Source organism: Simochromis diagramma, unplaced genomic scaffold (genome assembly GCF_900408965.1).
Source record: "Simochromis diagramma unplaced genomic scaffold, fSimDia1.1 OVJJ01000107.1, whole genome shotgun sequence".
NCBI lineage: Eukaryota > Metazoa > Chordata > Actinopteri > Cichliformes > Cichlidae > Simochromis > Simochromis diagramma.
In genome coordinates this window covers 9,773,753-9,845,046 of record NW_024387209.1, presented here as the reverse complement: position 1 = coordinate 9,845,046, position 71,294 = coordinate 9,773,753, and the positions used below count along the sequence as shown (strand labels likewise).

At 39.6% G+C, this 71,294-nt stretch overlaps 4 protein-coding genes across 5 annotated transcripts; 1 reads left to right on the top strand and 3 right to left on the bottom strand.

Moving 5' to 3' along the window:
• Positions 1–17,933: 17,933 nt before the first annotated feature.
• cfap221 (cilia and flagella associated protein 221) lies at positions 17,934–43,893 on the bottom strand. Its single transcript, XM_040051555.1, has 25 exons — positions 43,693–43,893; positions 43,204–43,404; positions 42,963–43,063; positions 41,208–41,294; positions 40,990–41,085; positions 40,514–40,614; positions 40,215–40,318; positions 35,381–35,540; positions 33,513–33,642; positions 32,960–33,080; positions 32,706–32,817; positions 32,534–32,621; positions 29,750–29,839; positions 28,716–28,811; positions 26,475–26,562; positions 26,145–26,236; positions 25,657–25,737; positions 24,360–24,467; positions 24,105–24,275; positions 23,943–24,028; positions 23,796–23,874; positions 22,905–23,005; positions 20,332–20,427; positions 20,112–20,219; positions 17,934–18,943 (listed from the first exon to the last, which is right to left on the bottom strand). Exons 2-25 carry the CDS (start codon positions 43,331–43,333, stop codon positions 18,766–18,768), a joined length of 2,604 nt encoding a protein of 867 aa, XP_039907489.1. The 5' UTR covers positions 43,334–43,404; positions 43,693–43,893; the 3' UTR covers positions 17,934–18,765.
• A 192-nt stretch (positions 43,894–44,085) lies between these two features.
• Positions 44,086–52,209, top strand: LOC120746213 (secretin receptor-like). The gene is made up of 13 exons (XM_040051558.1): positions 44,086–44,364; positions 44,456–44,555; positions 44,857–44,967; positions 45,871–45,977; positions 47,364–47,473; positions 47,569–47,701; positions 48,075–48,228; positions 48,316–48,376; positions 48,466–48,535; positions 49,109–49,200; positions 50,981–51,119; positions 51,203–51,244; positions 51,327–52,209. Exons 1-13 carry the CDS (start codon positions 44,296–44,298, stop codon positions 51,510–51,512), a joined length of 1,374 nt encoding a protein of 457 aa, XP_039907492.1. The 5' UTR covers positions 44,086–44,295; the 3' UTR covers positions 51,513–52,209.
• A 777-nt stretch (positions 52,210–52,986) lies between these two features.
• LOC120746214 (acyl-CoA-binding protein-like) lies at positions 52,987–56,426 on the bottom strand. The gene is made up of 4 exons (XM_040051559.1): positions 56,299–56,426; positions 55,887–56,004; positions 53,503–53,565; positions 52,987–53,402 (listed from the first exon to the last, which is right to left on the bottom strand). Exons 1-4 carry the CDS (start codon positions 56,302–56,304, stop codon positions 53,329–53,331), a joined length of 261 nt encoding a protein of 86 aa, XP_039907493.1. The 5' UTR covers positions 56,305–56,426; the 3' UTR covers positions 52,987–53,328.
• A 1,265-nt stretch (positions 56,427–57,691) lies between these two features.
• On the bottom strand, positions 57,692–67,848 carry LOC120746212 (metalloreductase STEAP3-like). 2 transcript variants are annotated; one of them, XM_040051556.1, is made up of 6 exons: positions 67,681–67,848; positions 66,689–66,916; positions 64,231–64,497; positions 63,581–64,108; positions 62,568–62,732; positions 57,692–59,577 (listed from the first exon to the last, which is right to left on the bottom strand). In XM_040051556.1, exons 1-6 carry the CDS (start codon positions 67,831–67,833, stop codon positions 59,290–59,292), a joined length of 1,629 nt encoding a protein of 542 aa, XP_039907490.1. In that variant the 5' UTR covers positions 67,834–67,848; the 3' UTR covers positions 57,692–59,289. The 2 variants fall into 2 exon arrangements, with proteins under 2 accessions (XP_039907490.1, XP_039907491.1); XM_040051557.1 differs by having other exon boundaries at positions 66,689–66,950; positions 67,681–67,784.
• Between the last annotated feature and the right edge of the window lie 3,446 nt (positions 67,849–71,294).

Sequence of the window (71,294 nt, the reverse complement as noted above, 5' to 3'; positions counted from 1 at the left end):
GCTCATTATCGTTCTCAATTATTAAATATTTTTAAAATTGTTTTATGAAGATTTCTTGATTATTACTGATCATGGAAGCAGATATTTCTGCAAAGATGTAATGGATACTGAGCCAGAAAGGCTGTGATGTGACAGCATACTGTAAGTTAAATCCTGCAGCCCAGGAGAGGGAGGCTGCTAGCTAGACCTGATGGCCTGATGGTATCTTAACATGACAACTCACAGGCATAATTGGCCTTGGTGATGAAATCAGTCGTGAGACTATTACTTGTCTTTCACAGAGGATACCTCAGAGGCACAGTTTTTCCCCCACACATTAATGTCAAATTTGAGATATAATCAAAATGTTGCCTTGCTTATTCTAAGAAAGGGTCTAATACAGAGTGTTTTATGGCACTTTTTAGAAACCCAATCCCCAATAGCTGGATTTTTAGTAAATCTCATAAATCCACATTTTCACAATAGACCATAAAAGTCTTACAATTTTACACTGAGGAACATTAGTCTCATTTTTTTCCCAATATTTGTTGGGTTTTTTTTGACAGTGCATGAACCTCTGCATAGCTTTACTTCTCTCAGGTGGCCTCTCAAAGATATTTTTATTTTATTAATTTTTTTATTTTATTTTATTCATATTACTGACCTGCTGCCAATTAACTTCATTAGTTCCAAACTGTTCCTCCATATGTTTCTTTTAGTATCACTTACTTTTCTAGCCTTTTGTTGCCCCTGTCCTAACTTTTCTGAAACATGTCGCTGCCATGAAATGAGCTAATATTTTTCTCACAGTGATACATTTTCTTGTGTCAAACATTTGATACCTTTTGTGAATACCGTGGGTTTACTGTACTCACTGTATTCACTGTAGTTTGTTTTTATATTTATATAAAGTCTCCCAACTTTACTGGAGTTAGGGTTGTAGGCAAACGATTACTTTAAAAAATGAAATTCTGTTGAATAATTCAGTACGTGACATATGGCAGCACAGTTATGTGCCAGAGTCTCATTTGCTGCTTTCAGTTTTAGATTTCCAAGTAAGTACATTTTTAGTGATGTTGTGTGGGAGCACAGCCATACGAGACTAACACTTCTGTACAAATAAAACATTAAACCTCAAATTCTGACTATGCGCCCTCCTCTGGACCCACACAGCGCGCACACCTTCCATTTTGTGAAAGCAGACAGCCAAACAATTACACAGAAGGACATTACCAACAATTTGTGTTCTCATTAACTCTGATTTGTGGCAGTTTTAATGTTTTTTCATTACTGAGGTACATTAATTAAATTGGTTTGCGTACGAAAAAATAGATTTAGGAAATGTGAGTTTAGGATAATTATTTAAAAAAAGTATTCTGGAGGTCACGCTGATTATTTGACACCAGAGAGCATGAGTCTCTAATGACTTCCCAACCAGTTTCTGCCTGATTAAAATCAAAACCCTGAAGCTGTTCTCTCGCAGGTAGAATGTAGTTACAAAAAAGCCCCGAGGTTCTCTGAATGCACTGTGATCTCTGATTACGGCAGGATGCCTGGTGCATAGCAGGATCCAGATATTTGGCAGTGGTTAAACGAAATACTCGAAAAATGGAAAAGAGAGGAATGGAGCCAAACAGAAAAAAAAATCCCTGAAATAATCATTTTAACAGCAGGCACGCAACCAAGATGCCTGAGCTGACAAAGGTTTATCTTTCACGTGATTTTAAGGTTCACTGGTCGCAGTGACAATACTCACCGCAGGAGACTGACCTCGTGTATTCACGATGATCATCAGCGAATGGTACATGACATTAATAGCTGCCTGTTTTCAACAGGTTGGTGGAACATACTGCCATTACAATATCTTAATGAATGTATGCTACGCTGTGTAATCTTCATTGACATTCTGTGCATTTCTCACATTGTACATGTGTGCTTTAGTGGACCACATAAGTCATATTAGCAGTGGGAGATTAATTTAACCACAACACAGAGAAAACAGAGAAAATGAAATGCTAATTTTGTCGGGGTCTCTGGGTCGTGGACTCGGGGCTTTGTGTTCTTCTAGAGTTTTTTGTGATTCATGTTAGTTTAAAGGATCTCTTGTGTTTTTCTGGCTCCTTATATTAATGCGATGAGTGGATTTCCTAGAGCATTTATTATTTCCTTTTGTAGTTTGTTTTTTGGTCTTTTGGGTTTTGCATAATTTAATTATCATCATTTGTGGTCCATGTCTGTTTCCTAGTCGTTTAGGGCTCTGTCTCTGTGGTTTTCTGTCTCTCTGTTAATTGTGTCAAGTCAGTCTTGTCTCCTCTGTCAGTCAAGTCTTTGTGTTTGTTTACATGCGTCAAGTGTGTATGTCTTGAGTCTTTCTATCTTTGTGATTATGTTTCCTGTCTTACTTTCATAGTCTCTCGCCCCATTTTTTTTCCACCAGTTTTGCTTCCCTTGGTTCATTAGTTGGATTCTGTTCAGCTGTGTTCTCCAGCTGTCTCCACTTTGCTCACTTTGTGCAGCCCAAAAGAATCTGTCTACGTCAGATGAACAACATCAGATCTGTTATGACTTTAAGAATTAGGAAAAAAAATAGCAAAGACCTGGCACAGGATCTGCAAGATGGATCTGGACCTGAAGTTTAACTTCTATTGAGTCTGGACCCAGAAGAAGGATGGTGGTCAAGAAGCCATTATCGACTATGTAAAATGAAAATGAGTGGCAGCAGGTCTTATGGAATGATGAATCCAAAATTGAAATTTTTTGTTTAAAGTCAGGTCAGTGCAACAGTGTCCACAGCTGTCTGTAAAACACACTGAAGGCTCTGTCATGGTTTAAGACTGTATTTCAGGCGGTTGTGTTGAGGAGCTTGAAAAGATTAATGAAATTCTGAACACAGAATAGTACCATCAGATTTTGATCCAACAGGGAATGCCATCTGGAAAGTGTCTGGAAATAACATGATTTACAGCATGACAATCATCACAAACACACAGCTGAACACTATCAGTCATGGCCCCCCTAAAGCCCAGACCTACACATTATTGTTTGTGTGACTTCCAAGAAGCCTGGAAATCTATTTCTACTTAAAGGAATTACAAGAGATCTCATTTTGTGTTGAAGAATAAAATATTGACTTTCAAGCTCACTAGAATTGTGCAAAAAATACTGTGTTTCCCTGTATGTTTGCACATTTCAAATAAATGGCACCACCTATTTTGCATTCCCTTAGCAAAATACAATGAAAGGGAAGGCTTGATACTTTTGCACAGCACTTTATTTTCCTGTGCTTGTTTGCCAAAGCTCTGTAAACTTGGTCTTTTTAACAGTGTCATAACTACATTGCTGTTATCATGATTTCTTTTTCTCTTGTGAATTAGTCCACCAGAGCACAAGTCCATTAGTCCATTGGTTTAGCAATAACAGCTTTTGTTTTTTTTTTTTACAGGTTAGCACTTGGGAATAAATCAGTAGCCTTACAAAGATTCCCAAACATCACTGTGTGTATGTACAGCACTCGTGCTTCATTACACACAGAGTGGAGCAGGCAGCAGTCACTGCAATGGAAACCTGAGGTGCATTTTGTTGTTTTGATTTTTTTTGTTGTATAATTAATGATTCTAGAAAGTAAAAATCACAATGATTTACTGGTCATTAAAATGTGTTCAGAATTTACAAACTGATGATGATTTAGCTCATAAATCATGACACACTGCTCTCCCCTGCATAAGCTGCCTTTATAGGTTAAAATGTTGGCTTTGGTATCGGTATCGGCACTTTGGTATTTACTTCGATACCAAAATATGCAGTATCGCGACGCACTTTTAGAAACAGAGAACAACTTTTAGGCAAAAAAAGGGAAAAAAATGACAACAGCTCAGTCAAATGGCCTCAAACAACAGATGGGCTGACACGCAGATTTCATGACTTATTAGTGGGATGAAATGTCTCTCTTTATTTTACTTTGGTTGAAAATTTGATGAGAGTCATCTGCTTATGTCGAGAAACGTAATCAATCTTGTCAACATGGACTCTCTCAGCAGCTGCTAGGAGCAGCAACATCTGGCAGCAACAGCATACATTTGCACTGTTATACCACCGCTACATGCAGCGCTTCTACATATGTAAGTACTTGGAAGCAGCATTGTTCTCTGCCCAGTAGTGCAACAAGAGAACAGGACAAAATAGCAAACAACAGGACGACACAGATGATTAACTGAGTCCTGAAAGGAGAGACTAAAATGCGGGTGGTCTCATGCAAATGCTGTTCATATGTCTGAAACACAAACAGAGGTGAAATACGGAGGTGAGTGAATGTTATACTTAGTTAATTATAAGGATTCTATGTGGTATCCCCCAGGCAGTGCTATTTAAGTACAAAGTAGTTATGAGTTGTGACCTACCAGGACAAACAGACCGAGACAGATGCTTCATGTTCTCTAATTGGAGGGCTATCACAAAGTAAGTACAATTACTATTTTTCTCTCAAAGCTCAGAATCAGCTTGAAAAGAGCCGAGCTTAAACGACCGACTCCTCTGTTTTCTCTCATCTTCTTGTTTTGACCAGGTCTCCCTGAAAGCAAGCCTAGACTCAACAGAATGACCTCACCAAAGAGAAGAAAAAGGTTTCTCAAAAAAAAAAGAAAAGTGAAGTTCTCCCAGCAAGTGTTGTACTGCTGCAAACAAACACTCGCTGGGGACTGCACTGGCTGCAATGGGCTTTTCTAGCTCAGTAATTGGATAGATAGCTCGGAGCCCGTAAAGCTTACTTCACTGTGTTTGTGCTGTGGTTACTAAGCTAATTAGCGGTAAACAAGCAGCTGGTAACCACCTTTCTGATTCTCTCATGTTGGTCTGTGTCTTACATAAACAACAGCTTCCATTACAGCGCTCATGCATTGGTAACTGCTGTTGAAAGCGGCGCTCCTCCCGAGGCTCTTCAGCGGGGCAATCTGAGTACTTAAGTGACGTGATTCTCTTGTGCATCATTCTGAGCATGTCTGAGTATACGAGTTATATGGTGGAACATAGTACACAGACAACTTCTTTTACTGTTGTTGGCTTTTAATTCTATCAGCTTCAGCGATGTTAGGACCACTTAGGGTTTCTAATTATCTTACACCACAATGGCACTGAAAGCAGAGCTTTCACACCAGTGTGATGAGAGAGTGGTGTTCCCTTTTTTTCCAGCCTCCTGGTCTATTGAAAGGATTAAACCATCCAGTGGTGCAGGGTTTGTCCCGAGAATGGCAGGTTCGTGTCTCCAATTAAGCCGATTAAAAATAGTTATCAAGGATGTTACAGAAACATGACAGTGAAATTGTTCCATTGAGGAATGTCCTGGAACTAATTAGTCCTCATGCCTTCAGAAAAGCTGTCTTAAACTGTGATTATTTCTGTTATTATTAATACTGTTTTTGTTTAACTTCTGGTAACATTTAATGATAACTGTCACTAATAAACTTTAATGTTACTGTTAAATGAATTGATATTCTTTACATTCTATTAACCATTAATTGTGTGATATCTGGCACTTGAATGATATGGTATTGTCTCACAGCTGATATGAGACTAAAACAGTTACATCAGTTCAATTCAGTTTTAGTTATATAGCGCCAAATCCCACCAACAGTCATCTCAAGGCACTTTATATTGTAAGGTAAAGAGATCCCACAATAATACAGAGAAAGTTCCAACACTCATATAACCGCCTATGAGCAAGAACTTGGTGACAGTGGGAAGGAAAACCTCCCTTTTAACAGGAACCCTGGTTCTCTGTGAGAACCAGGGTTCTTTACTGCGATGGGGGTAATGGAGACAAGACAAAACCACATGCTGTAGTCATTATTAATAACTAATACAGAGTAAAAAGAGGTGAGTGAAGAAGAAATGCTGCATCATGGGAAACCCCCAGCAGCCTAGGTCTATTGCACCGTACCTAAGGGAGGGTTCAGGGTCACCTTATCGGCTCTAATTATATGCTTTATCAAAAAGGAAGTGGGTAACATTTTATATACTAAATAATATGTCTTTGTAAGAACTACCAAATGTTGGCTTTTTGTAATAAAGACTTTACAGCAGATCAGCGAGGCCATTCTTATTCCCAGAAATCAGCTACTGCTGTTTAGTCAAAGCCAGCAGTATGCTCCCACAGTGATCCGTCATTAAAATGCCTGTGGAGAAGACACACTCCCACAGCCGTGCCTCCAGTCCAGCCTGTGTTGCAGAGCCAGGTTACAAAAATCAGGAGCTGAAGTGAAGAGCACTACTCCACGGCGGCAGTGATGTCATTGTTGGCACACATCAACACTTGCAAGGACTCTGATGATGATGAGCTTAAGCTGTCTGTCAGAGCTGGTCCTGTGATGCACATCTTATAGCAGTAACATCTCACTCTGAATTTGTTGTATTTTAACCCAATCTGTCCTCTTTTCCTAAAGCTAAAACTAAACAGTAAGTGATACAGGGCACCATCCATCGTTAACCATGTGTGTGATTCAGGGTTGCTGGGAGGGGCTGGAGCCTGTCCCAGCTATCACAAGGTGAAGATGCCAACATATGTTTTAATACAGAAATATGAGGCTGAGAGCCATTGATCCAAAACCTCAGTAAAATAGAATTTAAACTGGTTTCCATTGATATACTGCAAAAGAACTCAAATATTAGTTGTTTTGGGTTTTGTTTTTATTTTTCCCATTAGGGTAGTGGTTTATATGTTTGACTAATAAGTAAAAGATTCCAGGTTTGAGCTTGGAAGGAGACATAGCCCAAGAGGGTTGTACCGGAAGACCATCTGGTGTAAACACCAGCGAAATCAACTATGTGGTGACCCCACTGTGAATGAAAGCCTTTCAACACTGGACGCATAAAACTGGTGCAAATACCTATCATGGAATCAGTGGCACTTCTTTTTTCATACCAAGCTCAGGTTTTGCTATTTTTCAGACCCCAAGGAGCTAAGTTTGCTGTGCCAGAGACGTAAGAAGCGAAAAACAGCTTCTTCTTGACTCATATCTGACCTGGATGAGATGCACTCATGAATTTGACCAGCCTTGTCAAATTGTGGACTTTGACAAGGCCAGTCATGAGGCTCTGCTCATCCAAGGGGAAATCCTCAGACTCTAACACCTAGGCATGTCCTGCCACATCCATTACTGTGGTGCCATCTACACTGACCCTGGAAACGTTCAATGTTGCACAAATCTGTGGAAACAGGGACTGAACCTGTGACAGAGCGACCTGGACCCCATTAGCCCCATTGATGAGTTAAACTGATAACCAACTGCTTTAATCCCCGATTCCTCCATTAAGGTTTACAAGCATTTCCACCTTGTGCTCTCAAATGATTCAAAGTCAACACACATTTCAGTTCATTTCATTTCATTCTTGTGTAATCTTTTCTATTGTTTCTGCTTTATTGACTTTGTCTGATTCTTTGCACACTTCATTTTTTCCCATGTGAATTTACATGTTTGTTTTATTTCTTTTGATAGATTGTATCAGAATAGCTCCAAGTTTTCAGGATCAACACATTATAATACATGGGGATAATGAATCCCGATCCTCATACTGGTCAGCTAGATTTTTTTAAAGAAAAGAAAATACCCTGCAGGCTTTCATACTGACATCTTAGACAAGCTGCACAGCAGATCCCGTTTTCCTTTGACTGGCTGTGTACTGAAGTCTGAACAGAGAAGTTTCTGCTGACACCACGGTGCTTTGAAAGCTCTGCAAAGTGTCCACTTGCAAACTGGAGATAACCAAGACATTTTAAGTCAACTTTAACCATCTGGTAAAAAGCACTTTGTAAACTTTGCTTTCAAAAGTACTGCATAAACACAGTTTCTTACTGAAGTAGTTTATGCTAGAACTGTGGTATTCTCAGTTTTGAATGGCTGTATTTGCCAAGTGAAAGCAGTTAACGGTCTCAGGGGCATAACAGCCAGCTATATTTACAAAAACCGGCAATTTTGCAGGAGTGCAGATACATACTGTATGATGCACAGAGAACAAACAAGGCGCCGCTCCACAGCCCACAAGCAACGGGGATTTGGGTCTTGACCTCGACATGTTGTACAGCTCCAGCTTGAAGAGTACATTCAGCTAAAAATTTCTCGAAATTATATCTTCGTTAAATGATTTTTGATAAATATTCACAACGGGGATCAAGGATGAGAGGCAGACTCTTAAATGTTCAGAAATATTAAATGAACTGAATAAAATGAACCACAAATTCTACTTCCTTGAACACTGTTGGACTTGCAGTGACCTCTGTTCGTTCTTGACATTTTTTCTTTTCCAGCGCGAGGTGAGGCCTGCACGTTCCTCCTCAAAAATTGGTTGTTTTCCAGCTTGTTTTTTCCCAAACATCAAAAAGAAACATTTATGTTTCCCTTCGCCGAAATGTCAGGGGGATTTATGAGGTCCCCGTTTTGTGTTGGTGGCCTATTTAATGCTACAGTGCACACCCCTCAGTATGTGAAATGAAAGCGTGTCTCTTTATGTAGCCGGTCATATTAAGTGCCTATCAAACTGACAAATATACCAAGTTTAAATTCTTGGATTGACCAACTTTTTAAATGCACTCCCAGATATGGGTAAGATGTTAATTTCACACACTGAATTAGACCCACTAAAGAAGAAGAATAGATAAAGTGATATAAATGTTTCAAGAAGTGGGGATGCAGACCTCACCTGTGTGACAGAAGTAGTTCTGGGGACTGCAGCGCCACACAGTGGACATGACTGTCTGCAAGTACACCTTCATCATGTTAGTATTTTCAAGCACAACTGTAAAGTTCTACAGTAAAAGGTCAGATTGTGCCCTAAATCTAGTAACTGGTTGTGCCACCCTTGGCAGCAACAACTTAAATCAAGCAACTGCGATGAGTCTTTCACATCATGAAAGAATTGTTTTAATCCAGCAACACTGGAAGGTTTTCAAGCATGAACAGTCCGTTTAAGGTCATGGCAAAGCATCTCCATCTGATTTAATTCTGGACTTTGACAAGGCCAGTCATGACCCTTCTTTTTGTTTCATTTTTCCATCATTCAGGGGTGGAATTACTTTTCTCAAAATTTCAAGTTAATAACTTGAAATTTTGAGAAAAGTAATTTGAAATTTGAGTTAGCTCTGCCAATCAGTAATCTACGTGAAGGATGTCATTTTCTTGTTACCTGGAAAGCTATAGTGCAGAGGAAAGCACACTCAAAACTGGATCGCAACAAATTGGCACTTTCGAGAGTGCGTTTACTGATAGTAATGCCATGTGATTCAGCTAATAACAGAAGGATTTCATCATTTGTGAAGCCACGCTGAAAATACTCAGCAATTTGTGTATTCATGACTGGCTGTAATAGTGGTAGCTTAGCTGTAGCATTTGTAGCTGAGGGCTTCAGCTTCCAGGTAACAAGGAAATGATGTAATTCACGCAGATTGGCAGTGCTAACTCGAAATTTTGAGAAAAGTAACATGAAATTTTGAGTTGATAAGTCAAAATTTCGAGTCATGGATATTTTTTTTTTTTTTTTTTTTTTAGTGGTGGAAACGGGCTTCCATACTCTATAGACAGTTATTTTCCGTAAAGTCTTCTTGATCAGCAAGAAGTTGGCAAACATGAGGTGAGACTTTGTTTCTTTTTGGCTAGCAATGGTTTTAATATTGGAACTCTCCCATGGATTACATTTTTACCCAGAGTGTTTTTTATTGTTGAATAATGAACTGACTGTAGCTCAGGTGGTTGGAGATTTGATCCCTGGTTGCTCCAGCCTGCATGCCAAATATCCTTGGGCAACATACTAATACCAAAATGCTTTCTGATGCACCCATAGGTGTGTCTATGTATGTGAATGTTGGATTGAAAGCATCTAGTTGTATAAAATGCTTTGAGTGTATATGTAGATATGTATAAAAGAACCAGGCTTATGCAAGTGAGGTCTGCAGTTCTTTAGATGTTATTCTGGGTTCTCATGTGACCTCCTGGATGAGTCGTTGATGCACTCTTGGAGTAATTTCGGTAGGCCTGCCACAAACTGTTTTCTCCATTTGTGAATAATGGCTCTCACTGCAGTTCACTGGAGTCCTTAGAAATGGCTTTGTTGATCTTTCGAGGCTGATAAATGTCAGTGACTTTGTTTCTCAGCTCTTTCTTTAGATCTTGGGATGATGTGTTGAGACGAGTGTATTTAAGTGACTTCTTGATTCAGCAGGCCTGGAAGTAATCAAGCCTCGGTGTGAAACTTAACTCAGCTTTCCAAAAATTGTGATTAATCACAGCAACTTCATAATTTCACAAGGAGAGGCTTTTTCACACAAAACCAGGTAACCTTGGACAGCTCTTTTCCCTTAAATTATTAAATGATTATTTCATTAATGAAATAATCATTTAAAGCATTTTGTATTTACTCAGGCTCTTTGTCCAGTATTAAACATTGTTTGACTATCTGATACATGTAAGCATGACAAATATGCTCTGAATGCTTACAGAGCCCTGGACCAAGACTGAGAGGAGACACTGAATCAGAAGCTGCTGTACCCTGATTACACCAAAGCTACTTTCAGCTGCTTCCCTATTCACACGATTTTGCTGGATGCCCTTCGTGACACACGGTGAGCCCATGGGAAATAAGGGAACAGTTGAAAGTACCCCCTGTAAAACTACAGCAGCGTCATTTTTCCTATATGTGGACGAGGCACAAGTAGTTCATGCACAAGTACACTGACCAAAAAACAAAACTGACACGAGCTTGTTAAAAATCATATACCCAGATTACGTTTAGTCTTTTTTTCTGAGAATCCGGAGAGATAATCCCTGTGTGATATCTGCTTTTTGCTCTTCCTATTTGGACACCTACCATTTGATCATATCTTCCTTCAAATGCCTTCTTCTTGCAAAGCCTAAAGAACTCCCCTCAAAATCGGAATTTCAGGTTCTCAGAATGAACTCCATCCATCAGCCTTCTAAATAATGCTTTTATTAAAGCTGCACTGGTCGACCCACCCAAGCTTGCTTGATTTGATTGAGTCCATTTTTTCAGGGACCTGAATTAAACATTGGATGGACATCTAGAAGTATAACCAGAAGATCTATTCCATCTCTCTCTCTGGGATACGAGCAGCATTTTAATGTGCAAGCAGAAGAAAATATTCCCCTATCAGAGGTGAATATTTGCTAATGTGACAAATCCATTGTGGATATGGAACTTACCGGCACTGACCTGTTTCAGCTCAAATTCAGCCAGCTAAAGCTCTGGGCCCATATTCATAAAGCTTCACAATACTAAGTCCTGATCCTAGTGACGAAACTCTAAAAAATTCCTTAGAATTTTCTAAGAATCTCCCATTAGAGATACGAATGATAAAGCATCTTAGAGTTTCTAAGGTAAAGAAATGTTAGGAGTGGGGAAGAGGTATTTTAAGAGGCTTAAGATTTTCTTTAGCAGAGGAGAAAATGGCCGTGTACTGCTGTATTGATATAATGATATTAAAGGAGAGGCACAGTGTCTACTCATGTAAAAAAAACATTCCACCTTAAAAGTATAGTATTGTGTAAAAGTCTTGAGCCTCCCTTAAATCTTTATATTTTAAAGGAAACTGGATAAATGTTTGTAGCGATGTATTGAAATGTGTAAACATACATGGAAATACAGTATCAGCATCTTCTTTTTTCGTCCTCTCCCTTCAGGGGTCGCCACAGAGGATCAGAGGTCACGGATATTTGCTCTTCCTCTTCTGCACATGTCCAAATCATCTCAACCTGAGCTGTCCTCCGATATACTCATTTTCAATCCTCTTCATTCTGGTCACTCCCACTGAAAATGTTTGCATCCTCATCTCTCTTGGTGCTATGTTTCTATCACATATCACCCCGATACTCGTCTCCACCCTGTCTGTAGTCTCTTTTTCACCTCTCTTGTGCGCTTTCTGTTGCTTTGGACAGTTGACCCAAGGCATTTAAGCTCATCTATCTTCACCACCTCTACTCTTTGCATCTTCATCTTTCCACCTGTTGTACTTGGTCTTGTATCTACTAACTTTCATTCTGCTTCTCTCTAGAGCATACCTCCGTCTCTCTAGGCTCTGATTCGTACTCTCTCCACAGATCACAATGTCATCTCCAAACATCATAACAGGAAAGAACTCTGATATCTCCACAGCACGTCTTTTATCCTGTCTTCCTTCTCTCACCTCAACCGGTCGCAGCAGATGGCCCCGCCCCTCCCTCAGCCTGGTTCTGCTGGAGGTTTCTTCCTGTTAAAAGGGAGTTTTTCCTTTCCACTGTCGCCAAAGTGCTTGCTCATAAGGGGTCATATGATTGTTGGGTTTTTCTCTGTAAGTATTATTCTGGGGTCTACCTTACAATATAAAGCGGCTTGAGGTGACTGCTGTTGTGATTTGGCGCTGTTTGAATAAAATTGAATTGAATATCACCACGGGTTAGGGTGATATAGGGTGTTTCTAATTTTAGAGATATTGTGCAAATACAAGAAAGCAGTCCTACATGTTTGTTTAATATGCACATAAAAGCACATTTCCTGGTCATAAATGACTCCAAGAGTCCTCACAGTGTTACGCTAGGCCAAGGTAATGCCATCCAGAGTAAGTATATGGTTAGATACCATATTTCTAAGATTTTTAGGGCCAAGTATAGTAATCACGGTGGGGACGGGCGTGGTTTGCAGTGACATGCAGGGAAGGCAGACGCACTTGCACAGCATCCTCAATCACGCCCGCCATGTTAAAACACAGGGAATCATTTACAATATTTCTCGACTGTCCCCAAACCCAGATTCCCTGCATGGCACCGCAGACCACGCCCCACCACACACAGCGAAAGTGATAAGGTCTGGTGTCTTAATGTCAGCTGCAATACAGAATATTTTCATTATTTTCTACTGTATTGCTTTTAAAGTTGCAATATGAAATTGTCAGATGCAGGAAATTAGTGATCATTCCTTCAGTTTAAATAATTGGTGTGTGCCATAGATAGAGCTGGGCCTCAACTGCAATGAAGATTTATTATATGCCTAAGGGAAGCATGTATAATGTAAATAAAACTGGTTTTACCTGGAAAGGGTTACCAGACAATCGGAGCCCTGATTGTTCCCTAGAGACCAGGCATCTTCAGGGACGTCCATGCAGGCATCAGTTTGCTTGTCTGCATCTAACTGGCAGCCACTTCAATGATGCAACTAAAAGTTGAAAAAACTATCTCTTATCCGGTTGCAGTAACTTTAAAAGTTATGTGTAGCTGCTTTGAAAAGTGAGAAGTAATTGTTTAACAAACTGCAGAGACTGATAGCAGCAGAAACAGTGCAACCACACCACTCAGAGATGACTCAGAGAAATCAGCAGCAACTTTGCATTGCTTGAGGCTGTGTCAGGGGTTGCAGACCAGTGACATTTCAAAACACAACGTATTAACACTGCCAACACAAGTGAGTCAGTGATAAAGGTTATTTAGAGAAAATTCTCTCTTGTTAAGGTAGAGAATGTGCATTAATCAAAACTGAGCCACTGCAGAAGAAAGAAGTAATTTATTTTGCAGTGGAAGTTCTGATATTGTTGAGTAAGACAAAAAGGCTCATAGAGCTTCCGTACATTCGACAAAAAGTACATAAATGACATTTAAAGGAAAGGTAATTATGCCCACTGATGAGACAGCAGAATGTCATTCACATTTCTGTCATTTCATTCAATAAATAATAATTTGAGATTAAGTGCGTCAAACGTGGAAAACACTGCTGCTCCGTATAGCTCACTTAAGAGATGATTCATAATTTTCGCAAGAATATGAATAAAAGCTGCTGGCTATAGAGAGATGACAAGTCTGGCATTTAAAAAAAATAAATAAATAAAATGCTTTTCGCACCACAATGATAAGTGTGCAGGCGAGGAAGACTCCAATTTTAAAAATCACACAGCACTCTGGCTCAAAGTTACGATCCTGAGATTCTAGCTTTTTAGAATAAGAATAGAATAGAATAATCCTTTAATTGTCCCACAAGGGGAAATTTGGTTGTCAGCCAGAAAGACACATATACAACAAACAGTACACAGGACACAGAACAGAAATATACACAATTTTTTCTTACATATTTACATTAAATTAAATAAAATTAACTACAGTTAATTTCCCAGGCATGACAAAAATCACCCCAGGTTTGGAGACTGGAAAATGTGAGCAGCAATTTAAATTGAGCAACCAATAGATACAATGAAAGCACCCAATCTGTAGCACTTTTTTCTTTTTCAGATCCCATAGAACCAATTTTAACAAAAGTAGAAGTTGTTCAATCACAGTTTAAGGTTCCACTTTGGCTTTCCTTGATCTTCCATTTATCTATACATCTACCCAGCAATAGCAGCAAATAATTCCTTAACCCATCAATTTTAAAGGAGTCATCCAAATCTGGCTCCATTTTCTAGTCAAAAGTCATGAAGCTGGCTTTTTGGGAAAATAGATAGCATCTTTTACTCATGTGGCAAAGTTAGTCTAAAAAACTAAGATTGCTCACCGTGGTTATTTCAGGCCCTAAATATTGGCTATAAAATGTACAATATTCACAATAAGCAATGGCTTCGATCTGTGGTTGGATATTCTTTTGGAATAAACTGCATTCTTTCAGCTTTTTATCCATTTTGTTTGAAAAATCAAACTTTATCTTTGTTACTACAGAACTTTGACAGAATTCAACATCTCTTTTGCTACATGTATGTCTATTGTTTGTTTTTGGTATTCAAATATGAAATCACTGAACCAAAAGATGAACCATTTGGTAACCATGTTTTTTTTTTTAATGTCTTTTTTAAAACAGCATCAAACAACATTGAGCCGGTAGAAAGAATGAATTGTCATTTGGAAAAAAACAAAAGTGCAAATATGATAAAATGTCAGGCTCTCTATGTACCACTAAAGGTAAATGGAACTCTAGTTTTGCTCTGATGTAAAAGCAGCAATAACTGTATGACCACAAATTACCTGTTGTTAGTTTTTCCATTGGAAGCCTGCTTCAGAGGGCGACTCAGAGACATGCCGTGTTTTGCCAGCTTGGCTGTTCCTCCCACTTAAATGCACTCAATTTTGACAGAGGTAGAAGTACAACATCCCTTAATTTAGACAGACCTTTCAGTGACTTCACTCAGCAAATTGTTCAGGGCATCTTGCCACTGCCACTGCCATTAAAGCTCTCTGTCATCAAGGACAAGACATGAAGTGATATTAGCAGGAGCCTGAGTTTATGTTCAGAAATAGTCGGTGAAGATGTCGCAGCAAGTTGTTTATGTCAGAAAAACAGCTGACATAGCATTAGCAAAAACTTTTTCTAATTTGTTATCTCTGGCTCACAGTCTGTCAGACAAAGTGACCTGACCATCCTCCACATTTTTAGCACTGCCTTCTGCCTCCTGTTCTCTCTAGTTGAAGACACGGACATGAATGAAGTCATTTCCATTCAAAGTCAGAAACAATTATAAAATAAGCTTTAGTCTGCATTCAAACAGACTTCAGTTAGGGCTTTATATACAGCACTGTGTAAAAGTCTTGAGTCACCCCTCATTCCTTTCTATTGTACTTCCAAGGAGACGGACTTCCTTGTAATTTATTTTTAAAGTGGTCTTGAGCAGTAGTTCTTCGTGGTTTCCGAACGCCTTTTCATTTGTCATTCATTCGTTTGTACCTGGCGACTTTCAAATGCTTTTTTGTTTATTAAGCCACTTTCCTGACTACATATAATGGACAACTAAGCAAAGAAGCAGTTGTACATGATATTTTCGGCACTTGCTAGCCAAACACAAAATTTGTTCCCTTTCTTTTTAATCTGAAAAAAGTCCAAAGATAACTCAGTTTGACAGGCATAAAAAAGTACCCTCAAAGAAGTATTGACTAAAAACTTGCCATATCTCAGCATGGTGTTTTTGGATTTTGCAGATATTGGACAAATGGTGGACCTGACATAGGACACGAGAGATGCACTACTCACTGAAGTCTCCTCAGAAGTAGTCTCAGCAGAAGGGTGGCTGTCAAGAGTCCAATCTTAAGGGAGAGATTTAACTAAATATAAGAAAAATGCCAAATGTTTGGTTCAGGTCATCATTAGTATGTATGAGTGTTCATGTAAGCAGTACAACAGTGAGTGCTGCAAAAACACAGTGGAGGCTCTGTCGTGGTTTGGGGCTGCGTTTCAGCCAATGATGCTCTTGGCAAAACTGATGGAATTATGATTGCAACAAAGGACCCAGCATACAATACCATCTGGAAAGTGCTTGATAGCAATGATGTCATTTTTCAGCATGATAATGATGCCAAATACATTGCCAGTGCAGTAAAAGCATAGCTGGATAGAAAAACACACAATGAGTCATGGACTGGCCTCCCCAGACCCCAACGTCAACACTTTTGAAGCAGTGTGTGATCATCATGACAGAGAACAGAACAAAAAGCAGAAACATCCAAAGAAAAGCTTTGAATGCCTTTCAGCTACTTAAAGAAATTCCAAGAAAGCTTGCCTATCTGAGTTTAGGCTGTGTTAGAATAAATAATAACAAATAGAATAAAGATGGTCATACCAGACTTGTACAAACTATTTTTGCGTGTGTGGAGATTTGACCAGGTTGGACTAGATTAGAAATGATATATTAGGGACAGTTCATGTCGGGTGGTTAAAACAAAGTTAGGGAGGCAAGGCTGAGATGGCTTGGGCATGTGGGATAGTGAATACACTGAAAAAAGGATGTTGAATATGGAGCTTCCAGGCAGGAGGGAAAGAGGAGGCTCTTGGTGGAGGTTCATGGATGTAGTAAAGGAGGAAGATGGAGGCGCATGACCTGCTGTGAGAGCAGCTGAAAGAAGACTGTACTTCCGTGAGTTTGCACACATTTCAATAAACGACCCATGTTGTCTTTTCCAAGAAAAATACAAAGAAATGAGGTGTGACTCGAGATTCTTTTGCACACTACAGTATGACGTAAAATAAATATTGCACAGCTCAGGTCCTCGAAGCCATTCCAAGCAACAGACAAGGACTGTTCAGCTTTTCACAGAAGCTGCTGCGGTTGCCCTGTCAAAGAATTTGGGGGAGAACGTTGTATCTCTGAGGAGCCACTACTCTGAGGCAAAAACCCAGCACAATTTCTCACCTAAGTGTTGGCAAATTACTCAGTGAAACATGTCAGGTGAAAAGCCTCCACAAGAAGAAGAGCAGCTACAAGTATGCACAAATGAAGGGGAATGTTCTAGAAACCAGAGAACAAGGCTGTTGCTGCAGGTTGTAAACTGTGATTGATGGAGTTACAGAGAGAGGGAGATTCTACCCCCGAAAGGACCTCTTGCTTTGATTCTGTCCTCTTTGGGAGATTGTAGGGGATGATCGGGTCATCGTGACCAGCGTGTCAGTGGGGTGAAGCTGTTTTCTTACCACGGGGTGCTGCACAAATTGAGCTTGCTGAAGCTAAAGAGTTCCCGTTTTCACTGTTGAGTCTTTAAGTGTTTTGTCCCATTTTTCAATTGGAATGGAGACACGAATAAAAGCACCTGTATTCACGGGGTGAAAGCTTTAGTGTAGCGTGAGCCATAAAAGGCGCCGTGGTAGATGTGTTTTCTGTGGAATTGGTAGATGCAGACTGCTGGGTGAAAGATTGATACAAACTGTAATATGTTGGTGTACTGCAACTCCTTATTTCCTACTCGCAGACACACACATCATGATGCCTGTTACTATTATTATGCTGTCTATTACATATTTCATTTGAGACAGACATGCATTTAATCTGTGGCTATAGGCTTCTTTTGAGGCAGACGGCTCATATCTCGGTTTAAGCTATAGAGTGAAATAGGACTATAATAACACGAGTGATAATAATTCACTTAATCTCTGAGTCGAATTCTCCTTTTTAAGCTGAGGCAAAATCAGGACCACGCTTCACTGTCACCTCAATGCATTCTGACAGTGAAGGATCATGGCTAAGGGCTTTAGTACACTGCACCCAACCCCATGTCAAAAAAATCTGACCCTTTTTTTGCATGTCTGTAAAACAAGTTCATATACTGCACTTCTACTGTATTTCTCTACAGCAGAGTCATTACAAGCGAGCATACTCACTGAAGGAAAAATAAATGTGGAGACCCTTATAACACTCATAGAATTGGAGCTCCCTCTAGGGGTCGGAGAACACGTATGAACTGGACTCCAACCCAGTGAGTTCACAGCCAGTCAGCTGTTTTGGTAACTAATTACTGACCTAAGCATCTATTCTTTAAGAGTCACAAAAATATAAATGTTGAACTGATGTTCCTAATAAATACAGAAATAATATCTCTTCTTCAGGTAGCTACACATCAGACAAATAGCTGACTCTAATCAGTGCAGGCTCAATCTAAATGTCATGTTACAGCAGGAACATGGAAAATACACAGAGTCAGAGTCAGTGGTCAAACATCAAGCATTATATGTTGGTGGATAACATAATAAGATTTAATTGTAATAAACTTTTACAAAAGAATTCAAATATAAAATGCAGAACGATCACATTTCATTTAATGTAGGTAATGGTGTGTAAAATGCAGCCATGCTTATATATGAATCTGAGTAGGTGGAGGGATAACAAATTTTCAGGCTTTGTAAAAGCACAGTAGGGGAGCTCACTGGTAATTTTGAGTGGGTAGAAAGGAGGCTTATGAGTGGGTGGGAAAGTAACCAGGTTTTATTTCAAAGACATGTCAGGGCCAACAAAGGAGAGTGTTGTATGAGTGAGTAGGATGGGTATAATGCTTATCTGTAGTCTTGCAGTGGTGTTTACTCATGTGAGTGTATAGGATGTGTGTGCACAGGCTTCGGCTTTTCACGGTCTTCTTCAGGTAAATGAGAAGTTCTGTCAGTGACTCCAAGTTGCTTCAGTCTAGTCATCACTCTTTTTCCCATCTGGTTAAACTCAGACCTGTAGGTCGCCTCAATGTGATGCTGCCTCTGGTGCCTGGGACAGAACAATTTAACTTTACAGATGGAAGAAGAGCAGCTGTAGTAGCGAGAACAACACGTATCGTTCCTAATTTCTCAACGACAATTTGGAAAAAACCTTCAAAATGATAAGAAATGATAAGAACTAAATTAAAGCTTAAAAAACAAAAACATATCAGCTGCCTTTTCAAATGTGAGTAGTTATCAATTATATCATATCAATTTTGCACTGAGTAAATCTGTAAAAAGATTAACAAAAGGAGAGATAGCACGAATAAATCCATTATAAGACTGAGGCAAATGGTACTGAGCAAATTGTTAAATTTCTTTTACAACTGGTGAAACCCAAAAAAGAAAACCCATACGATTTCTAGCATATGCTAATAAGTTTCCAAAATACGATTTTTTCCCATCTACAGGTGTTAAAATGTTTAATATTGTAATGTTTAAACAACTCAAGCATTACTATTCATTTTAATTGTATGATAAAAAAAAAAAGAGCTGTTCACTAGTAGGTTGGCTTTTGTTTATATTTGCTATTTTCAGATAATCAAATATCAGTATCGCTACTGGGCTAATCCTATTCCTATATTAGTTGGGCCCTACTCAGTAGTATTAACAGTATCATTATTACCTCATTAATCATCACTATTTAAAATATATATATATATTTTATTTTATTTAATGTGTTTATGTTTTTCATAAAATCCTGAAAACCTAAACAAATATTTTTTGGCCTCTAAATTAAATTTTGAGAAATGGCGCTATCAGCATAGACCAGTGATATAAGAACATATTTGCTACAATATATTACATCTAATGTGATTATAAGATGAATAGATTAAAGATCAGTTTCATTGCTATGACAACACTTAAAAAAAACCTCCCAGCTCCCAGGAAGCTTTTGCTGGAACAAACTTTAGGTACACGAACTGATTCAATCTATTAACTTAATGGTTGGTATATCCTGACAACTTCCCCTCTTCAAACTAAACATGTGTTTTGTCTTTTCCAAAATATCTATGTGTGTGAAAAGGAGCATTCATCCCTTTTATTGCTTGTGAAGGGCTTCCTTCATGTAAACATCCATTCATCATGCCATAAACTATCTCTTGAATCTCTTCCAGACTGTATGTATGAGTAATCTTTTAGCTTTGCTGCACGCTCACGATCCCTACACTTACACGGTTGTCTTTCCTGCGTCGAGGTTGCTAATGGAGACGAGAACTTCTCCACACAAGAATTCTGCTCTGATCATCTCAGGTGTCAATTGGACTCCTGAGCCTTCACACCTGCATGAGGTTACACACACACAGTGAAATAATCAAAGGAGCACTTTCCCATGAGACCCATAAAAAAAGAAGCTCCCAGCACAAAGATCAATATAGTGCCTCATCTACTTACAGTGTGTCCATTAGCGGGGTCACATCATCATCAGGGAGGTTGGCGAGAGGAGAAGCTGCGGTGAGTGGAAGTATCTCTGTGTTGTAGTTGACAGATCTATACAGGAAACACACACATACAGCGCTTTTTCCCCTGAAGAGCTGGACCACCGTGCATCAGATGAATTGAGATAATTTTCAGATAGCTCCTCAGTCTCACTGAGATGAAAGGAGTGCTTAAGGTGGTTTCATATCTCAGTTCAAACATGTTTGATAAAGGTGCTCCTTAGTGAAAGCTGAAACCACTTAGGGGCAAAAAAAAAAGAACACTGATAAGCCAAATGTTAGTGATACCACAGAATAACCAGAGATTCCTTAAAAATATTAAAGAGCAACTTTGTAATGATGGGGCAAAGGATGTACAAATAAAGACTCTGTGACCTGGCCTGGGTTGCATTTATGTTTTTGTGAAATAAGATTTTGGTTAAAGATTAGCAAACCAAGGCTAGTTAGATAGCCTTTTTAGCTAGATGTAAAATGTGTTACATCTAGTACTAAATGCATATAAATATATGATTAGTACTACATATTTACACCCAGTAGTTGTGGACTGTATCTGCATTTTTTGTGTTCCTATTACTGTTCATGTTACATATGTTAACATTAGCGAGCGTAGGATAATTAGCTAACTGTAATGTGTGTTAACCTGGCACTTACTCTGTGTAAATACTTAATACTACACTTTGTAAGACGTAGTTACTCTCATGCATTATTGGTTTTGGTTCTTAAAAAGCTCTGTACCCACACCACTGTCCATTTGAGAATTTAAAATCATGTTACAACTCATGGCTCTGTCAACTTCGCTCTCACCAGTTATTGTGGCCACTCACAAGTTACCTGCAGACTCTGTGGCTGTAGCCAGTGATAGGAAAGACTAACAGGAATGCTGACGGAAAGCTTTCTGTTACACGAATAAAGAATTATATATCTACACTTAGGTAGGTAGGTACTGACAAGTATGAAGCGAATATTTTCTCTTGGCTCTGATTGCGCAGCACAAGGCAGGTGAGGAAAAAAAGGATAGCAGGCAGAAAGGTAAAAAGACAGAGTTGCAGCAGAGATTCAAACCCGCACATTCTCAAATGCACCACGTGAACTGTGGTTGCCCAGATTATGCAGGCATCTTGTCAAACAAAGACTTGAGATGACTTCGGATCTCTTGAGGAGTGCTGCTTCATTAGCTTTCCAATGTTCACTTTGGTACTTAAATTGGTTTTAAACAAGAAACTCTATCATGCTAGACAAATTACAATGCACATGGCGGTATAGGCTTGAGAAAGGTCAGACACACAGAGTGTTTTGCACACCTGATTGGTATCAGTTATGACAGGGCGCAGACAGAAGCACACAGCCCACCACAAATAGAACAGGACAGCCCAATGCTGTGTTCACTAATACACTACATGAAAAATATCATCATTTATTCACTGCCCATTTAGACTGAGGATTGAATAAATCATTATTTTGCAGCGTGAGGGAAGCCTCCATACTGTATGACCTAGATTCCATGCGCACACAGATATACATAGCAAAGGAGAAAACATTTAGAATCAGAAGAAGCTTTCTATCTTTACAGATAGACACTCAGATTTTACCTCAAAATAAGTAAAAAATAATGGATAATCGCAGCTGTAAAAACCCCTAAGTCTGGCTATTTACACTAGAGCTAAGTGAAAAAGAAGATTTGAGTGGGGCTTTTCTCCCCACCAGCGTTTAGAACCTCTGATTTGATCAAAACACTATTCGCAACTATCTGGTTAAATGGACAATTTTAAAATAACAGCACTTTGTTTTACAAAGCTGGAAATGGCACCCAGCATTTTAACTCCAAAATCAGAAGTGCTTCAAGTCCTACATACAACCATCTTCTCCAACTCTTTGCGTGTAAAAGGAACTCCGCTATCTCGATTACAAGTGGAGAGTTTGACATCCTGCATCCTGGCAGGAGCTGGAAGCAGTGTGGATGTGACATGACATATTTATTTTGGAAGATAGTGAGAAGTCGTGTTTCTGGAATACTGAGATGATAGAGTGAATCCCAAACTGCAAAAAGAGGATAATATCCGAGAAGGTAACTATTAACTACCAATATGAGTCTGTGGCTTATGTAACTTGTCTTTTTTTTAATATATTGATGTCGTTTGTGAAAACGCTGTCTTTCAAGTGGTCTGGCAGCGAGAGGGTCAAAAGTTCAAATTCTTTCACATAGGAAATGGACAAGAGCCACTTTCTCCTCTATAAACAAGTACCATAAACAAACTTATGAACCGACACTGTTCTAGTTGGACACTCTTATTGAGAACATGAGAACCTTCTCTTTAACTTTTAGGTATCTGCTCTTGGTATGAAGTCATTTTTTGCCGCCTAGTTTAGCAGATAAGAAGAAAAATGTGACCCGACACATCTCATAAACAGTGATGTAGTGGAAAAGTTCAGCTGCAGGTTTTGATTCACTCGTGTCAGCGGCCAGATTGAACTCTTCTCAACACACAGCTCACATTGTAAAGCAAAGAGGACAAAATATTTCTGACCAACCTGCGTGGAGCACAGTCACTGGTGAGAGCGGGCTGGTTTGAAAGACTTTTCAAGGTGATAGAATCCAAATTTTTCCACTTCATAACCCCAGGGATCACTTCCTGTTATAAATCATGAAAAAAAGAAACATTTCGGTCAGGACCACTATAGTCAGAAGATGATTGATTTTCCCATTTGCAGTAATTTATTTTTGGTGGCATGGCTCTGTGCTGGGACCTGTCCGCCCTTCAGTGTGCATATGTGTAAAGCCAGAGGTGGAGAGAGCAGGAGCCAGGCCCAGTACACAGCAGATCAGGCATCACTGACAGCAGATATGATATTGATTAGGTCAGATCCAGCGTGACAGTAGGAGCTGCGATGTAGATGGGTTGCAAAGTGGCTTGCAGATTTACAGCAACTGTTGCTCATGGCTACAGCAGCTTAAACAGTGTTGCCTATGTAAAATCCTCCACTTGGATGAGTAGAAGGAAGGGTAAGAGCTGAGTCATCAGCTGATTTGGTGGGATCACACTGAGCTACACTGGACATGTCAATTTTCAGACAGAAAACGGGAGCCGTTTTTGATAGATCAACTACAAGTGAAAAGCACTTTCTATGTTTTGTGGGATGGCTATGGCTCAGTAGGGAAAGCAGTGCATCTACTAATTGGAAGGTTGGTGGTTTGATCCCTAGCTGCTCCATTCTGCATGCAAACATGTCTTTGGGCAAGATACTTTTCTACTTAGACATAGAAAATAGTGGTTTGTGAATGAGACATGGTGTATAAAGCTCAATATGTAAGAACAAGTTTATTTAACATGCTTTACCAAAAATCTCCGAAGATATGTTCTATATGGGACACAAAAATTATCTGAAAGAAACTCGTGAACTGCACAATGAGGGGGAAATTACCTTGCATTTGAGAAACTTCTTCTGAGTGTGTGGCGTTTGGGTCCTTATGCCACACAATGTGCTCTCAGGGACCGTATACCTGAAAGCAGAATGAGCTGTTTGACGTTTCATAGAAATAAATTGATCATAAAGGTGAGAATAACTTACCTGGGCAGAGGGCAGAGATGAAACTCCAAATCACTCTCCAAATATTTAGGGGGTGTTTTAAAGGTCTGAAGTCCCGGAGCTGGGTTCTGAAACATAATAATAATAACATTCATCATAAATAGAAAAGCACCTCTATTTTGCACCTGATTAATACTGCCTTACAAAGATTCTCAGTGGGTTTGCTGGAAAAGGTCTGAGCAGATTTTCAGGGGCGCAGAAAGAGAGACTGGAATCATCCTTTGTTTCTGCATCTTTGTCTTGTTCATCATGCTGCTCTCTTGCTGTGGTGTCCTCTGTCATGGGAAAATGAGCTCTGTTGGGTTCCAGCTTGTCCTAAAAAAAGGAGAATTTTGAAAGCAAATAAGTGGATAAATACATAGCTGATATATTATAAATAAACATGTGGTGCTTAGTTACCGGAGCTCCAGTACGCAGTGGTTTGGCCAAAGTCATGGGAATATAAGAGTTAAATGCCTCCCAAGCTGACACAGCCTGGTAGCCCATAAGCTCATAGTGCAGAGGGACCTGCATAATATCAACAGAAAGCATGGTTACAACATAACATCAACAAGGACGAGGAGTCCCTATGACCCCATTATTACCATCACAATCCATTTAGAGGCACTGTCTCTCTATAGCCATCTTAGTTAATGAAGCATTTTGTCAATGAACTCTAATCTCAGCGGTTATTGAGACAAAACAGTTGTAAAATTTGCTCCAAAATATGGTTTCCGCTGGAAATCATACTTCTATCACTACCTTGGTCGATGCTTTTATTATTTTAATTTTATGACGCTACAGTGGTTGTTAATCCACTCTAGCTTCAAAAGTCAAACACTCAAAGGATGAGATTTTTTATAAGGTAAGCAGAATATGACCCAGATAACATAAAATGTAGTTTTTTACACTGTCACATTTTGTGTTAACAGTACTCGTCACCTGTGTCAGAGGAAGTGCATTATTTTGAAGCGTGGTACAAGCTACTCTAGGTGAGCACTTGTCTTTTATTAAGTGGTCTTGATCAATAGTTCGTTGGGCTTTTTGAAGCTCTTTCTGAATTTTTCTTTGGAAACTGGCTGCTTTTTCACTTGTTTTCAGTACAGTCCCTATACCCGACCATTTTCAGAGCAATGTTTTTGGTTTGCTTGTTAACACTTGAAGAAATTTCCTTAGAAAGCTCAGACTTTGCTGAAGACTACAGGTGTTCATATTACATGTATTTACATTTTAATTTATGTTTGCGTGTTTCAATAAATTGTTGCACTTATTTCCCATTTTTCTAGCAAACAAATAAGACTTTTGCACTTTATGCACTTTACATGTTCACTTCACTATAAAATAGTACAACAACAATAAAAATAATTATAGGTCAAAATTTTACATTCATAATTCTAGGAGTATTCAGAAAAATATATCCCAGTTTGAAAAGTAAAGCACTGTTTTACAGGCAAATGCTCTCATACATGACAGTATTAATAGTAATTTGACACTTTGTACGTGGCATTTGGCATCGCTGACGGTGGTGAAGGTGAAAATTAGGTGTCTGAGCCCTCCACAGGGTCACCAAACACATTTGTTCAAAAGCTAGAAAGGTTAGAAACAGCTCCAGATTAATCTATATATACGGTCTATACTGGTTTATTACCCCTTATCAACACCGCTGCTGGGTGAAATTTGTTGATCTGAAAGTGCTGTGTATGATGTAAATAACTACCTGTAGCCTGAAGAAAGGAATGTGCGATGTCACAGTCACATCAAGAGTATCCACAGGTAGTTCAGGCAAATTAATGTTAGCCTAGAAATATGATGGAGACAAAATGGCATTATTTGTTCCAGTGAACACAGAGGCTACCCCATCTCTCTCTCTCTCTCTGCGGGGCATGTAGGAAATGAAAGATTTAATCAAAGTACGGGAAAGTGAGCGTCCTCATTGATTTCCACGGTTTGATCAAGGACGTCTTTCACAGGAAATAATGGATGAAAATTGTTTCGAGTGCAGGACACTAGCTAGCACCCACTTGTCAGTGGTTTCTTGTCTTTTGGGTGTCATTTCCCAGTTAGGTTGAAAGGTAAACTGATTCGAAATAAATTATCACGCACTTTTTGCTAATGATTACATTAATTTACACAACACTGGACAAGAACAGTTCAAAATCTGTGTTAAGTCTTTATTTTCCACTACCAGTTGTGCACGGTACTCACCAGGGGGTCATCTTCATTAGAGAAAAAGGGGGATGAAGATGGAAAGACTTTGTCTGCAGACACTTTTAGGTCGCATGTCTTCTCTTTATCAGCTAAAGCAAACGTGAGGAGGTGACATGTAAAAAAAGAATAAATAAAAGTTAATTTCTCCAGACTTGTTGCAATTTTCAGTGTTCACATTCAGAACTCTGTTCCAGACACTTGCATATGTGTTATGAGCCTCATAATCATTTCATTTTTTCCTCAAGGAATAAATTCAATAAAGCGTGCCTTACTGCCATCGGATAATGAGATTATTTCTGAATGAGGAGATCATAGGATAATGAAAACCTTTCTGTGCCAAGGGCAGGTTCTTCATACTGTCTGCCAGTTTCTTCAAAGAAGCCAGTCTCCGGTTCATGCGACGTCGAATCACAACCTGGAAGGGAGAGACGAGGGTGGTGCAGGGTGCTACTGCTTTGCTAAAGCTTCTCACTCACACTTGTGATTTCAGGAGACATGTCAGACAGAGATTTCAGGTTCACTCCAATTCTAATTATTTTTTGACATTTAAGCCCTTTGGTTTTTCTCTTATTCAATAATGAGCCCTGGAGGGGGAGCATTGGGAAGAGGACAAAGAAGGAGCAGTGGGTACATTGGAGGAGATAATTATTTGACTCCCTGCTGAATTTGTAAGTATCAACACTTCCAACGAATGAACCTGATTTTGGTAGTTTCATTTTAATGGGGAGTGACAGAATATCAACAAAAGTCCAGAAAAAACACATTAAAAGTCAGAAATTGAATTAAATGTCAATGAGTGAAATAAGTATTTGAGCCCCTACAGTCGTGGCCAAAGGTTTTCAGAATGACACAAATATTGGTTTTGAGAAAGTTTCCTGCTTCAGTTTTTATGATGGCAATTTGCATATACTCCGGAATGTTATGAAGAGTGATCAGATGAATTGCAAAGTCCTTCCCTGCCATGAAAAGGAACTTAATCCCATAAAACCCATTTCCACTGCATTTCATCGCTGCCATAAAAGGACCTGCTGAGATCATTTCAATAATCTTCTCGTTAACACAGGTGAAAATGTTGACGAGAACAAGGCTGGAGATTATTATGTCGTGGTGATTGAGTTAGAATAGCAGACTGGAATCGTTAAAATGAGGGTGATGCTTGAAATCATTGTTCTTCCTGTTAACCATGGTTACCTGCAAGAAAACACGTGCAGCCATCATTGCGCTGCATAAGAAGGGCTTCACAGGCAAGGATGTTGTTGCTACTAAGATTTCAGCTACATCAACCATTTATCAGATCATCAAGATAGAGGTCCAATTGCTGTGAAGAAGGCATCAGGGTGCTCAAGAGAGTCCAGAAAGGGCCAGAACGGTCTCCTAAAGATGATTCAGTTGTGGGATCGAAGCTTGCTCAGGAATGGCAGCATGCAGGTTTGAGTGCATCTGCAAACACAGTGAGGTGAAGACTTTTGGAAGATGACCAGGGTTCAAGAAGGGCAGCAAAGAAGCCACTTCTTTCCCAAAAAAATATTAGGGACAGACTGATATTGTGCAAAAGGTACAGTGAGTGGACTGCTGAGGACCGGGGTAAAGTCATTTTCTCTGATGAAGCCCCTTTCCGATTGTGTGGGGCATTTGGAAAAAGGATTGTCCGGAGAAGAAAAGGTGAGCGCTACCATCAGTCCTGTCTCATGCCAACAGCATCCTGAGACCATTCATGTGGGGTGCTGCTGCTAATCCAAAAGAGTGGACTCAATCACAATTTTGCCAAAGAACACAGCCATGAATAAAGAATGGCACCAAAACATTCTCCAACAGCAGCTTCTTTCAACCATCCAAGAACATTTTGTTGAAGAACAGCATGACGGAGCACCATGCCTTAAGGTCAAAGTGATGACTTGGGGAACAAAACATTGAAATGTTGGGTCCAGGGCCAGGAAACTCCCCAGGCCTTAATCAGATTGAGAACTTGTGGTCAATCCTCAAGAGGCAGGTGGACAAACAAAAACCCTCTAATTGTGACAAACTCCAAGCACTGATTATGAAAGAATGGGTTGCCATCAGTCAGGATTTGGCCCAGAAACTGAACGATGGCCCTTGGATTGTTCTTCCAGCATGACGACCCAAAACATACCACCAAGTCAGCATAGCAGTAGCTAAAGAAGAACATCAAGGTCATAGAGTGGACAAGCCAGTCTCACACTAACCTTCCAAAATTCATAAATTATACAAGAACATATAGTACACAGAGTAGTACAGCGTATCAAATGTGTGTATTCCCATAGAGACACACTTTGTGTCTTTTGTTATTGTTTTGATTGAGAGTTCTCTAGGCCAGAATTCAATACTACATTTCTTTACTTTTACTGTGACGCACCTCACACAGGAAAACTGACTATACTGTAAAGAAGATACATTTGAGCTACACATAGCTAAACAAAAGGGACAGGCGCTGGTGTAACAGCCCTCCCCTGAGGGATGTGTATGTGAACGATGCATTGAGCAAATGCTCATGGATGTGTGTACTTGCTCATGTACCTCAGAGACTTTGCAGTATATGGATGACTGTACCTTGTGAGCTGCCTGCTGGAACAGTCTGAGAACTCTTCGTCTCAGTTCCCACTGAAAAGTGGTGTAAAACTGGAAAGCTGGGACTCCCTCAGGGGCCTGGAACAGGTTAGAAACACATTCATTGTTAAATCTCACTTGCTCGTGTTCGACAGTTAACTGCACATTTAGTGTACATGAAAAAAGCATAAAGTTAAATTTTATTAGGCCTCTGCTAGGAGTATTTAAATGACAAAAGAAAGTGGAATACTAATAAGTCAATATTAGATTGGATTAAACTGGAAATGAGCTATGAGCAACTGATTCTTTTTTTTCTTTTGTGCGTGAAACTGCTCTTGTACAAAGAATAAAAGATCTTCTGGTACTTGGTAGAAGCATATCCACACATTCACTAAGACAGAATATACTTAGTATTAATTAAAGATCATCATGCAGCAGTTTTTCAATTCAGCGACTTAAGCTTCAGATTTTGCTGTGGAGGCACATTGTGCTGCCTGAGACTTTACTGAGTCGTGTTGAAAAAGTTCCAGAAGTTCACCCACATAAGGTAGAGCAGGTCAGCTACTAACCGGAAGGTTGGTGGTTCGATGCCAGGCTCCACCAGTCTGCATGCTAAATATCCTTGGCCAAGATACTAACCCCATGTTGCTCTACGATATGTTCATCGGAGTGTGAGTGTGAATGTTAGACAGTAAGCACTAAACAGTTTAGAAAAAGTGCTTGTGTGAATGGGTGTGATTGGGTGAATGAATTAGTTGTGTAAAGTGGTTTGAGTGCTCAGAGTAGAAAAGCGCTATAAAAGAACCAGTCCATTTACCATTTACCATAAGGAAAAACCATGCCGGCGCCTTTTCCCATCAAGGTCAGCTCCTTGTGGGGATCTTAGCAAAAAAAAGTGCTTGCTCATAGGGGGTCATAGATTGTTGGGTTTTTCTCTGTATCTATGAAGCGCCTTGAGGCGACTTTTGTTGTGATTTGGCGCTATATAAATAAAATTGAATTGAATTGAATTGAAAAAAACAAAGTTAACGACATACCTGTCCTACTTCACAAAGCACTCGTCTTGAAAACATTTTAGGTGGTCCAGCAGCAAAGGTTTCTTCTTGCCCTACAGCTCCCCTTTTCACCTATAAAACAGTCAATTAGTGTACAGTAAAAGATCGTATGAATCCACCCCCCTCCCCAAACAATTTGATGCCATTTCAAATATAAATAAAATACATAATGCAATCATTTGCAAATCATTCACAAATTCTTTTGTTTTCTTTTGTGTTCACAGCAACACTTTAAGTGGTTCGGAAAATAAAAGAAAAACTGGTCCAGTTTTGGAAACTTCCTTTGTGCTCTTTGGAGTATTTCATAAAACTCCAAATGTTTAGTGGAAGCTCTGGACAGCAATCGGGCCAATTTTGAACTCGGATGTGGAAAATTTGGCTTGGTTTTTCTGAAACAAGCAGGGGCTTAATTCACTACGACACGACGTGGATGGCAGCATAGGTTAATGCTGCATGGTCCTCTTAACCCAGCTAACTTGGCGCATGTGAAAAACAAATTTCAAAAGAACTGCTGTGTCCATCCTAAACGAGGTGGGAAGTCCAGTGAAGTTGGCAGAGTTTGAGTTTGTATTTGTGAACTGTGTTCACTGTCAGTGCTCCTCAGAGGTGCTCCTCTTCAGAATCATGTCTATTTATAATGCTGCCTCAAGGCATGTAGATTAAAGCCATTTAATACTGGTTAATGATATTATGTAGCGTAGATGACAAAATTAAAAAAAAAAAAATCTATGCAATCACAGTACAACTTTGCACTGAGACATTATTCCTAATTGTTGCACTATTTGATCACACCCACTCTCTGTTACAGTGGTGAAAGATCCGGCCTCTCTGAGATGCTCAATGAACAGCTGTGAATAAGGCTTTAAATGATTTGCAATTTGACTGGAATAAAAAGGAATAAAAATATATTTTATCTATTTTTGGAAAGCTGTGGCAGTGATAGCTGTTGCAGGGCCACTGGAAAACAAACATTCCAACATCTATATCCTCTGTAAGGAAAACTTGGAACCTCTTTGGCTAAAGAGGAAAAAAAGGTTGATGGCTTAATTCTCAGAATCGTAAACTTAACCATCACAGCCTGGCTGAGGAAAAAATAACGTTGCAAAAATTAATGTTGCAAAGCTATAAAACTACATAACTCTGAAGCAAATAGACAAACAGATTTCTTTGGCCTCCAGTCAAGACTCCACAGAGGGCCAACATTAGATGATGACAGGTGGCAGTATAATAAAAACAACAGAGTTCCCATAAAATCACAAAGTGTGGTGATACAAGGCTGTAAAACAGAAAGAGTATGGCAGAGGACACTTTGTGTGTTTGTGTGCGTGTGTGTATTTGCATTATAAAGTGTGCAGGTGGAAAGGAGATGGGGGAGGAAGTGCTGTTAAGTGTCTGTGAGAGATCTGATAACTATTCAAACAACCTTTCTGAGGACATAGAGAGACTCATATTTCAAAACTGACATTAGTTTGGCTGACTCTGCACTATTTCCATGGCGACTTAATAAAAATCAATCATACAGTCAAGAGGGTTTTTGTAAAGGGTCAAAACCCCACTGTGGATCCAATAATTCTACATCTGAATAAGGTACTGTGAACGGTATGAATATGGAACGCACTGATGAGCTATCAGCACATTTGAGTATGTCTCCAAGGTCTTACATGAAAACAGAAAAAATGTGTTCTACTAAAACCAATACCTTGACCAAGAAGAGAGGACTTGGTGAATCAAAATTACCCTGCAAGATAGTACTGTCCAACTAGGACTCATTTCCATCCTCCCAAGGTCTGTGTCCTCCTGTGTCCTGCATATTTTTTTCTTTCAATATGTTATTATATTCACTATGTATGATAGGAATTACATGTACATGCTGGTGTGTTGGTGTGATGAAAAGAGTTTGGCTTTATTATGGGGATATCTGAAAATCTATACGCACCACTATGTAGTTCACCGCTTACAGCCTCCCATGAATTATGTACCGCCATCATCAAGCCCATGGGGCAAAGACTCAGTAGCTTATATGATCCTGTGAGTTGGGCTCCCATCAGTTATTTCAGCAAGAAATATTTTTCATGCATTAAAACTCCATTTAATGGAAGGTCAAACTTTTATCAGTAAGGGCTGTAGATATAAAGAACTTTCCAGTTTACACGGTGTATATAAAGATAAGAAATCAAAGATGGTAAGATAAGGAATGATTAAATACACTTTCTGAATTCTTTATGAAGTTTTTTTTTAATCTTCCCTTTCCAGTGCAGACACAGCAAACTGTCACCATCTCCAACACCTCTCAGAAAACACAGGAAAAGAACTCAAACAACTCAGGGCCTATACTTTTATGTCTTCTTCTGTTCAACATTTTTCTGATTCACTTTTTGTTTATGGTTGGTCAAGATGTCCATAATTCTCAGGAAACATTACGCAACAGCCTAATACAACACTCTTTGTTTACATTTCTCCCCCCACAAATTTCTCATGTCTCAGAATAACAAAGTATAGTACCCACACATTGTTGTGGGGCCCCCCAAATGTGACAGTTTAGTCTAGCAAAGGGACATGTAAGTGTCAGACTTTGACCTCTTGTCCATCAACACAGTGTTGATGGCTTAACACCTGGTGCCGCTGTACCCTGATACCTTTTTAGAACTTTTTAGAGGTTATTTCCACTATGTTGGTGGAAAATGTGTATTAGCCAAGCCCTCTGGTTTCAATGAGTATCAATGAGCACAGTGTTTCTTTACATCCACACGAGCTGAAATAACTTACCATATATTCATGCAGAGCAATCTCTCTCTCCTCCAGTATCTGTCTTGTTGCATGCTCTGACATGGGGTCCATACCCAGATGGACTTGCCTGAGTCAAAGGGGGTGCATAAAGTAAACACATCTATTAAACATTCAGTAACTTTGGTTGAGTTTTATATTTAATCAAACCTACCATTTGAGGTGATTTGTTTGCTCCTCCTTCATGTCTTGTTGAACCTTTTTCATGAACAGGGCTTCTTTTATCTGCTTATTTTGCCGTGCTATCATGCTGCCAGAGGACATGGCTGAAGTGAAGGTTGCACAAACAGAAAAGAGACATGCATGCATGTAATTCAACAAAAACTGAACAGAGGTGATTGATTTGATATGGCAACAATGTTGACATGCATATCAGCGTCAAGAGTAAAAACACTCGGTTGCATCTACCTTGCTTCAAGTCTTTAGAGCTGAGTTTATTAGAGTCTTTGATCAGCATCTTTGCCACCCCTGCAGGAGTACAGACATCTACTGGCAATTTAAACTTCACATTAGTTGGATCCCTGATTGCCTATAGGACAGGAAAAAGAGTAGCATTAGTTAAGAAAAGTCATAAAGTCAAGATGCCATCCCAGAAAATCAGCTGATCTTAATCCCATCTGATGCCCTTCTAAACATCCTAACTCTGCAAACCACTTTGCAACCCACCTCCAACCCATGTGTTTCCTATTCAAGCTCTGTCTGTCTTATCATATTTGCTCTTATTGATGCCTGGTGTGTCTATGCTAGGGTCTTGCTACTACTTGCTACTGTTTTCCAAGCAGAGTTCCCAAAACAGAGGTACTGCAGATACAGTTTTACAGAAAAGATATTTTTTATGTAAAAAAAAACTATTAAAATATTTCATTGCTTTTGAGTCAGGGAAATTAACCTGTCGAAATATAACTAAACAGGATTATGAAAGTTTAGTGAGTTAATCAGTCAGACCATCGGTTGGCCATACCTTTGACTTGTCAGCCTCCTTATTTGCCCTGTATTTGGATTTACTTCGAGGAAGCACTAGGGTAGAAGGTGAGGCTCCTTTGTGTTTCACAGTCACTGCACTTTCATAACTGAACTTTTTTTCCAGTTCACTAACAGAAAGATGGAAGGGAAAAAAGGGAAAAAATGTATATATATTAGTATACCAAAACTGATTCAATACTTGCTAATTAGCTCACTGCTAAAGTAAGCACAACTTACATTTTTGTAATAATCTCACACTAAAAGGTCACCCCTAGAGAACGATTTCAAATTAAGCAGAAAATGAGCTGTGTTTAACACAGTAATGGTGTTATTGTTGAAATAATTAGCTGAAATAGTGAAAAAATTTCATATCATTTTTTGAAATAATTAACAAAACAAAAAACATGGGAAAGTGTTGAAATAGTAACGAATTGACTAAAACTGAAACTGTTTAAAACAGTGGATAAATGGTTAGCTAAAAGCAATCTATAAACTGCTAAAATGGCTAATTAGTGGATAGAAAAGCAAACTTTGCAAACCTAGCTCAAAGTAGTGGATGAAACATTGAAGTTGTTGTTTGGATCATTTCTAAACAGATGGGTTTCAATCAGAAGAAGCTAGCTGTCAAGGTATCCCTTTACGAATGTTCCAGAAATAGTTATTTCAGCAGAGTAGGAATGGCTCTAGACTCTGAATATTTATCAAATGATATATGAACAGAGAGAGAATACACGGTGTCAGGGTAGCTGGGAGTCGGGGCCTAATAATTACAATTAAAAACAGTTAATTCAAAATGGCTATTAATTTAGCAATGCAGTCCAAGACAGAGAACTAGCCAACTACAGCTTTAAATCACAGTTGAGTTGACTCTGCAACCTTTGGCTAAAAAGGAGTTAACAAGAGTTGAACATTCGGTCACAAAGAAGCACTAGATTTATTACCAAGCATCATATCAGACTGATGACGTTCTGCAACACAGAAGCAAAATCACTCAAGTCACTGTTTGTATTATGAGCAGCCTCTATGTCAGAGAAGTCAGGCAGAGAACACAGTAACAAGCACATGTCAGACATTGGTTCGAGCTGGATAAACATTGGCTCTAGCATATATTCCTTAATCTTTCCATTGCATATCTATCATCTTTTATTTGGTTCCACCGTGAGGAACAACAAACACAGAGAGAGTGTTTTATATGCTAAACATCCATTGGGAGCTGTATCCATCCTCATATCACTGCAGCAGCTACCAAGCTATTTTCATGAATTATTAACTTTTGGCCAAGATAACACCAGACAGTGCAGGGAATGGAGTCAGGAGCTACTGCTGTGTGATGGATAGCACCCTCTTTCTCATGGGAACCAAATTAATATCAGCTGAAAAACCTCTGATCTGCACATGTGCCCATTTTCTCTGAACCCAGTTAGTTATTGTCCCCAGATATTTTGGGGGATGTTTTCACTCCCATGTGGTTCAGCGGTAAACTTACTCCCACAAGCTGAGAACTGTTTTTTACCATAAAACAGCAAACTTCACCAAGCTATCATTCAGGATGCCGGATGCTCGTGAAAACAATAAAGCACTGGTGGAAAGACTTAAATTTGTTACATAGTGTACATTGATAGCATAAATGAGATCCCGGTGTTTTTGAATTTGAGGTTGTACTTAGGCTGAGGATCACAGCTGTTATGAGCAAAAGCACATGATAGGACAGTAAGACAGCAACTGAGAGTAATAGAGTAAAACATGACTGTGAAAGGAACAAAACACCAACAGCTAAGTAAAACTGACATTTTGATTAGTCAAACTGTTCATCTGTAAAAACATTCTAACACAACACTGTATTTCTACTCAGTTGTGAAATTTTACCTGAGAGCTATGTGCGGTGCACAGCTCCCAGTGATGGTACACAGGTAAGGCTTGGTGTTGAACTGTGAAATGACCAGCTGAAAGGTGATTTGAGAAGTCTCAAACTGGAGTGGACAAAAGGTCACAGTTATCTTTGCCTCACCTTTGGCTGGTATCACACCTGGAAGAGGGAGAAAACAAATATTAATAATGGAGCTATGTGTTTGGACTAACCTAGGTCAGTGATTTACAACCACAGGTGACTGCATTAAGGCTTTCTACTGCAGAAAGCCAGCTACATAACATTAGACAGGTCTTACAAACAAAATAAGTGAACTTAACACTTGCACTTGTTGATTTTTTAGCTAAGAGCACTGGACAGTTAAATTATTTTTTTAAAGTGTTTCCATAGCTTTCTGAATAAATAGTTAAAATCTGAATCTTCTTCTTTCAGCTTCTTCTCAGGGCTCGCCATAGCAGATCATCTGCCTCCATCTCACCCTGTCCTCGCGTTCTTCTTCACTACGTCCATGATCTTCTCTGTGGTCTTCCTCTTTTCCTCCTGCTTTGTTGTTCCATGTTCAGTATCTTTTGTCCACTATCCGCACATGTCCAAACCATCTGAGCCTTGCCTCTCCAACTGTGTCTCCAAAAAACGCTCAACCTTAGCTGTCCCTCTCATGCTCTCATTTCTTTTCCTGTCCAGTCTGGTCACTCCCAGTGAAAATCTTTCATGAAACATCTTTAACTCTGTCACCTCCAGTTCACCCTCTTGCCTTTTTCTCAGTGCTACCTTCTCTAAATCATACATCACAGCAGGTCTCACAACCAACTTGTAAATCTCTCCTTTTACTCTTGCTGTTAATAACCCCCAATATGTGTCTCCACCCACTCCACCAAGCCTGCACTCTCTTCTTTATCTCTCTTGTGCGCTTGCTTGGATGACTGACCCCAGATATTTAAACTCGTCTACATTCACTATACCTCTGATCTCTGCAGGTTCACTGTTACACCTGTCTCCATCTCATTCCCACACATCTAGACTGTCTTGCTTCTAATGACTTTCATTCCTCTTCTCTCCAGAGCATACCTCGATCTCTCCAGGTTCTCTTCCACCTGCTCCCTTCTCTCACTAAAGATCAGAATGTTGTCTGCAAACATCTTAGTTCATGAAGACTCCTGCCTGACCTCATCTGTCAATCTGTCCATCACTACTGCAAACAAGAAGGAGCTCAGAACTGATCCCTGATTTAATCCCACCTTGAGCCCAAATAGGGTGTAATGTGTTACAAAGGTTCTTCAGTTATCTGCCCAGCAGATGGATAGAAAGAAAAAAAACAATCAAACAAACATGCATTTTCTCTTCCTACGCACTTGCACTACAATCAGCTGATTTCAGTTTGTGTGCCGGAGGAGGAAAATAATGACGTCGTCTCTAGCGTGGATATGGGCATTACTTTTCTATTGGACAAAAGGACAGGTGCGAGATAGAATCAAACTTTAGGCTGGTTTTCAGCTTGCTTTGTACTTTCAGTTTTGTTTACATATTCAAATATTAAAAGTTTCAGTTCAGGTTTCTTTATATAGCTCCAAATCACAATATTAGTTACTTCAAGATGACAAGGCAAAACCCCGACAATCAAAGACTCCCTATGAGCAAGCACTTGATGAGAGTGGGAAGGAAAATAACCCTTTTAACAGGAAGAAACCTCTAGCAGAATCAGGCTCACGGAGGGGCAGCATTCTGGTGGGGGGTGAGGGGAAGAAAAAGAGCATAGGGAGACAGGACAAAACACAGACTAAGGGAGAGTGATGGCTAAAATTTAGTGACGTGCTGCAGTGGTATATAAACACGTGGGATGTCAAAGGAGGTGAGTGGAAAATAAATGCTCAGTGCATCACACGAAGTCCTACAGGCAGTGCGAGTCCATAGCAGTACATCTAAGGATTGGTTCCAGTTACCCTGATCCAGCCCTAACTATCAGCTTTATCAAAAAAATAACGTTTTGAGTCTAATCTTAAAAGAAAAAAGAGTGTGTGTGAATGTGAGGAGCAGGATTCCAACAAGGATGCAATAAAATGAAGCCAACACAGGACAAATATTGTCTCGTTGGTGACAAATATAGTGACAAACATGGTCTTCTCTGCTTTTCAGGGAGCTTTTACAATAAACTGATAATAATAATAGCCCAGTAGTTTTTTAGGATCACTGGATTGAGAGTTAAAAGTGTATGAATAAACAATCCATCATAAGGGAAGAAATTATGAATTAAGGTTATTGTATTATGTATTATTATTGTTGTTAATTAGCAGTGAAAACAATAAATTACTTTAAAAGTTCTGAATAAACAATCAATACTGTAAGCTAACTACAGTTCCAGTCACATCACTTAATCAACTTTCATTTGTGTCACTGGTAACACCTGCGCTGACCTACTATTTAATGTCACAGTGATTGCAGTGCATTACCATCCATGCTACCATCAGTTCAAATGAACATTCTGAAACATAATGAATGTGTCTGACTGACTACTGGGCTGATCAAAGAAGGCTTCGGTAATGACTTTACTATAAAAGAATAACAAATGACCAAAAAGATACTGTTGTGTTATACTACAAATGCTGAGCTCTGTTGAGAAGTGGACCTGTTTCTTGCGTAAACGTAAAGGAGAAAATACACAAAAGTATTTCCAAAAGGAGAAACTCATTTGTTTCTCTCAGCTGCGATTCAGATCCAAGTGCTTTTTCACCCTGCGTTATGAAGCTTCCCAGACCATGAATGCTGATCATTCTGAGCGTGTGGAAGCAGAAGAAATCTTTCAAGTCCTGCAGTGACTTACTGCATGCACAACGTTGGGCTGAGGTTTTGAGGAAGTGCAGGACACTTGCTTTTTTCTGCTGAGGCTTATCCTTAATCTATTAGGCTAAATATGATACTGTAATTCCCTACACTTGTATTTCCCGGTAAAACTCAGACATTTACCGCTGTTCATTAATTAGGGACACTTTTCACAGGGCAATGTAGAAAAAATCTAACAAAAGAAATATTTACATAGTTCATTCTCATGTTATTTACACAAAACCATGTTTGATAAATTATCCAGAAGAAACCCATATTATGGGTTGCGTCCACAAGAGGAGAAAAATTAAACAAAAGCCAGCCTAGTTGTACATTTATTTCAGTATGAACGTCTCTTTGAAAAGTCTACCATTATTATCAAAATGGTGAATATCTGACGCCTAGTTGAACTCATCTAGGATACAGAATTATGGAACTTTGAATCTTCAATGTTTGTTTGAGACACAAGCTGCAAGTGTTAGCCTAGCAAATGTGATTTATAATCATACTGTTACCCGTAACTTTTATTAGTACATTTAACCGTGTTCATTTTTGATTGTTTTTTTATCATTATTGTTTACATTTGTTTTCATAAATGTAAAAAAAACCTCATCACAGCCACAGAAACCGCCATACGGATTAATAAATTATCACAGACAGAAGCAGAGCAAATCAGGATGAAAGTCTCAACCACCCTCTCCAGTGCCAAAGTCCCTCCGTCTAACCTCACAATACAAGAAAAGAAGGCCGTCGCTTCCCTGAGCAAAGACCACAACATCACTATATTACCAGCTGATAAGGGAAGGTGCACCGTGGTCCTAAACACAACGGATTACCACACAAAGATCACCGCTCTCCTCAGTGACAACGATACCTACAAAGCCCTAAAGCGAGACCCCACAAGCAGCTACAAAAAGAAAGTTATAGCTTGCCTTCAAGACCTTGAAAAGGACGGGATGGGATGGGATGGATGGAAGTGGAAAGAAAGGCTCTTGGCTCTTTTAAAGGGAGAGTACCCAGCCACTGGTACAGATATGTAGACGACACCTGGGTCAAAATCAAAACACAAGAAGTGGAATCCTTCACTGCGCACATTAACGCTGTGGATAAAAACATCAAGTTCACCAGGGAAGACACAAAGGACGACTGTTTGCCTTTCCTGGACTGCGCTGTGCACATTGAAGAGAATGGCAACCTCAACAGTTTACCGGAAGCCCACACACACGGACCAGTACCTCCTCTTTGACTCCCATCACCCGCTGGAACACAAACTTGGAGTAATTAGGACCCTACACCACCGGGCAGAACATGTTCCCTCTAAGCCTGAAGGGAAAAAGAAGGACACACACATGTAAAGGAAGCACTTAAAACATGCGGCTATCCTAATTGGGCGTTCATAAAGTCAGCAAAGAGGCACAGAAAAGAAGATCAGACACCAGCTAGGGAGGATAAGAAAGACAGACGCAACAACATTGTCATCCCCTATGTAGCCGGTGTATCAGAGAAACTCAGGAGGGTTTTCTCCAAGCACAACATCCCAGTGCATTTCAGACCCAGCAACACACTCAGACAGAAACTGGTTCACCCGAAAGACAAAACTCCAAAACACAAACTTAACTATGTGGTGTATGCTGTACAGTGCAGCAAGGAATGCCCAGACCTCTACATTGGAGAGACCAAACTGGGACTGATAACTTCATAAGTCTGGCTTGATTTTCTTCTGAAGGCTCACTTGAATTACCTGCAACTCGTCAGCTAGAGCTTTAAAGTTGGGAAACATTTTATCTGAAGTCAGCATGACTGTCTAAACACAGAATTTTCAGAACCTGTGAGAGCTTGCGTCACTGAGAGCCAGTCCCGCACACTTGCTCCTTCTGTGCCCAAGATGTGGTGCTTTACAGCCCATTAGTAATCGTTCAATAGATTAGACTGCTTATATGTTCTAATCTGAACATTCCGATTTTTGTATTGTTAAAAAACCCAGTCAACAACAGAAAACATTCAGTGAATGGTTACCTGTGAGGGGGTGGATGGAGAAGGACTCATGGGGCTGAATAATATGCACTTGAAACTCAAAGCCAATGGGACAGCTACATCTCAGAGGAATAGCATGGCAAACACTAGCGACAAGGAAAGAAAGACAGAGATGATATTATTTTTTTATGACTTGACATCAATGGGTGAATGAAATCATGGCTGGCTGCATGGAAGAATACAAGGAGACAGGCAAGACCTCAGGCAGACGTGAGGTCAAAATAAACCAGTCCATCATAGAGACTAACATGAAGCGCACACACACACACACACACACACACCTTTGTCTGAGTGCTACAGCTGGTAGGTCGATATGAGTAGGGATGTGCAGGTCATCGATGACAGGGTAAGCATGAACTGGAATTAACAGGTTATCTTCCCCCTGAGAAAGGGTGTAGGCAGGTTGAATGAACAAAATCAAGAGAAAACATAAGAGAGAGGATATGAAGTGTGAAAGAAGCACAGAGAAAAAAGAAAACAGTTCTCAGAGTAAAGATTGAGGTAGATAAGTTAAAGCAGAGAGTAAATCCTGCTTGTTTAAATGTTTGCTAAACTCCATAAGTAAGATAAGATGCATGTTAAACCAGCTAGCTCCTGCAGGGAGTCACAGTGTAAATTCTGCGAAAATCAACTTCTCTTTAATGCCTTGGGTGGAACGATTTAAGCACAAAACAAACAGCATTAGCACACTGCAGCTGACTCCCTGCCAAACAGTAACAGAGTGCCCACAATGGCACAGAAACTGTTGGAACCTAACCTTACAGTGAACTCGAATGCAGTCATAGAAGTAACGCCACTCATCAGGACAGAATCCGACCTTCAGCGTGTAGGCGAGGCCTGGGATGAGTCGATACTGGAAGGAAAACAGATGGAACAAGACTGAATCATCAGAAACAACACTGATTGCACTCATGGCCAAGTGGAGTTATAATCTTATATTCAGGTCAGCAATTTGGAACGATGAAAAAAAAATACCTTTTTGGTATAAGTTGTTTGGAAGTACTTGGTTTGGGTGGGAATTACATGAATATTCATAACTTCAGATGAGATGTTGATTAATTTCTGATGGAGAGGAAGAGGAGAAGAAAAAAATCATTCATTCCACTTAAAATGTGCACTTGAGAAAGCCATTTCCATATTCCTGGTGCTTACAGTGCTCAACCATGCTCACAGTGTGTAAAATCAGTCCCCCATTCACTTTAAATTACCCTAATGGAAACCAAATGAGAGGACTTGATGATGCGATAGGATTCTTAAAATTATTTTAATGTTTTGTAAAGAAAATACAAATTGAATCTGTTTGTGTTTGAAGTTACTGTTTCTTTAAAATGCAATCAAGCACAAAATGTCTGTAATCAAAAAGAAACTTTAGAGCAAAAGTACTGACGATGTTTTAAAAATGTTTTATTTGTAGAAAAAAAGTTGATTCAAATCCAAAGATTTAATTAGATGCTATATATTTTGTTTCGTAATCAAAATCAAATCTAATGTTTTTGTTTTCAAACCAAAAATATTTGTCTGTGAATCCAAAAAAGTTTTGTTTGCAAGTTTTCCTTTGAAATAAAAACTTTATTAGCAAACAAAATGTTTCAAAATGTTTTTGAATGAGTTGGTTTTATAAGAAACCAAACCTTCCAAGTTTTTGTTTTCAAATAAAACATTTTTGTCTCTGAATTAAAAAAAATGTTAATTAATGCAAATCTGTTGTTTACAAATCCAAAGGTTCTGTTTGCCATAAATGTTTGTGTGTGAATCCAAAAGTTTAACTAGAAACCCCAGAATTTTTTTTGTAGTCTAAAGTTTTGTTTTTGCTTGTGGATCCAATTAATTCAAACATTTTCCTTTGAAATCAAAGTGTGAACCAAAAAATTTTGTTCGCAAATCCAAAAAATGTCTTTGAAATCTTTGTTTGCATATAAATCAAAAAGTTTTATTGATGAATCACAAACTTGTATTTGTCTCTGAGCTGGCAGCTTGGCGACATCCAATAAGTGGGAGAAATTTGATGGAAAATACAAACGGGGATTCGTGAAAAGAGAAAAGCACTGCCGGCATATTTACACTTAATCGCTACTTCAGTAATAGCCAGAATGCCTTTTTTGAACTAGTGTTTCAAATAGAGTATTTGTCATCCTTTAGCTGCTAGACGTATTTTGGCCTATTTAAATATAACAGACTGTCAAACAAATACAGTCTGCATTCATCTGGACGCAACATGCTCGCTGTTACTGAAACTGGTAATGATAAATCTCATATACTTCATATATTTCATTGTAGGTCCCCACTCATGATTCACATTATAATAACAGTCTTATTTTAGCTACAGTAAAACATTTGTGTTTGACTGCATAATAAGACACAAAGCAACTCCACATCTCTGGTGGGTGCCAAAACTGAGGTCTGGTTAGTGCTGACTGCAAAATTCAACAAAAACAACCAGAGGCCTTGACCCAACACCATCTCTATTGTCTGCCTGACACAGCTGTGGTAATTCTCCACAGAGGAGATCTGAGCACTATCTTCTCAATCATATCTATATAGTGTCTTCACAACCATTAATATTAAGCTACCTGCTCAAATGAGGTGTCACATGTCACATTTATCAAGTACATTCCTATTACAATAACTCTAAAATAAAGAGACAAAAACCACATAACACCTGCCCTGTGATTTAGCTACATCATTTGCTTTTTGGAAAGTAGTAAGGGAAAACAGCAGGACTTTCCTCACCAGGATTTTTACATAATCCTTGTCGAGCTCAAAGCCACTGAAGTGAAGCTCAGAGGGCTCTGCTTGGATCAGGCTGTTGCTTTTCAGGTTAGCATAGATTTCTACAAGAAATACATAAATAAATAAACAGAAATCTCAACCTAAGTTGTCATTGTAAAATCAAGTACTTAGTATCACTGCTTCCAGAAAACTACAATTATGAATTCTATCGAGGATTTCAGAGGTCATGGTTAATATGTACTTGACTCCAGCAGATGATTGGGGATGTTGCCTCTGCTCTGGGTCGCCTCCACCAGCTGGCTCAGAGGTAGAGATGCCCTCCTCCTCAGGGGCTCTGAGAGCGTCTGTGGCCCAGACAGAGCCACCTCCATCCTGGCAAAAGATGAGCCCTTGCTCCTCACGAGAGGGACGACAGACGGTCGGAGGACAGTCACTGCGAAATCTGAAGGCATCATCAGAGGAAGGGTTATGAAAGAAACACGGCGATTATTTTCTCTTTTCTTTTTTTATGTAAGGAAAATAGAGTTAATTTAATAAAGTCACTTTCTGTTAGACTCATTGACGCATTCACTATAAAAGTGAGAAATTACAAACTCATGTGTGACGCTAGGAATGCTAAAAATTGCAAATGACCCATGTACTGTTGACTATTAATATGAATAATTCGAAATAACTTTAAAAGCTTCATATAAATAGTTTTATTAAAGCCTCTTAAAAAAACAGGACTTACTTATGTAACAGACAGGCGGGTGCGTTTATTTATTCAAATACAGCAGTCGTGTTTCGTGTATTTTCGCTTCAACACCTTTTACTGCTGTTGTCAAACGCGGCCGTTACCGTGGTGACCACCAAACTCTGAAGGGTGGGACAAATATCCTGATTCGTCGGCTGCCTGTGTTGTTACACACGTAAACAATCCGATGTTAGGCGGGAAGCTAAACATTTTACTTTCAAAATAAAAGTCAAGCTTCAAGCTTACGTGCTATTACTTGTTTGAATACGTTTACTACACAGTAAATCAATATATATAAATTAATTAAAACTTAGATTTTCTATGGATATGTTGCTAAATATATTCGCAGATGTCCTATTACTACGTTTAACAGTAAATAAATAAACACTTTGAAAGTCGTAAAGGACGTTTTCATTGTATTAGCGCGACCTTGATAAAAGCCCCTATCACACTGTCCTGAGGCATACCCTGCGTGATTATCAAGCCAAAGAGGCGCATGTTTGATTTTCCGACTTCACGCATTTGCTGTATAGCAGCCATGCTAATTTTTCATTCTAATCATATATACACCCTGGGATTTGGACGCAAGTACACATTTTAATGGAGAAAATCAAAGTTTTTGACCTAATGATAAAACTTGGACTTATTTGGGTTTTACTTTTCCCACAGGTGAGAAAAAAGAGGCATGCTTGTTTAGTTTTGTTTTTTTTTAATCTATGAAAAATCAGCAGAGCCCGATGTAATCTTTCCTTAAAAACAGGCAAAATCGTCACCAGTCTGTCATCCTAATGTTCGCCTTATGAGAGAGGAAGAAAAGTGCATGAAAGATTTGCTACTTTCAACATCACACAAAACAGCTGGTAAGTCAATACGGTTTCTAAATTGTCTCTTTCCGCTCTGTCGTGACATGTCAAGGACCGCTGCTTGGTGGAAAGTGCCAAGAGGGAATACTAGTCATATCTGAAATTAATGACATTTTTAAACTTTTTTTTTTTTAACTTAACGGTATTTTATCGACACCTGCTGGTTACATAACATACTGCAACAAATATTAATCCTGAAGTGGATTGTGTTTCACATTTTAAAATCTGGCTCCATTGTTTGTATGGAAACAAAACCTACTATAAAATTGAAATATATATTTGTTTTTGATCTACTAAGAAAATAACAGCGTGCACTGCAAGGGAATGTGGGACGACTTGAACTGCTGGCCACCGGCTTTTCTTGGGGAAACTGTTTCACAACCTTGTCCAGAGTTTTTTAATTCAGGAGGTACTATGCAAACACACACACACCAGCACTCACTTGCACCTATTATTTATACTACATTGCACCTGTTAAATATTTGCCAGTAACCTAATTTGTTTTCATAAGGAAATTAAACACCTACTCCCTCTCAGGGTCTCTATCCAAACACTACGCCATAAAATACATGTGTACATAAGACACCGGGTAACATTTTAGTGGTAGGTTTACTCTGGGAGATAACTTTGATAAATTCTGAAGTGCCTGAAGAGGGAAATAAAAGGTTCTGCATTTCTTTTGGTAGATTATACAATAAACACAGATGTCAGGTTCTTTTTTTTTTTCTTTCTTTGTACACAGGTTCCCAAAGTAGCATACATATATATATATATATATATATATATATATATATATATATATATACATATATATATATATATATATAAAACACCCAGCACGCCCCTGCGGGCAGTTTATCCTTCAAGCTCGGGTCCTCTACCAGAGGCCTGGGAGCTTGAGAGTCCTGCGCAGTATCTTAGCTGTTCCCAGGACTGCGCTTTTCTGGACAGAGATCTCCGATGTTGTTCCCGGGATCTGCTGGAGCCACTCGCCTAGCTTGGGAGTCACCGCACCTAGTGCTCCGATTATCACAGGGACCACCGTTACCTTCACCCTCCACATCCTCTCGAGCTCTTCTCTGAGCCCTTGGTATTTCTCCAACTTCTCGTGTTCCTTCTTCCTGATATTGGTGTCATTCGGAACCGCTACATCGATCACTACGGCCGTACATATATATATATATATATATATATATATATATATATATATATGTGTGTGTGTGTGTGTGTGTGTGTGTGTGTGTGTGTGTACATAGCAGTGCAGTTTGCACACCAAGACAAAACTCAAGTGTTATTTTATTGCTTTTTACAGGTAAAGTGCATCGCAACTGCACAAACAATGGCTGGACAGACCTGCTCATTCCACACGAAGATGCTTGTGGCTACTCTTTCAATGAAAGTCTCTTATTTCTTGGAGAGGTTGGTGTTTAGATAGATAGATAGATAGATAGATAGATAGATAGATAGATAGATAGATAGATAGATAGATAGATAGATAGATAGATAGATAGATAGATAGGCTCAAGTCTGAAGGGAAAAAACAGTGCCTCATGGGAACTCTTCTAAAAGCCAATGCTTATCTCACTTGCTAAGTGATGATATAAACAGCTCTGCTTCCAGACCCACGCATTTACTGCTTTGGATGAGGCTCCTGTCATTTTAATGTGCTTCAGAGCTTTTGTTCTTTGTTTTGAAATAGACACATGGCCGTAACATTTTTCATTGTCATTTTTGACACTTTTATGAGCATGAGGGCCACAACTTTAATAGAGACCATGCACAAACATTAACGACTAAGCTCGTGTTGTGGATGGAGTTATGCAGGTATTCTCATGACTAAGGTGATACCCATTTTTAGTGTCTTCTTCCTGATATATGATGGTGTTTGTCTTTGCTAACCGCTGAACCTAACCCAGCTGCTCCTGTGGTAATATGCTGATATAGTCTAAAGCTAGCTCATGATAGCAGGCCATTGCCAATGCCAACTAGCCCAAATGAACTGACCCTTAAAACAGTACTTAGTTTTACTTTTCCATTTTGCTTATGTTCAAAGTCAGAGCATTGCTGTACATTTTTGGTTTATTTAGAAATGCTAGCTACAGTACATTCTAGCTAGCTAATTTACCGCTAACTTCTAATTCTACTCAAACATGTAAATCTGCCTTTTCATGGACTCCTTGATATTATGTCTTTTTGTTTTTGTATTTTAAACCACTGAACGCTGATTTATTAATTATTCAAACATAAAAAAGCCACCTAACTCAAGGGATAAACTAGTTTTGTGTCTACACATAACTAATAATTTAGCAAAGAACCCATTTAAAATTGTATCTTTAGACACTTTGTTACTGTCTGTCACAGAAGCACATCATTTATTCCCACTTCGAGTGTTAAATCTATGAAAAAAGGCTGGAGTATCGGACAAACAAAAGTACCTACAGTAGATGAACAGTATCTGACCACTTAAAGAAATTACAAGAAAGCTTGCCTAAGAGAGTTCAGGCTCTTTTGAAGAATAATGGCGGTCATATCAAATTTTGACTTTCAAGCTCGCTAGAATCGTATAATTAGTTTTTGCCTTGCATACTGCATTTCCGTGCATTGTAGTACATTTCAATAAATCACTGTGGTTATTTCCATTTAACTAGCCAAATATAAAGACATGAACCTTTGCACAGAATACATGCAGTTAAATAAGACAAATTATCAGTGTATTCTTAGTTTCCGTCATTATATTATATCATACTGCATTCTCATATCCTGCTGCTTAGGAAAATAATTGAATATTGTCTATTCTTGATTCAGTCCTCAGACAGCCACTTGTATTTCTCCTATGTGAAGACAATGTACACAGTTGGATACACAATTTCCCTCATCTCTCTCATCATTGCCATCACCATATTCTGTGTGTTTAGGTGAGCAACATCTTGGCCTGAATAACTGTCAACCCTGTGCTTAAAGATGATGAATAGTTCCTAACCTCGAATTGTCCGTGTTTATATTCCTTCAGGAAACTTCATTGTACCAGGAACTACATTCACATTCAACTGTTCATTTCCTTCAGCCTGAGAGCCATCTTCATCTTCATCCGAGATGCTCTGCTCTTTACAGATGAAGAGATTTATCACTGTGACTACTATCCGGTAGCGATGGACCAGCGATTGTTTGATGAAACCCAAGTTCTGAGGCTTAATAGGATTAAAAATGTGTTACTGTTTTGTCATTTCTTCTCAGTTAAACTGATCCAAGAAGTTCTTGGCTTATCTTAGCTTAGCATAAATGTTGGCAGTAAAGGCAAAAGAAAGAATGTAGTAATATGCTCTTTTGGCAGCGAGTAGAAATCTTCAGGCGTTATTTTGGTACTGAGGTTGTGATGTAAACTGCATGGACTCACTGAAATCTAGCATAGGCATCATTTTAGCGGAGTCGTTTTGTTCTAGAACTAAAACTATTTTTGATAACTTGGAATAACAATAAGCCTAACTCAAGTTCTTTTGTGTAATTGTGGTGGGGCAGGCGCCGTGTAAGGTCGTGCTGATGTTTTCCAACTACTCCATCCTTGCAAACTACAGCTGGCTGCTGGTGGAGGGCCACTTCCTATACACCCTTGTTAACCGCTCCTTCTTCTCCCTGAAGAAACATCTGGTCTGGTACATCGTCCTCAGCTGGGGTGGGAAGAACCGTCTTCACCTTGTGGTGTCTCCTTTCCTAAAACTCAACCTCAGATCTATAGTCACTGATTTATTTCATCACACAGGTTTGCCACTGATTGTGATCATCTCCTGGGGGTGTGCAAAATATTTTTATGAAGATGAAGGGTAAGGTCTGTTTCTCTCAGCCTTGCAGTTATGATATTATCATGTCATGTATTATTATTTGACAGTTTTTTCTCATTCTCTTTTCAAAGATGTTGGGAAACCAGGAGGCATGAATGGGTTTGGTGGATACTTCGAGTGCCAGTTCTTCTAACTATATCTGTAAAACTTTGGTTTTCTGTTGTACTTACATTTCATTCTTATTTGAAAGATTATTTTTAAACATTCCACATTTTGAACATACTTTTTAGATTGACAGATGTACGTATCATGTGTAAGCTAAATCTGAAGCTAACAGCAAGTTAACTTAGCTAACAACTTAGCTAACCACATGAAGTGAAAATGTCTGCCATTATTATTTATTTCAACAAAGTAACTGTATTCTGAATACCACCTTTTTAAACAGTAACTGTAATGGAATACAGTTACTCATATTTTCTATTTTAAATACGTAACGACGGTACATGTATTCCATTACTCCCCAACACTGGTGGCAACAAAAGCAATTACTGGGAGTGTTTTTTTTAGTAGCACCTTCTTAGAATCCAATTTCACCCAGCAAGAACCCACAACCTCCATGAACCACTGCCACCCAGGAAAATACGCATTTTTTTCTAGAAATCATTGATTGTGTCATGTCCAATATGGCGGACAACTCTGATGCAATGTCTACCTGAGAAGGGACTAGAAGCACAGAAGGAGAAACAATCATTTGTACTGCTTTTATCATTTCAGATGAACCTCATCTTTTTCATGGGGATTTTGAGGATACTGGTGAGCAAACTCAGAATGCCAGATGCACAGAGAAACGAATTAAGCCAGTATAAGTGAGTAGTGCATACAGGGTAATGTTTGCTGTTATACTTCTATGATATATTCATACTGATGGACCTATACTTATACTAATATGTTCACCTAAAGGTAAATTTGTAAACTCACAAGTTCAAAAAGAGTTTAAAACCCTAAAATATATAGCTGTCAATAGAATGTGATAAAACAACGGTTTCATTGTGTTGAAGAGTTATCAACTGAAGTTTAACTAGAGCTCAGTCACACTGCTCTGTGACGTAACATGCGGCAAGTCAATGCAAACTCTATTCAGCCAGGCAAGTCAGGGATGTCAAACTCATTTTGCATGGTTTAACCTGTGAAACTCCCTGTTCTGTAAGTGCAAAGAACTTTACTTACACGTTTAAATCCTGAAATATTTCAATATAAGAAAAAGAAGTGTGTCTGCATGCTCTGCATGCTTTGCAAACAGAAGAAATCTGTCAGCACGGTTCTTTGGGCTTAAAATGTAAGGAATAAATATGTAAAATTACAGAAATTTTTCTGGCAGCTCATTGGCCACAAAGACTGCCCTGTAATTATAAAAGTGGAAGTTTTTGTTAATTCACAGAAAATGCTTTTTTTAAACGGTGGACCCATTGTAAAAAACATGTTATGTCTGTTACGTAATCATGTTGGTGTATAACGGATGACGATGGGGGGAGGTCTTTATCAGTCATCATCAAAAAATACAGTTAAAAGTCTAAAATTGTATGCCTTCAATCATATTTTTCAAAGCTGTCAAACAGGCCTGATTGGAGCCTTTGCCAGGCTGTTTCTGGCCCCAGGCCTTATGTTTGACACCCTTGATGTAGATTAACATATTCAGCATAATAAGTCCCCCTAAGGTGTCTGGGGTTTAAAAAATATATCATTCTGAATATACATCAACAGTAAAATATATATATATATATATATATATATATATATATATATATATATATACATAAAGCTGTCCAGTGGGCAGGACTGGAGTCTTTGCTTGGCCAATTTTAGCCCCCTGGGCCTTATGTTTCATACATCTAAGAGACTCTTAAATGTGATTCCTCCTGAGGAATAGGGGTAGGGCTAAAAAGAAAAAAGTTACACAGCAATGCACATCCAAAAACATTTCCATAGACTTAACAATGAAACTGCTGCCCCCTGTTAAAAATTTTGAGTGTTCCAGTTTGTGGAGGGTCGTTACAAAAAGTACCTTTAAGGCTAATCACACAGTGCTCTATGAGCAAGTGCTTGGCGAAATTGGGAAGGAAAAACTCCCTTTTAACAGGAAGAAACTGCCAGCAGAACTAGGCACAGGGAGCGGCAGCCATCTGCCATCATCTGGGGGTGAGGGGAGGAAGAGAGGACACAGACAAACTGTGGAGTAGAGATGCAGCACCACCCCTTCCCCTCCTTGTTCTCGTGTTTCAGCACAACAACGCCCATCTCCACGCTGCCAGAGCAAAGTAGGCCTTTCTGGATCAGGACTCAGAGCACATCCAGACACTTCCTTAGCTAGCAATTAGTCCTGGTATGTTTGCTACTGACCATGAGCCTGGGAGAGGCTGGGTCAATGTCCCAGAGGCAGCCACAACCAATGACCAGCCGGACACTGAACTCAATCCCACAAGAACAGATCCAGACACTTGTGTAGTCCAAACACAGATGGGTGACTGTATCCAGGGAAACCTATACCATGTAGTACATATTTTGACTAGTAAAAAGTTAGTTTTTAATAGTTTTAATAGGTTGTTTTTACTGTCACTTAAACAAAAATGCTGATTTCTCCTCACCCAGGAGGCTGATCAAATCCACGTTTTTTCTGGTTGCTCTGTTCGGCGTGCATTACATCTTGTTCGTGTTCTTGCCCGTTGAAGTCAGCAGCTCTATGTTTAAGATCTGGACCTTTGTAGAGCTGGCTCTGTCATCCACTCAGGTAAACCAGGTGATACCCTGACTATTTCACTCAATTCAATGACAAATGTAACCACATGATCAGCTGACTTTTCTCTCTTGAAGGGCTTTGTGGTCGCTGTCCTCTACTGCTTTGTGAACGGAGAGGTGAGAGGTCTTCCGCTTTTACAATAAACAGATTCAGAGGAAAGTTTGGAATGTGTGGACCAACGTGCATGTGTGTATTCAGGTGCAGCATGAATTTCTAAGGCGGTGGAGGAGATGGAGGCTGACTCAGCACCTGCCCACCAGACGCAGCCAGCGCCACGGCTCCATCAGCCACAGCGGGACCCCTCACACCCAGGTGTCCCTGCTGCCCTGCTCTCCAGGCAGCCTGTTGACAAGCGGGCTCCCTGTGGACACTGTGGAGATGTGACTCAAGCTGGGATCAGCTCATTTTCTCGCTCGTCTCATCCATAGCATGACGGACTCTCACTTAGTGCCGACAGTCGACAGCTTGGCTGCTTAAAACAGCATCGGACGCTTTGTTTGGAGATTTAAAGTACTGACAGGAAGATTTTAGGAGTCAGTGAACAAAAAGCTACTTTCTCTAATCACTTTCTGCAAAATGTAGCTACCCTCTGTTACCCTGTCCAGGGTGTACGTTTAATAAGCTCTTTTTAAAAAAAGATGGATGTAACATTGTAACTAAGCTTTAATTTTACTAGTGGGTGTGTTGAAATGTTTTCTTTTATGTTTTTTATTGTCCTACCCCCCATTTCCTTATACAGGTTTTACCTCTTGCAAGATGACAGTGCTAAATCAGTGTTTGCTCCTAATGACTCGCCTGGTTAAATAAAGCTTACATCAGCTCAGTCCCAGAGTTATGTTTTAGCATTTAGTTTTACTTTGTTTTGACTTTTTTCAATTTGCTTTCAGTTCATTTCCAGATTGGATTTTTATTGCAAGACTCCACATCCACACCCTGATCAGACAACTTGTGGTACAATTTTCTACCAAACCAACAGATGCTAAAACTAAGGCTATTTCCCCCCAGTGGTTTTGATTTCAGTGCTCCAAGTTCAAAAATATTTTAAGTTCACTTTACATTGTTAAAAAAATAAATTTTACAGTTTTATTTTACTTAACTCAAACGCTTTTAATTCCTATTTTTAGTTCAGGTTTAGTTAACTATAATAACTTTGGTCACAACACCATCTTGTGGCACAGAGTGAGTATTACACAAGAGTGCAACATACTGTTGATTGACCACGATTCGATAAGGAATGAATGTGAGGAAGCATTTAGATGTCAAAAAAGTGCCTGTATGAATGTGTGTGAGTGGATGAATGACATGTTGTATGAAGGTCTTTAAGCAGAAAGCAGTATATAAGAGCAAGTCCATTTACCATGTTGATTGCTGTAGTTATTTTAGTGACATTTTGATCAATTTCTTAAAGATGGGAAATTAGAAACAGGGAATTGTCAAAACCGAGTTGAAGGCATCCTGATTTTGTCATTAGCATAGCTGAAGCTCCTGAGTATGTCCTGCAGCTCCCATAACAGCACTCAGCGCTATCTTTTCAAATACAAGTTTTTTAAACTAATTCAGTTTGATGACCAAGCTGACATTGTAGTATGTTTTATTCTATGGAGCAGAAGTGGCACCTCAGGCCGCTGCTTTAGCCACACATCTACTGCCCTCAACCACACAAGAGCGCTTCCTTCTTGCCCTCTGACTCAAGACGTCAGCTGAGATTAAGCACCACCACCCGTGATGTGTTCCAGAGCTGAAGGAAGCTCGGGGTGAGATTGTTAGACGAAGCCAGACTGAACACAGATCAGCCATCTGTGGCAAACATGCAAGGCTGATGGCGAGGAAAGAGTTTCCCGAAGACAACAGAAACAAATTTTTATTTTTATATCTTTATTTTTCAGACATTTTACAAAACACTTATTTGCTGTCTCGATAGGATGCAAGAAGCCCAATACTGCATTCATGTCTATCCTCAGTATGAAGCTAGAACTAGCTGGTTTAGTTTAGTATGAAGTGGTACCAGGGGGGGTCTCCAAAAAGGACGGTTTACATGCATTTAACCAAAGCCCGCTCACTGGTTCAGTAGAACTCCTAAAACAGAAACCAGAGCACTTCCAGTCCCATTTTGTTGTCAACACGAACAAATAAGGTTCCAGTAAGGATGGCTTATCTCTTTCAACCATCTGAATGCACACAATGATGAAACACACGGACTCTAGATTCCACATTTCTCCTTGAGTTCCTCCACCAAAGCAACATATTTGGCCATTGCTTCCTCTTTGAACAGACCTGTTGATCAGGAAACAGACACAAAGGAGAAAGTAGTTTGTTACTGCACAAAAAATGTGACATTGCTGAGATTTGTTTTCAAAGGCTTCATATCTCTGACCTTTCCTTGCATTCCATGCATCCCACTTTGCTTTTCCTGTAAAGTCAAGGAACCCTGGACACTCTGTGAAAATAAAAGTAACTGTGAGTTAGTCACATATACATACATACATACATATATATATATATATATATATATATATATATATATATATATATATATATATATATATATATATTTATTAGGGGTGCAACGATATTCGTATCGATATTGAACCGTTCGATACAGTGCTTTCGGTTCGGTACGCATATGTATCGAACAATACAACATTTGTAATTTATTTTATCAACTTTCCTTCTGACGATGCTGTCTGTGTTGAGCGCTCAGTGAATCTGCGTTCGACTACTCCGCCTAGGCTGCACTGTCGAGCGCAGATCCACTGAGCGCTCAACACAGACAGCATAGTCAGAAGGAAGAGCGCAGGGCAAGCTAGCAAGACAGAAGTTAAGCTCTCCTTGCAACATTCAGATCTGGCGTTTGGAATTATTTTGGTTTTCATGTGACGTATGACCCTGAAGGTAAGCGAGTCATGGACTAAAGTAAAACAGTATGTTGGATGTGCCATGCAATGCTCAATTACATGGGTGGGAACTAGTGTGTTAGCGCAGTTAGCTCGTTAACGTGTTGGCCGTCTAGCCCCATGCACGGGGCGATCGGCGGTAGCTCGTTAACGGAGATTTGCCGTGTTGTGGCGTTAAGGTCATTTCAACGAGATCAACCTGAAAGCACTAGTTGGAACACAACGAATATGACTGCACATTTACGCTGACATCATCCTAGTGCAAAGACAAAAACAACAAGCATGCTACTAACTTTAGCCGAGTCATTTAGACAGCTGTTAGCACATGATTCTCCTTATGCTGCTGAGAATATAGCCCAGAAGAAGCGGATAGTATAGCTTTTATTTTGGAAAGAGACATTTCTCTGTAATAAACTCTCTTTTCCAAAGATGAGTGATTCCTCAATCAGATACAGGGCTTGCAATATCGCTAGCCCGACGTCCTGGAGCTAGCGATTTTTTCAGTCAGGCTACCAAAATCTATCTCTTCCCTGCCCGTCGGGCTATTGTAGGAAGGAAAAATATATGTCAATGCTTTTGCATTCTTTCAGAAATGTAGCTGGGTAATTATGTCATTGGCATTGGTGAGCCACTGTCAATATGTGACATATTGTAGTCGCGTTTGAATTTGCGCTTGTTTTTTGCTTTCACTTTGCAATCGTGCGAACTGTGTATAGAGAGCGACAGCACTGATCTGTGAGTGATGATAATTTGTGCACCAATTCCTCTGACATCGTCTTATTAATCGTTAGCTTACTATGCAAACATGACAAGTGAAATCTCCCGCAGCTTAAACATGTGAGAGGTTGATCGTGCAGAGAATCGCTGAGCTTATGTGAGTGCGTGTGTAAAAGCAGCAGGATTTATATTTTAGTTCTGCTGAGCCAAATAAGACAGGTCAGGGTGAAGAAGTGACAGCCAAAGAAAAGCTTACCACAAAACGGAGAAGTTATGACAAATCAGACTATAAGGCAAAAAGAAAGTGCAGCTTTATGGTTTCATGGACAAAATAATTTCTGTGGCTGCAATATGACGAGCTAAATAACCAGGGCTGCACATAAGTGGTCCGGAGGTGCGCATTCGCTGTCAAAATAAAAAAACACGCACAAGGGTTAGGGTTAAATTTAAAAACTGTACTTTTGAGTTAAAATATATATTTATAATTTTAATAAATGACAAATTAAAAAGGCATGAACATTTTATTTGTATCGAAAAAATATCGAACCGTGACACCAAAGTATCGAACCGAACCGTGAATTTTGTGTATCGTTGCACCCCTAATATATACATATATACATACATATATGTATGTATGTATATATATACATACATATATGTATGTATATATATACATACATATATGTATGTATGTATATATATACATACATATATGTATGTATGTATGTATGTATGTATGTATGTATGTATGTATGTATATATACATACATATATATACACACATATATATATATATACACACACACATATATATATATATACACACATATATACACACACACACATATACACACACACACATATACACACACACACACACATATATATATATATCAGTGACAACACTGATGGAGAATAAAAAAAATCAGCATAATAAGTCCTTTGAGGTATCAGGGGTTTAAAAATATATATATCGTTTGGGATATACATCAGAAGTTTAAAAAAAAAAACTTGTGGGAACTTATTCAGCAAATCACGCAGAACTCGTCAAACCTGATTTTTCTCAGTACCACCCATCTCCGCTTTCGCACATGCAGTTAGTGGCTCCATATGTCAAACACACACACGCCACAGTCACGCTACTCACCTGTGTTAATATCACCGACTGTAGCTTGCTTATATAAGCCATACAGATCGCCCATTTCTTGCTGGTTCGGTTTCTGCTTCAGAACCTTCACCTCCTCTACCGCTTTGTCAAAGGCGTCCTGGTTAGGACAAGTCACAGCATATCCTCAGATCATATCCACTCGCCCATCTTCACTATCACCTGAATGCTCTTCTCAGTAACCAGGAACAAGTTTAAACTTAACACCTCGTTACAACTACAAGAACCTGTCGAGCTAAACGGTCTGGTTCCTGCCCCCCCACCAAAAAACCCCTCTTTCCAGTCCCTGTGATTTATACGTAAGTCAACATTACAGAGAAATCACTTAGAAACAATGTTAATATTTTAGATAAGATTCCGGGAAAGTTTTAAATACTAAAGAGGTCATACTTACAGTCATGACTGCAGTGAAACTGGGGCACACCTTTGCTCCTGTTCAAAGGCCTGCTCGTCCAACTCGCTGCAGTTGTGTCAGCTGTGCTGTGATTTGCTGAGAGAAAGGAAGTGGGAGGGTTTATGGGATTTCTTAGGAGGGGGGTTTGATATTGATTGGATACCAAGTAAATACAGTCACTGTTGTCAGTACCGATACCAATTCCGATACTTTTAACCCATAAAGGCAGTTTACAGTCATGATTTATGAGACTAATCGTCATCAATTTGCTAATTCTAGGCACATTTTAATGACCACTAGATCACTGTGATTTTTACTTTCATCAATAACTAGTTGGTAAAACACACCTTTATGCTTATCATGTGTTTCGAAACTTGGTGACCTGGAATGTAAACATATCTGTCACTGATGCACTAAAGTAGACATGACAATTAAAACAAAGTATTGATTGTCATTTCATAGTGTGTGTTTGAGGCGTGTATTTTTAATTTCCATAACCAATTTTTTTAACAGATATCAGTGGACAACATGCTGATCTTGAAGCATAGAAACAAAATATCAATCAGATACTAATACCAGTGTCAGTATCGATACTTGTACTGATACTTATAATTGGATCGATCTATCTACATCTGTGAGATATTTTACACCCACTATAGCAAACCTATATATATTATACTTATAAACGTTCCTACAAAGATCTAATCGTTATATGTCAAGGGAGTGGTTTTGTGTGACAGTAGAAAAAGTCACCACAAGAGGGCAGCACGCAGATATTAATCTATGTGCGCTTCTTCCAGTCAGTCCTGCTGAACAGACCTGTTGTAGCGGTCCAGCTTCATCAGCAGGAAATGTTGATTTAAAGGCATATTTTAGTTATGACGGCAGAGTAAGGTAAACACACTTTCCGTCCCTGTCATATAAACACACATAGAAACTCAGTACCTGGCCACTTTATTAGGTAGTTTGCTGGTTAGACTCCCTGTTGCCATCAGCACTGGCTTGATTCTTTGTGGCACAGATTCAACAAGGAGCTGAAAACATTACTCTGTCAGCAGGTTGTTCATGATGTGACTCTCCCTTTCCACTACATCCCAAATATCCTCTACTGGACTGGGATCTGTTGACTGAGGAGGCCATGAAGTGGGGGAAAAAAATCCAAAGGACAAGTCGTGCAAGACAATAGAAAAAGTCACCACAAGATGGCAGCAAGCACAAAATGACATGTTCGGGTGTGGGTGTGTGTGTGTGTGTGTGTGTGTGTGTGTGTGTGTGTGTGTGTGTAGATTTGGTGGCATTATGTGTAATATTTAAAACATGAAGATGGTTTATTTGAATCCAGAAGTTAATCTAATCTGAAGAACTCCAAAAACGACGACAAACACCAGAGATGTGAAAGCTCGCTCTGTCATAGAAAACTTTATTCCATGTTTTATAAATTAACACTTGAAATCGTCATGTTGTCACGACGACAGACACAGACTTAACACATCCAGCATATAAATGAAAATCTCTGGCAAGAGCAGAAAAATGAGAGTGCACGTAGGGCTGATGTACAAAGGTGTTGTTTTGGGAGTTTTTTTAATGAAGAAAAAATTGGTTGAAGAGTCAAAACTTCCTTTTTAATCCGTTTTTATATTTCCGCTCCGCCTTCTCCGTATGACAGATTATTTAGAACATGTGAAAGACTTCTTCATTTTGTGCCACGCTTCCTAAAAGAGCAATACACCTGAAATTGCATTTCTTTCTACATGCAGATATATCCACTTAAAATGAATCAGAGTTCTATTTTCAATAGAAACTATTTTCAATCAGTTTGGTGTGTAACAAGTATTAATGTCACACGATGCTTGGTTACATTTAAACTATGGCCTCTTACCTTACCCAATATAAGCTAGCTGTACCTTAGTTTAGTGTCAGGACTGTCACCTGACATGAAGTAAGCTTAAATAAATAATTTCTTATTTAGATTTATCCAGCTCCAGTTGGATAAACAGTAAAACAGTGAATGACAGTAAAATATTGTAATACAGCTTCTTAACTGAAATATTACTGCCTGTGTTGGTGTTTACTTCATCAGAGTGGGAGAAAAAAAAAAGCAGCAGAAACATCTGACATTTTACATCTGAATAAGTCAGAGGCCGTGGTGAGATTCCCCTGAGCGAGATGGCAGCAGCAGACGTGCATCTCGCTGGCCTGGATGCTGCATCTACGTGCATCGATCTGGAAAATGAGTAGTTAGCACCTCTAAGTTACGACAAGGCAGGCGGCTGATCCATTTGAGAAAATGGCTTAATTCAAACATACGCACTCGTGTCAAATATTGTGAAAAATAGTGATTATGATGATATTCAGTGTTTAAATATTATAGTTTAATATTTTAATGTTGCAGTGTTTCTCTGTAAAGGAGAGGATTCAAAACATAGTGTCAACTCTGGGAAGGAGTTTTTCTTTAAGATATGCCTTTCCCAAAACAAATAGTTTTAACACAGTGCTGATCACTGTCAAGGGAAGAAAAGGAGAAATTAGAAAAGAAAACCTTCAAATGACTTCAAATAGAAACAGATCTGTACAGCGCCAAATGCTCCTAGAGAGGAATGCAGACAGCGTGAGGAAAGCCAAGCGCACTTCTGATGCTCATAGTAAACCTCATTTAAGCTCGACTATCAGCTGTAAGGTTACAGAGGCTGTTTTGATTGCATGAATACTGCTCTTCAGTTTTGGATTAACAGAAAAGAGATCGATAAAACACTTTAAACGTTAACTAAGTAGTCTAACTACCAATGCATCGAGCAGTAAAGGTGGCACCACCGCTCTAAAAATCTCAAAGAGTCTTCCAGCTAATTGTTGAAGAGGATCCTCTCTGAACCCCCTCAAAAGGCCAGAGATGATCCTCCAAAGTGCTCAAAGAGTGTATAAATCTTTTATCCTCTATGTGCTTTATATTCATGAGTCTGGGTTTTCCATGCACGCTGCTGAAAACGGTGCTTCTCACACATTACTGACATTCTCCAGCCCGTTGCGGCAGTCGTCGTCTGGCAGGATGAAGCGGATGTGCCGGCTCTTCTCCCAGCCGCGGCGGATCTGCCCGAGCCGGTGGCCCACGCAGGGCAGGAAGAGGGCCACGCGGCCCAGCAGCACCGCGAGGGGGAGAATGAGGACCAGGAGGAAGGTGGGAGGCATGTAGAAGTAGTACTGGGCCGAGAGGAAGGCGCGGTTCCAGCCGAAGATGAGGGTGTGGAGGGTAGCCATGGATAAGGCGCAGTAGCCGAGTGTGGACTGCAGGAGACAGAATAAAGGGGATAATACCTTTAATAAAATCTTACAACACTGATTGCATTTTTTTAGCTTCCTTGTGTTGACAATTAAAAAAATGCAATATTAAAATCGCTGTTTCCATCATAGATTTAAAAATGAGCTACATTTTAGTTAGCACACTTTCTAATCGAACTCTACTGGTTCTACTGGAAGTTTCTTCCTGTCAAAGGGGAATTTTTCCTCCCCAATGTTGCCAACTGCTTACTTATATGGTGGTCGTCTGACTGTTGGTGTTTTCTCTCTGTTATTGCAGGTCTTTACCTTACTTAATATAAAGCGCCTTGAAAGAAATGTTGTGATTTGGTGCTATATAAATAAACTTGAATTGAACATTTGCGTATACCTTTTAAAGGTATATACTGTATATACACCTTTCAGCAATCATGGTGCCTTTACAGACGTCCAAGCTGCCAATCAAATAGGCACTGAAACACTGCCGTACCATCAGTCATGCAGGCTTTTGAACTGAGTGCTGATAAAAAGCCGGGTAGTTCTGCTTTGTATAAAAGAGCTTAGGTCCTGAGACAGCAGCAGCATTTCTGAATCATGTTAACATACAAGTTCCTCTTTGTTTGACAGAGCTTTAAAGTGTTTCTGAGCTCATGCATTCATTTCAATGACAGACACGTGTCTGTTTTATTGCAGTGCCTCCCAAGGGCCAAAGGATCACAGGCATTAATAAATGATTTGTCCCTCACATACAGAGACTCTGTAGATGATGAGATATTCAAGGACTTCATAAATTTATGTTAAGGGATATTATTCTAAATTATTCTTGTTCCACAATTCGTAGATGCAGTTTCTTCGCAGATTAATGACACTCTGCCAACCTTTACTTCTAATAAGCTGTTTTTAGTCGCACTCATGTTGATGACCTGTTGCCAGTGAACCTAATTAGTTGCAAAAAACATAATAGATTTATTGAGGCAGAAACTTTTTACAAGGGATATCCCTGAAATTTAAATATAATTCAATTCAAAAGCAAATACGTAAAAGAAAAAGAGTGGTGGGATGGTCGGCAACAAAGACTCATGTAGCAGTAAGGGTTAGGCTGACACTAGAGGCTGTTTTTGACCGTAAAACTCATCGTGCAAGGGCAGACGGGAGGGTGGGGGGTCGTCAGAGAGCCAAAGCCAACAGCCAAAGGCGGCTGCAGGTTTCTGCTATGAATCCTTCCACAGGTTCACCAACAGAAACAGTGCTCTCCAAGTGCTCCTGTAGTCAGCTCAGCTCGAGGCGAATTAAACACCAAGTGAGTTGCAATGGCAAGAGATGAATAATTTTCTATTTATATCATGTGACGTCCTGCAAACTTCAAAGTTTGCTTGAGTTTATCCTCACTGCTGAAAGCAATAACAAATTTATGGAAACATGCAGGTCAGGGTGGTATTCATTCGGTGCTTAAACACACAAACACACATACTAAAAATTAAACCATAGAAAACACATTATTTTTAAATCCAGAACATTGTTTTTGCATTCGTGTCACCTAAAACAGTGATTCCCAAAGTGTGGCCAGCCCTGGTGGACTGTAACGGTACTGCAAGCAAGCCACATTAATAACAAACAGTCCCGATCAAAAGATGTTTTCAATAAATTGCATGCTCAAAAATATGTTTTGTCTCACTCCCATTTCTTCTAGTTGCATGTGAAGCTCTACTTGGAACCTTGTTGAGATTCAACCATGCAAAATATAATTTTTTGCCATTTTTCAAGTGCTCTTAAACTTTTGATCGGGACTGAAAGTCAAAATTCCTTACGCATAGGTTTATTTGTTTGTTTTTTTGTGCAAAATTAACATAAAGGCTGCCATGATCCATTGTAACACTGTTATCTTACAGCTAATTTGCATCTGCAATTACTTGGCAGGTTACATATTTACATACATTTATTTATTAAAAAAGGGAATTTAAACTGGTAATAGGAGGTGGTTAGCCTGAGATATTACTCATTACTATGACCTAAATTTACTGCTCTTATATTGAAGTTAGTGTCCCAGTGGCAGGTGGGTCACACATTGGGCTTAACAATTTGCATATGCCTGGGTAACAGCAGCAACTTATAAATGGACTGGTTTACATATAGCATTTTTCTGCTCTACCCGAGAACTCAGTGTACTTTACATCTAAAGCACCTAAAATATTAGCCAGCTGAGAACTGATATAACAACTCAATGCCACCACAATTGACTATATAATCTATAGAAATTAAACACCTAGATCACTCAACGGTTCCTTAACTGTCCAAGAGCGCCCACACTGAAGCAGAAACTAAAAATAGACCCCAAAAACAGTGTTCTGGATACTTTGACAGTTGCTAGCTCTGACAGTGTTTATGCATTAAAAAAAAAAAAAAAAAAAAAAATAGGAGAGAGAGAGAGAAAAAACAAACAAAAAAACAAACAAACAAAAAAAAAAAAACCAACTAATTGTGCACCCATGCTGTTGACAACAAGTCCAGAAGTGCTTTAATCGCACAAACTGTTGACATGTGACTAATCTGAAGGCCACCGAATTAAAGGAAGATGAAATGGGAAAAGTGGCACAAACAGACTTCACGTCCTGGAAAACTGGAGGCCATTGGGGGGGGGGGGGGGGGGGGGGGGTTAAGGAGAGGAGGAAGTGTGTGTAGAAACTGAGTCACAACCCTCCTAACGGCTTTGTCACAGCACAAGTTTAACAGCAAATCTGGGGCAGCTGCGGGACTGCAAACACTAAGAGTCAGTGTTTGTATATGTGTCTTACTGCCACACATTCACTATGTGGTGTAAGAGACACAGCGTGCATCTGTCTGCACATCAGAGTGACGCCTGTCTGTTCGTATGCGTGCGACTCAAACGTCCTGCCTGTCTCCAGCGTCTTTGACCATCATCCTACAAGCACGGAGAACAAAACCATTTGACAGCACATGCTAGCATGAAGTATCTGGCTGAAGTATGTGTGGGTGCGTACCTGAACGAAGGTGAACTCCCTCCAGTTGACAGTGTTGGCCACTGAGGGCAGCGAGGTGACAGCCAGCAGAGAGAGCAGCCCGAGAGCCATGATGCCCACGGACAGGTACAGCTCCATCCTCCAAACTTCCTCCCCAACCCACGAATCTGGGTGGCCAGCATTCACCTGCGTAACAAGCAACATTGATAGACATGCAGTCAATGCAAGGGTAACAGCAACATATTCAAGAGCATGACAAAAATGTGAAACTGACAACTGCCTTTTCAGATCCTTAAACTCTCAAGTGCTAAAGAAGTGTTGAAGAAAAGCACTTAAAAGACGGTACAAACACCCTTCAACCATGTTCTGATTGCTGATGTTGCATAGTTTGTCCATCAGGGGGCGCTTTGTAACTTGCCACAAACAGAGCAACCAGCCTACCTGGGCAGATAATAACCGAGTAATCAATGACTATCTGTTATTATAAATAAATAAGGAGGTTTATGAATGTTTCGTGTGTTAGAGCCCTGACTTTAGTTCAGGAGATGAAGCTTAAGGTTACGAGGAAGATTACATCTTATTAAGATGCAGATGGTGTCACTTCTTTTGCATTTTCATTTCTTTGGTGAAGAGGACTCCTCGTCCAACAATAAAGCGTAGGCCTGATGTAAGATGCAGACACAAATTTAAATGTCCCCTCTTCAGCACAAAATGCCTATGAGTTCCCTTCTCCTCTGCCTTGGGCATATTTGGCTAGAGACTAGCACAAAGGGAGACGTCCTTCCTGGTCATTGTATTCAAATGTGATGGGGGAACATTGTTGCTTCCACAAACCGCACACCCACTGCTATGTATTTTAACAGATTAAATATAAGTTTACCAGAATACATCCGTTTGTTGGAAAATTTAATTACAGACTATGTATATTTATTCTGTATATATATGTATATTATATTTATTCTGTCCTGTTTGTTAGACTCATGGAACGTCTGAACCGACACCTCTCTTCTTCTTCTTCTTCTTCTTCATCTAACCTGTTCATAGGCCTTGTTGATCAGCTGGAAGCGGGCAGACTTCCTCATGGGAAGACACAGGCTATAAATCGCATGTAGAACTGCACACAGGAAGCTGCACAGCCCAAACTGCTTCCTCTGGATCAACCAATGGTCCAGCCAGTTAGGAAAGCGGTTGTACTTGGTGCCCCACCACAGCTGGAGGAAGGCGGCAATCAAACCGGGCAGGTAGACCAGTGATAACATCACCAAGGCGACACATGGGAAAGTGACATTCACAATCTCAATGGGCAACTTGTATAAATTGTTCTTCTTCGCCGTCACATAGGGATGCAAGACATCACGGACGGAGTTATACAGGTAGAAGAAGACAAAGAGGGCCAGAGTGCAGATGATGGGGGTGCGCCAAGATGGAAACAGATACAGCGGGAGGTTTTCGATCTCTAGTGAAGAGGAGAGGAGGCCCATGTCAACAGGGATGAAGCCCATCCTGCGGCAAAGCTGCATCACAGAGCTCTTGGCATTTTGATCGTCACTGCAGAGGAAAACCTGGAGAAAAAGACGACATAAAGACATGTTTAGAGGCTAGAAACCGATTTCATTTGAAACCGCATATACCACCAGACCTCCATGAATGCGAATAGTCTTAGAGTGGCGATGACGTCCCCTACCTGTCGGCTCCCATCCCGTGGTCCTGCCTGTAGCGTCCAGGCTGATATGGTATTAAACCCCTTGACCACATAACTCTCAGGAAATAGATCAGCCAGCTGTTGGGCATTGGAAGGCCCTTCTTGCTTGATTTGCAAACCGTTGCTGACATCCACGAGAGTCTTTCCAGCTAGTGCTGGCTTCAGGTGGACCAATGTAGAGTGGTGCTCAGGGTACACGGCAACAAAGAGCAAGTCTGCTTGGTTTGCAGCCTCCATCTGCGAGGTCACCTGACGGACAAAGACAGAAACGTTCACGCTCGATATCAAAACTTTCCCTTATATTTAGCTTGTTTCATTAGTTGATTTCCTAGTATTGTTAAATACAGCCTGGTCAAATATTAGTAAAACGTAGCATAGCATAGACCTCTGCCTACAGTATTTACACTAAGCATCTCCTTGACCCTAATACATATTTGGCTTTAAAAACACACCTCTGAACGTGACAGATAAATTGTATGTTTGAATTAAAACCCTGTAGCTCACCGCTGTCAGTCTCAGTGGAATGCTTTGCACAGTTCCCATTAACCACAAACTATGTTTACTGAAAACCACCATGAAAGAAAACCAAAAAAAAAAAAAAACCTCCAAAAAGCTTTATTGGGATTATTTGAATTTCAAACTCAAATAAGCCAGGAAGTCCTTTCTTGCACCTTCCAAATGAATAAACAGGCAGTAATAATATATGCTATTACAGTTCTGTTTAAAACTCTTCAAGCCAGACCTTCTTGTAGTTATTAAAAGCAGTCTTAAGCAAGAGTTCTCCAGATTTTCTGAATGTCTATCAAACCCTTTCTTTGGACACTGGTTTGACAAAAATCGATGACATTATGAATTTAAAGAAATTTAAAAAGCATCTGAATGGCAACAACTTCATTTGACAGCAATGATCCCAAACACAGTGCTAAACAATGCTTGAAAAGAGGAACATACAATTGAACACAACAGTCATGGTCTCGTGTCACGGTTTGGGTGAGACATGAGACCATGGCTAAATGGATCTACTGTAATTTTAGTCAGTGCTGTTTTTGGCAGTGCAACAATAACGTCTATGACAATCATGGAGTGTCTCCCCAGACCTCAACATCATTGAAGCAGTGTGGGATCACCTTGACAGCGAGCAGATGAAAAGGTAACCAACATCTAAAGAAGAGCCTTGAAAGTCCTGAAAGAAGGCTATTTAAAGAAATGACAAGAAAGCTGCAGGGTTGTTTTTTGTTTTGTTTTGTTTTGTTTGTTTTTTCTGGGGGGGGGGGGGGGTAGCATTACTAGGATGAATGTATGTGTGTGGTTTTTAAGTGTGCTTTGACCATGTATTAAACACTCCATGTGGCAAAGGAGAATATCATTACATACACGTCTTACTTAAATTCCCAAGTGCTATTTCTGACCCTATATTCACACATGAGCTTTTAAGGCAACGTTAAAGGTTATTCAGCTGTTACACATTTTCATCACATGGCTTGACTCCAAAGAAGAATTGACCCTTAGATTTTTTTTTTTCCCCTGTGGCTTCGAGGTGCCTATACTAAGCTGAAAGCACACTGGTAAAAGGCTCCACACTGGTGACAGTAGTGGAAGTGGATCTAGTCAAATAGTGTGTGAGACCTAACATTGACATGAGACCATAACTCGAGCAATCTTACGGATTTTAGTCAGCAATTTTTTGGCAGAGCAACAATAAAGTTTACAACATAGCTCAACTCTAACTTCCAGATCCTATAAAAGACAGGTTGATTACTGAGCATGAATTCTAGGAGGCACTAACACTAAATTAGCGAAACAAATGATAAGGGGATATTGGACCTTGGTGCAGCCTTTCATCTCAATTTAAGCCAGCCTTTTTCTGATTGGCTGCCCTTCACTAACAGAGGGGTTTTAACAGCAGCTGAGTGGGGCTTTCTGCTCTGACTACCAGAGTCACTCACACCCCATAAGAGTAAAGACAACTGTGTTAAACTGAGCCTTGAGAGAAGACTTAAATTGAAGCTGTTGGCTGAGAGGGATTACTTGAACGCATTTCATATAAGCCATTGTAAGCATGTGAAAAACATAACAATAGCACTCTCTGTTCCTCATCCATATTTGTATGCCTGTGGTGAAGAAACCTTAAAAAATGATTCAAGCTGCAGATGGGAACTTAATCAGGGGCTGACAAGAAGTCATCTTGTGGTGCAAATGTATTGTGGCGCAGGCTGATGGATTGACTGCTGTATGCTCCTCCCATACTGCCTCTCATCTTCTTCTCTCAATCAACTGAGATTATCTAGTAGCTATGTTTATGAGGTAAAGCAACAACATCCATTATCACTGCTGGGGGAAAAGTCAAAGGAATGTATAATTACCACCAGAGGGACGGAAACAAAAACACCAATTACACTGTGAGTGTTAACGTGAGTGTCAGTGTCGCTGCATATGTCACCTCCGCCTCTTCGGGGAACAGAGCCGTGAAGCGCGCGGGGGTTCGGCTGCCCACCACAACCTGATAGCCGGAGGCCACCAGCCTTCTGGCCAGAGAGCGGGAGAAGTCGCCGGTGCCCAGGATGCCAATCAACAGGGTGCTGGGCGTCATCATGGAGGCTTCAAGGTGTCTGGAGCCCCCAGCTCTTTCTCGGATTAAAGGCCTCGCCATATCATCAGGCATAGTGCACTGACAAACCAGCAGAGAGAGCAGCAGATGAGACCTAAAACAAACACGAATCTTAATAACAGAGTTACAACAGGTTGAATTTAACGGTAGCTTTCTAGCTGCACCTTTGCAGAGCACAGATGTCTAATACCCATTATCTGTGAATCTCAGCTGGCATGTCCTAGATCCACAACTCTGCACTATCAAAGCAAAGTTACTGTCCAATAATAGCGTAAATGGATGTTATGGCAGCTCAAATATAGCAACTGCGAATTTTGCTGCTACTCCTGGACACGCTGACTAAAAGAAATTAATTAAAAACAAAACAATCACAAACATTTAACCCAGGAAGCTTTCACTTTAATTATTTCAACTTTACTGAAACACGTTTGGCGCGTTTGATGGGATTATCTCACGCGGAAGGATTCGAGAAAAATATGAAAACACACTTTGAAGCACTTTAATAATCACCTAATGATCACAGTGATACATGCCGAATTTATTTTAAAAAGCCAATACTTCAGAGGCTGTCTCGATTAATGTTGTATCTTTTGCTAAAAGTGGTTCGGAGAACGATAAGAACTTAAACAGACTGAAATCCACACAGACTCTGGCATGAAAACGGAAAAGAGGATAGAAAGCTACTTTGCTTGATGTCCTTGAGTCAACTCGGGGAAACTTTGTCTCCGAAGAAAGTTACACAAGACAACGCAGGCAAAACGAAGACGAGCATTTTGGTAAAATAACAGCTTGTCTGACATAATACATCGTCTATGAATACTTACAGGCACACTGTTTACTCGCGTGTAGGTGTTCAGGCTCCACGCTTCCACAGAGCTTTCTGTAAACTGGAGCCTTTCTTCCTGATAAGATGACGCGGGCGATAAAGCCACGCCCCCACGTGTGTAAGCGAGATAAAGCAGCGTAACGGGCTCCATGATATTTATTACACGTGTGATTTCTGCACTTAAAGGGGCGGGTTAACACCACAGTAAGCATGAGCACTGCACACAGTAAAGACAAAGTGGCTGTTACTCCATTTCCATAATTAAGAGGAAAACTTACGCGTTTTTCTCTTAATTATGACGTTTGACAAATGAAAAGTTTATCATCATTAACAGGGGCGGGTCCAGAGGGGGTGTGTGCATGGGCTGGCACCACCCCCACTGGAATACAATATATTCTTCTGGTGCCCCCAGATTACTGCTATGGGGTTTTTAAGTGATGATGTGATGAATCCTGCTTCTGGGCACAAACTACTCTGCATTTAATAAGGCTGTTGTGTTTTTAACATGTTTTAGTGCTTGTCTCTTGTTATACTTAATCTCAGGCCCCTAAAAACAGTCAGTGATCACTGTCGGCCTCTCTCGGTTTTTATTACCACTATTCATCTTAAAACTCAGTTTTTAAAACCTTACAATGTAACTACAGCTCATCCCATGCAGCAGTATATTAATGACTAACCTCATATTGTGGATGGATTATCTCAGTTGTTCTCCCGACTGAAGTTTGGTCCGTTTATAGCATCCTGCCATACGATTGCATTTGCCCCTAACCTTCGGGAACCCTCACATTAACTTTTATCAAGTGGAAGAAGGTTGGCGTTCATCCTCCAGCTTCAGTGTTTGTTATGCTAACATAGCTGTGTCACTGGCAATCACGTAGCACATTATTATAAACCAGCTAGCCAAACTTCAGTAACCTTACAAACGTCACTGCTGTTTACTTTCGTGTCTTCATTTATGTCAGAAGTGATAGCAGAGCTGTACGTCTTAATTTGTTTTGGAAATTCCTCAGTCAGAATATGCTATATTATATTTAGATGGAAACTAGCAAGCTAACTTCCTGCTAACTTTTTTAACTCCGTTAGATTTCATAAATTTGGTTTTCATGGATGAATGGATGTTAAACTTAATTGTTACACCTGGTAGAGCAGCCACACTGATCATTTTATTACAGATGAAAGAATTTAGACAGTTTTTAACTCTCAGTGATGCCGCAGTGATCGTGTGATCTGCCGCGGAGTTTGGGCCCAGACACGGCTAATGACGTCAGACTTAAACACCAGACAGGGCTACAGAACTGCAAATCTTAACGTTACTTTAGATTAGGGGTGTCAAATGTAAAATCAGCCCAGCAAGGACGCCAAGCTGGCCCACTAAATGGCTTAGGAATATATGAAGGAGAGCATGGACTTTGGACTTTTAACTACATATAACTGTAATTTCATAAGTTTAAAATGTATTTTATTTACAGCGTTCTCCACTGATATAGACCTCTGTCATTGCCATTGCTATTCATATTACAACAACTAATCATGTAAGAGATAAACAACTAAATGACAGAAAACTTCCTGTTTTTTCACTATCAACTGTAAAACATTTATGTCACTCTGAAATTGCAGGTTTTTTCTTATTATTTTAATTTGGCTTTAAATGAGGATTTAAATAACTTTAGACTGACAGAAAGGGGACTTTCACTGGTTTGGCCCACTAAAGAACAAAATGTGACCCATGATGTAAAATCGTTTTGACATCCCTGCTTTAGATAGTTTAAGCATATTTTGGTGCTGAAGAAATGAGTATTGTTACGTTACCTAAGTTGGATAATGATTTTTATTTCACGAAAAGCTCTTAATACTTGGTTTGTTACATTGCAAAACAGGTAATTACTATAAACAGTGTTTAAACTCTTGTGCAGTACCAGTTTTCACATAATACATTTAGGGGCAGGGTTGCACATGAGCCAAGGAAATGGAGTGGCCAGCCAAAAATGCATTTCTTTTTGTGCCATATATGCAATTATGTTCATAGGTTTATTGACAATGACACATTTTTGTATTTTATTGTCTGCACACCACTTCAGTGGATTGTAAATCAAGCAATCATGATGTGATTTAATTGCAGACTTAAATTCAATTCAGGGATTTAGCAAGAGTATTACTTTACCTCCTTGTGAATTACATTAATTTTTACTTACAGTGCCCAATTAGCTGAACTTGCATTTGGTAGCTGTTCACTGTAACTCTCAACTTGAGTTCCAAATAAATATCAACGCCACACATACATACACATCCTCCTATCAGAAATGGCAAAATTCAAAGAGTGGCCAAATCATCAGTCTGTTCAATTTAATTGAATTTTATTTATATAGCACCAACTCACAGCATCAGTCACTTTTGTATTGTAAAAAGAAACTCCCATTTAACAGGAAGAAACCTAAATCAATAGGCCTAGAAGATCAAAGCAGAGATTTGCTTACATGGTTAAGAAAAACGTCTTCGCATCGTTGAAACAAGTTGATAACAAACTTGTGGAGGTAATTTTGTCACTGTCAAAATCTACACTCAATCAATGCTTCAAGAATGGAACTATAGAGAGTTCATAGCACGGTGCAAATCACCAGTACACTCAGAAACAGGAAGGCCAGATAAGATTTTAAAAACATCTAAAAGAGCCAGCCAGGTTCTGGAAAAATGATGGACTGATGGGATGAGAAAACAGTATTTCACAGTAAAAATGCATGATGAAAACATGCTGCCAAAGCAATCCAACATTGTTAAGGGCAAAGAAATTGGATATTCCTCAGTGTCCAAATCAGACACCTGATCTCAATCCAATAGAACATGCTGTTCAATTATTAAAAACAAAACTGAATTTGATATACCTTTATTAGTCCCACTAGGGGAAATTTCATAAGGCTAAATTCAGACCAACAAACAAGCAGCAGCTGAAGGAGGCTGAAGTGAAGGCCCAGCAGAGCATCTCAAGGGGGGAAACACAGCATTTGGTCTTGTTCATGACTTCTGCACGTCAGGCATTCAATTGACTGCAAAGGGTTTTCATCCAAGCATTAAAACAGTCCTCATATTAGTTTGTTCAATTCATTTGGAGCCTTTGGAAATGGGGGATGATTATGTAACCGCAGTAAGGTTGTACTGGATTATGTGGAGCTTCAGGGAAAGAAACAAAGAAAGATACGACAGTGAATCATCAGGATAAATAACAGTAGGAGACATGCTGGGGGCAGAATATAACTAAAGAGCTGCTCTGGATAAAGAATTGACCACTTTGACACGTTACATAGTTTGCTGAAGCAGATAAGATTTAAACAACTCCCAGTTCAACAGTTCCCATTATCCGGGCTCCCACTTCCTGAGCCAGTTATGGCAAATGAGCAGGCGCAGTATAACACAGTGATTATACTTCAGTGATTTCTCAGCGTTTCATTTTGTGCCACTGTTAGCTCACAATTCGACTCTGTACAGTTTAGTGTTAATCAGTTAATACCCCGACAAGTTCTCCAACTTAACAATCATATTGGTTGACTAATGCCCAGATTTCCACTCTGTTTTATTAGGTCGGCTGTGTGACAGACTGGAAACCAGTCCAGGGTCTAC

What these genes read in the sequence shown, in the direction of transcription:
- cfap221 (XM_040051555.1), bottom strand. Translation starts at nt 43,333, where the DNA reads ATGGAGGTGGCTCTGTCTGGGCCACAGACGCTCTCAGAGCCCCTGAGG. An exon ending in CAATCATCTGCTGGAGTCAA is followed by an intron (nt 43,064 to 43,203) that starts GTACATATTAAC and finishes TATTTCTTGTAG; the next exon opens with AAATCTATGCTAACCTGAAA. An exon ending in CATCTCTGCCCTCTGCCCAG is followed by an intron (nt 23,875 to 23,942) that starts GTAAGTTATTCT and finishes TTCTGCTTTCAG; the next exon opens with GTATACGGTCCCTGAGAGCA.
- LOC120746213 (XM_040051558.1), top strand. Translation starts at nt 44,296, where the DNA reads ATGGAGAAAATCAAAGTTTTTGACCTAATGATAAAACTTGGACTTATT. An exon ending in ACCATATTCTGTGTGTTTAG is followed by an intron (nt 47,474 to 47,568) that starts GTGAGCAACATC and finishes ATATTCCTTCAG; the next exon opens with GAAACTTCATTGTACCAGGA. An exon ending in ATCACTGTGACTACTATCCG is followed by an intron (nt 47,702 to 48,074) that starts GTAGCGATGGAC and finishes GTGGTGGGGCAG; the next exon opens with GCGCCGTGTAAGGTCGTGCT.
- LOC120746214 (XM_040051559.1), bottom strand. An exon ending in AGTCGGTGATATTAACACAG is followed by an intron (nt 53,566 to 55,886) that starts GTGAGTAGCGTG and finishes TTATTTTCACAG; the next exon opens with AGTGTCCAGGGTTCCTTGAC. An exon ending in TGCATGGAATGCAAGGAAAG is followed by an intron (nt 53,403 to 53,502) that starts GTCAGAGATATG and finishes CCTGATCAACAG; the next exon opens with GTCTGTTCAAAGAGGAAGCA.
- LOC120746212 (XM_040051556.1), bottom strand. Translation starts at nt 67,833, where the DNA reads ATGGAGCCCGTTACGCTGCTTTATCTCGCTTACACACGTGGGGGCGTG. An exon ending in CACGGGATGGGAGCCGACAG is followed by an intron (nt 64,109 to 64,230) that starts GTAGGGGACGTC and finishes CTTTTTCTCCAG; the next exon opens with GTTTTCCTCTGCAGTGACGA. An exon ending in GGGAGTTCACCTTCGTTCAG is followed by an intron (nt 59,578 to 62,567) that starts GTACGCACCCAC and finishes TGTCTCCTGCAG; the next exon opens with TCCACACTCGGCTACTGCGC.